This window comes from Mustela nivalis (assembly GCF_964662115.1).
Source record: "Mustela nivalis genome assembly, chromosome: 8".
NCBI classification, from domain to species: Eukaryota; Metazoa; Chordata; class Mammalia; order Carnivora; family Mustelidae; genus Mustela; species Mustela nivalis.
The window spans coordinates 54828633-54900721 of NC_139027.1; the positions used below are offsets into that span (position 1 = coordinate 54828633).

Sequence of the window (72089 nt, forward strand, 5' to 3'; positions counted from 1 at the left end):
TGCTTTAAACATCTGAAAACAAATCATTATAATATAACCTATTAATGAAAACAGATAAAACCATATGATTGGCTCAAGAAACATAGAAAAAACATTTGAAAAAATCTAGCAATCATGAATGATAAAAACATTCAACAAATTGGGAATAGTAGGGAACTGTTCAATGTGATAAAAGGCATCTGCAAAAGTGTATAGCTAACATATTTAACCTTGAAAGACTTAATGCTTTCTTCCTAAGATCGGGAATAAGACAAAGATGTTCACTTTCACCTGTGGTATTCAACATTGTACTGGAGACTCTAGCCAGTACAATAAGAAAAGACAAAGAAATTAAAAGCATACAGATTAGAAAAGAAGTAAACTGCTTTTTTTTTTTCAGACAACATGACCCTGAATGTAGAAAACTCCCAATGAATATAAAAAACATACTGGAGCTAAAAAATGTGTTCAATTTTATAAAATACAAGATAAGTATGCAAAAATAAATTATTTTCTATATTATAGCAATGATCAATTGGAAAATAAAATGTCATTCCTATTAGCATCAAAAAGAATAAAATATTGACAATAAAGACAATAAACATAACCAAAGTAGTACAGTAAGTCTTGCTCATAGAAAACTATGAAACACTGAAAGAAACTAAGATTAAGGGGTGCCTGGCTGGTTCAGTTGGTGGAGCATGTAACTCTTGATTGCAGGGTTATGAGTTAAAGCCCTGGGTTAGATGTAGAGCTTACTTACAATAATTAAGATTGAGATAAATGGAGAGACATTTTATGTTCTAGACTGAAAAACTCTATGTTGTTAAAATGGCAGTTTTTTTATAAATTTAATATAATCTCTATCAAAATCCCAGGAGACCTTTTTTTTTTGGGGGGGGGGGAGAAATTGACAAGCTACTCCTATAATTATATGGAAACACAAAGAACCTGGACTAGCCAATGAAACTTTGAAAAAGAATAAATTTGGAGGATGTGGATTTCCCAATTATAAAACTTCTTACAAATCTATGATAATCAAGACAGTGGAGTATTGGGGTAAGGAGATATATGTGGATCAATGAATTTACTACCTGTCCTTTCACCAAAAAAAGTTTGCAACTCTCTGATAGATCTGCTGAAGAACTTCTATCTAGAATATATTAAGCACTTTACAACTCATTAATAAGGAGACAATCCATTTAAAAAGAAGAGAAAGAGTTCAGGTAGCATTTAGATGCAAAGATTAGCCCTTGGATGATAGCACCAGAGATTACAACCTCAAGGAACTGAGTTTGGCCAATGGCCTGACAGGGCTTGAAAGAGCCTTTCCCAGAGCCTCTGGTAAAGAATATATCCTGCTGATATAATTTCAGTCTTGTGAGACCTTAACAAGAAAACTCAGCTGAGCCCAAATGGACTTCTCAACTACAAAAACAGATAATGAATGCATATTATTTTAAGCAGCCATATTTGTGGCAATTTGATGTAGCAGCAGTAAAAATCTAATGCAGAGAGCAACAGATGTACATAGACATTTCATCAAAATAGATCATGGGCTAATAAACCCACGAAAAGATACTTGAGTTAGTCATCAGAGAACTACAAATTAAAATGAGATACTTCTGTATACCTGCTGAAATGGCTTTAAAGAAAAGACTGACAATTTCAAGTGTGGATGTTGATAAGGAGTAATGGGAGCTCTCAGACATTGCTTGTGTGAATGTAAAATGAAACAGCTACTTTGGAAAACAGGTTACCAGTTTCATGAAAAAGTTAAAAGGAAACTTATTATACATCTCAGCAATCTTATGCCTATTTATTTATCCAAGGGAAATGAAAATATAAGTCTACACAAAGACTTGCACACTTATGTTCACAGCAGCCTTATTTATAGCAGAAACAAAAAAAGTGGAAACAATCCAAATATTCATCAAGCGATGAGTAGATTAGCAGAGTACTCTACATCCATAAAATAGAATACTGTTGATCAATCGAAAAACTACAAATACATGCTTCAACATAATGAATCTCAAAGTATTATGCTAAGTCAAAGAAGCTAAGCAGAAAGCACTATCTATGGCATGATTCCACTTAAATGAAGTTTCCAGAAAAGGCAAATTTACAGAGACAGAAAACAGATACGTGGTTGCCTGAGGCTGGGAGCAGAAGCAGGCACTGACTGCAAACAGACGCAAAAGAGTTTTTGGGGTGATGGAAATGTTCCAAAGTGATAGTTGCACAACTCTATAAATTTACTAAAATTCATGGAATTGCACATTGAGTTGTAATGATGGGTGTGTAAAATTTAAATTTAAAATTCACGGTGTATAAATTGTACCTCAACTTTAAAAAATGGTAAAATTAACTTTGGCAAAAATATAAGAAAGGAAATGTAATCATAGTAGAGTGCTCAGCTGTGAGTAATATTTACATAGACATAACTGGATATTGATTTAATTTACAAAAATGAATATAACTGCACTGGAATCACAGAGCAGGGAAAGCAGACGATACAGGAGTATAAGGGAGTAAAGTATTCAACTACCATAACAGGAAGTAAGTAGATTATGTACAAAATTTATGTGTCTAAACATAGCAAAATACACATATTATTTAAACATCTAAAGCTAGGCAAGTGCCAATAAAAACAGCTGAAAAAGAGTCAGGTGATTGCTACTGAAGTCATCAAGTAAGGAGTAGGAAAAAGTGGGTAAAGGAACTAATCTCTTTTTACTATAAGCCTTTCAGTACAATTTTCTTTCTTTCTTTTTTTTTTTTTTTTAAGATTTTATTTGTTCATTTGAGAGAGAAACAGAAAGAGCACAAGCAGGGGGAGAGGCAGAAGGGGAAGCAGATTTCCGCTGAGCTGGGAGCTGGATGTGGGGCTTGATTGCAGGACTCAAGAGATCATGACCCGAGCCCAAGGCAGATGCTTAACCATCTGAGCCACCCAGGTACCCTCACAGTTTTTGATAACATGAAAATTTACTTTTAAATAACAATTACAAAGAATTAAAATCAAACACCAAGCTTCCTTGTTTTTTCCTCTTCTTAGTCTTCTTTTTTTTTTTTAAAGATTTTATTTATTTATTTGACAGACAGATATCACAAGTAGGCAGAGAAGCAGGCAGAGAGAGAGAGAGGAGGAAGCAGGTTCCCTGCTGAGCAGAGAGCCCGAGGCGGGATTCAATCCCCGGATCTTGGGATCATGACCTGAGCCTAAGGCAGAGGCTTTAACCCACTGAGCCACCCAGGCGCCCCTCCTCTTCTATTTCTATTTCTTTCATTTTCCCCCTTTGGGAAAGTTCCTAAATTTTTCCTATATTTTTTCTAACAATTCTATTGAGTTTTTTTTTAAATGTGCTCTCACATTTAAAATATCTGATCTTTTTTGTTCCTTGAATCTTCTTTTTTATACTGTTTTATTAACAAATGCTAATCTCTATGATTATTGAGTTTTTCTCAAGCTTTCTTTTCCTGCTGAATTTTTGCTTCCTCTAAGTGCTTTTTTTTTTTTTTCTTTCTTAATCTCAGTTATTCCTATTATAAAGTTTCTTTGGCTGTCTGGGAATCTCGATAGCCCTCTTATGTTTAATAGTGTCAGATGAAACTGAATTGCCAGAGAATTCACTGCTGGTCTTCTGTTTGGTGATTTGGGAGAATTTGCTCAGCTTCCGCAGAGTAGAAGGGGGAATGCAGACTCCAGCTGCTTCTTAAACTGCTCTTCACCAAGTTTCTTTACGTTAGCAGTCCATTTCTAAGTACTCACAATACCTGAGCCTTTGGAGGATTCTATGCATATATCTAGGCTTTCCTCATTTCCCAGATCAGGATTCATCTTTTTCCAGTCCTCTGAGTTACTTATTGTTCCTCTATCTGCCTTCCCTCTCCCAAAATGTCAAAACTGTATCCTCTGGTTCTATCCCTACTTGAGGATTTATGTCCATAAAAGCAAAAACCTATTTATTGTCATATTAATGGAAAGAATGGGAGAAATGTACTGGATCTGCCCCTCCATAAGTCACAAGGGTATTGTGATTACAGAGTCATTTTTAATGTTGCAGAAATTTTAAGAAAAATTTCTAAGCGACGTTTGGAATGGGTATCCCTACCCTAGACCAGAGTGCCTCGACTCTAGCAGAAGTCAGGAGGTAGAGGGAGGTTAAGTCTGAAGATTAGGGGGGTTTGGGATGGGGTGGCGTTGGTGTAGATGGTGAAGATGAGGTGGGTGTAACATCTAGAAGAATGCTGCATAGAACCTAGAATTATAGGTCTCCATCACAGGCTCTATCACACAATGAGCAAAATGTGTGCTCATTCTCTGACAACTCACTTGTAGCCCACATGCTGTGCATATCAAATCATTTCATTTCTCTCTTAAAATAACATAGTTGTGCTCATTTAATTTTAGATGATATATGCATTTGTCAGCTTAATGATGATACATATTTTATCATTGAAAAATTTAAACAAATCCTCCACTTTTGATAGGATTCTTGATTATGGTTCCCAAAACAGAGTTTGAGCAATTCAGGAATGCATTTCTTTACTTATCCTTATTGATGATATAAATAAGGAAATGTCTCCCAAATGGAAATCATCTTCTTTTTGTCTTCAGTCAGGAGTGTTGCCAATTTGTTACATACAGTTTTAATTTTGGTTTGGTATTTATTGTCAAATGGATATAAGAAAAAGGATGTTTATATTATGTTATGTGGTCTTATTCTCAGCTCTAGATAACATGGGTTACTCTCGGTATTTCTTTCCATCAGTTCTTTTAGTATTCAATATTATACATACATTTAATTAGATACTTTAGGCTATTGTCTAATAATGATTTAGGGGCTACTGAGATATACTCAGAGGCTAACTCAGTTATAACACTAAAATTATTATTATTAGTTCTAAAATGAATATATCCTTGGAAGAAATTCATGTCGTATCAAAAATGAAAAAGTAGAAGGTGAAGGTCTCCCTTGATTGGAATGGTTGAGTTATGTCTACTAAGCATCTTACTTGCTAAAATAAGAATAAGCTAGTAACAAGCAATGATTTTACATTCTGGCAGACTAATTTAGATATTAAAACAACCAGGACATAGTCACATTGGCCATTATAATGGGAACAACAAGTTTGCCTCAAATTGCTCTGTCTTATTGATTCCTGTACTACTGCATCCTGAGAAGAACCATATCTGAATACAAATGGAAAAAGAGAAGCTTTGGACATGGTGAAGGAGGAGAGAGATGCTGCTGGATTAGAAGATAGTTTCTTTGGGGATGAGAGATGGGTTTCTGATAAATGCAACATTTTGTTTTTGTTTTCTCTGCTCCCCTCCTTGGTCTTCTGCAGCTTTCTCTCGGTACGAAACCAGAGAGATCCTGAATGGCGTATGACGCGTCATTTTAAGCATCTGCTAATGGCTTCCCATATTACTCAGAGTAGAACCTACAGTCCTTACTTTTACAATGCCTCTTGTGATTTAAGTTCTCCGTACTTTTCTGGCCTCATTTTTTGGTTTTCTTGTCAGTTTCTCTCTCCTCTAGCCGAAGAGGGCAACTGCTGTTTTTCAACGCAGCAAGCATGCTTCTGCCTCAGGTTCTTTGTACTCTCTGTTCCCTCTCTGGAATGTTCTTCTGCCAATATGCTTTGTTCAAAGGATCTTCTCTCCATGATTACTTCCCTGGAAACGCTCTCTAAAATTCACCCCCCCTCCCACCCCGGAACATTTCTCATCTCATCGTTCTCATCATTCCTTCTTTATTATTATTATTATTATTATTATTATTATTATTATTATTTTATCTTAGCAAGCATCAGTAACACTATATATTTTTAAGTCTCATTATTTTCGTTAGGCTCACTACAGTGCACGAAGAAGACAGAAGTCCTATTCTCTATGTTACATCCCCAGCGTCCGCAATACAGTCTGACGTGTGGTGGGCGGCCTCGGAATATCTGGTAAACGAATATTGAGTGTATGATTGAGAGCCTACGGTTTTTAACATTTTACAGAAATAAAATTATTTCTAGATCATAAAGGAATTAATTTTTGTGTTTTGACAAGTAAATGTATTTTTTTCTGCCTGATATTAAATTCTACCAGAAGATGAGAACAACTAAATATAGCTTTGCCTTCTATGACAAATCTATTATCACTTAGGTTACTCTTAATCTTCTGTTTGTGTACATTGATGACAGTTATACCTGAGTCCACTTACAAATCTGGCACCATAATTTTAATTAATTCTATTATTCCTTTGCTGTCTTCAATGCCTCAGTTCACCAGACAGTGTAGACTCTAGATCACAGTGTGTCATATTATGTACTGAGCGTGTCCTTAACAATATAAAATGGTGATTGGTTTTCAGTGGACTGAAAAAAATGGCTGTATTTTGGTAGGGTGCGAAATATTCCATAACCACTTGGTGATAAACAAATCTCCATTACCTACTCTTGCCCCAACACTGCCATCTTCAATAATTACTTCTGTAGCTCTCATTTGCTTTTTGACTAAGAAGAGGTATTCAAAATCTAAGTATTTATTCCTTGAGATTTTATACATTATACGTTAACATTTTACCTTGAAATAATTTCAGATTACAGAAAAATAAAATTAGAAAAAGAATTCTTATGTATCTACCACCCATGTTCTCTAAATGTTAACATATTATCATGTCTGCCTTATCGTTCCTCCCATCTATATATGTATTATACATACAAAGCCATTTGAGAGGAAGTTGCAGACATATGCCCCTTTAGCCCTAAATATTTCAGTGCATATTGTTAAAAACAAGGATATATTCTTAGATAATCTCAGTATAATAATCAAAGCCAGGGATTTTTTTAATGCATTTTCTTTTAGACACAGCATTTCTAAAACTATATGTGTTGGTAACTGATACCATCCTGACTATTATGATGTCTATAATTTAATCTGTTTTCAAAGGAAGCAATATGTCACTGTTGCCTTTTGTTCTTATTTTATAAATTTTGCTTCAAATGATGTCAAAATGAAGCTTACTGCATCCTGACAATGGTTATATCACAGTGTTTCTTCCTTGTGAATTTAAAGTAGCAGATCAAAAGTTATTCAGAGACCTCCCAGAAATAACACATCTGTCTCAGTTTTTAGAATTACTATTTTTGGTCTGGTAATATTAGGGAAGACCCTTGGGATTCAAAGTTTTGTGATGAGTGATTTTGAATGTTCGCAGAGCTCTTTCTCCCCACATATTATGATGTGCTTTTGTTACTGTGAGGTCACGGTTCCCCCCCTCCCCCCAGCCAAGCACTGTATCACATCAGTGTTTATAGTGTCATGAACCCATGATGGTTTCTTTTCCTATTCTGCTCTTTTGGCTTTTTCTTCCCATCCCAATGGCTGCTGAAAAATTTCCTATGGCTTCTTTGTGAGCAGGTCTCAGCACATTTGCTAGCAAGATCCCCCCAAATATTTTATTTAAGAAAATGCAATATTTTGCTGGTTAGTCATCTTTTATTTTTTCTTTACCTTCCTTTTCTTCTTCTGGTAGGACTTACGGGTGGTAACAAATTTCTTGCCTCTAGTCTCATATTCCTGCATTATCTCCTATGGTTCCTTTATATCCCATTCACACCTATGTGATCAATTCCTTTCTAAATAAATCCTCATCAAATTAAAATTATTTCAATTTAAGTGTGCCATTTGTTTCTTAATAGGATCTTGGCTTATCCAATGCCTTAACTGTTTAAAAGCAAGTTTTCATTCGGTTTTCTAGTCCTTTCAGCCAAAATGATCCTAAGGGTATGATCTGTGTGTGTGTGTGTGTGTGTGTGCATAATCCTCTTAGAGACAAACCATATTTGTGAATATATATTTGTAACTATCCTGTATATTCAAATTTCATAACATTTTATGCATCACATAATCTTTTTATATGATATTAGTCTTTGGAGCTCTACTTCTTAATAATTGAAATCTTTTGCATGGTGGCTAATTATAACATAATTAAGTTTTCCTATTTGGAAACATTTAGGTCTTCCTAAACCTTCAAATTTCCACTATCATAAAGAATGTTTGTAAAATTATCTTATGTATAAGACTTTGGTGATAAATTCCCTAAAGTATGATTATTGAGTTAAAGTTTATAAGTATTTCATATTTATATTTGCTATGTTACAAAATTTCTTTCTAAAAGAATTAGAAAAATCTAGCCTTGCATAAAAATACCTATTTTGCTACATCTTAGCAAGCATTGTGTATTTTTGTTTTTTTTTCACTTTTTGCTACTTTATCAGAAGAAAAATATCTTAATTATTATGAATGTAGTTTAATTTATTTTCATACAAACATTTTCATTTTTTCTCCATCAATTTTCTTCTTTGTATAGCTTAGGAATTCCTTTATTTTTTCAAAAAGATTTTGTTTATTTGACAGAGAGAGACACAGCAAGGGAGGAAACACAAGCAGGGGGAGTGGGAGAGGGAGAAGCAGGCTTCTCTGAATAGGCAGCCCAGTGTGGGGCTCGATTCCAGAACCCTGGGATCATGACCTGAGCCAAAGGCAGATGCTTAATGACTGAGCCACCCAGGCTCCCCAGGAATTTCTTTAATTCTCTATTTCATGCAGTGAAGGAAAATTAAACCAGACCTTCTAAAAACCCTAGACTTTGGTTTTAATTTAGTTGAGTTTTAATCAACTAGGAAGATTTTGTTGACCCATAGATGCTATTTATAAAGAATTATTATTTGGAAGCTACTTAATTTTATATTGCTATAATCAAATGCTAGAATTTCTATTGACTAATTAAGCAGCTAGAGATCAAGCACGAGTCTAGTTTCCTATAATACAAAAATAATTTCTTTCTTCCGAGAAGTGTGAGTGATTCTGGTGAGGAGTGGTATGAAGGGGTGTCTGATTGAGTTGTTGGTTTATGGGGTTGAGTGCATTGGAGTTATTCAAGTGGTGTCATTCATCAAGGTGCTGAAGGAAATGTCTAGTTGTGTTTCACCAGCCAATGCAATTGGGAGGGAGATGTTTTGTTCAAAAGAAATCATAGTTAAAAACTAGTTCTTAGGGGCCCCTGAATTACTCAGTTGGTTGAGCTTCTGGCTCTGGGTTTCAGTTCCAGTCGTGATCTCAGGGTCATGAGATCCAGCCCTGTGTGGGGCTCTGTGCTGGGCATGGAGTCTGCTTGACATTGCTCTCTTTCCTTCTGTCCCTTCCTCCAATTGTGTGCAATCTGTCTCTCTTTAAAAAACAAAACCAAAAACTAGTTCCTAAAGAAAAAAAAAAAAAAAAAGGAATAATCCACAGAACAATATCCTTAATTCTCCATAGATTTTTTTTTTTTAAGATTTTATTTATTTATTTGACGGACAAAGATCACAAGTAGGCAGAGAGACAGGCAGAAAGAGGAGGAAGCAGGCTCCCTGCAGAGCAGAAAGCCCAATGCGGGGCTCGATCCCAGGACCCCAGGACCTCTGCTGAAGGCAGAGGCTTTAACCCACTGAGCCACCCAGGCGCCCCAATTCTCCATAGATTTTTAAAATAGAGAAATAAAGTAGTTTTTGATACCAATCTTCAGTTTTATCTTCAACAGGAATCAGTGTTCCTTTTCTTGAAGTTCCTGTAACTATTTTTAGTGTATCACAATTTTAAAATTTTCCACCTCTCCTATTTAATGCTTTGACCAAACTTACGAATGCATCATTTTTTGCACTTTTGTTTCTCACTTTTATTCCTATTCTTCTACCTTGCTCCATAACCCTGACATTCCTTTCCTTTTTCAAAGTAAATTTTTCTTTTTTGTGCAATTCTCTCCTTACATGCTCTTTTTCTCTGAAGCTTTTCCAAAGCTTGCAGAAGATTCTTTTGCAGACATGAACTCTATATATTCTTGAATTAGAATGAAAGGGCAAAGAAAAATGAAGTACCAGAGCCTTCCTAGCTGAGGGGTTTTCTTTGCTTTACCCAGTTGTTTGAGCGAGGGCCAGGCGGAAGCCTCTACAGGATAGGTAGAAGAATATCATGTGACATATGATACTTTTGGAATCTAGGCCTGTGTGGGGCTTAGCAGTTTCTTGTTCCCCCAGGCTTATAAGACCAACTGCAATTTCAGCCTGTGCAGGACTAGGAACCACTTTGTTCTAGGCTTCACTGGGACCGGTGGGATCAGCTAATTGCCCCAAATCTCTCTTTTCACTTGAGCTTAGCTCTCTTCTAAATGGCAGCTTCTCTGGTTATCTGTTTGTTCCGGTCCTTTCTCCCTATGCTCTGCATGCTGCCTGACCTGTTACTGCCCTTCTTGTCTGCCCTTTGCTTTCTGCCTAGGAAGCCCCTGCTGCATAGTGAATAAGCTCTCCCCTTAGTCTGTAACTCTCCATGGATCTTGCCCATCTCCGTGACTGAAATAAAAGCAGGTCTCCCTCAAGTGTGCTGCTCCCTTCACAAGCACTCCTCACGATGGGAGAAACAACAGGGAGGAAAGTAGAAACAATCTCTAATTTATTAAGCCTACTCACTTAAACTTTATTGTAAAAAAAAAAAAAAAATCACTCTCCTTTGAGGCTTACTCTCTTCAGATGCTAGCCATCCCCCTTACCAGTCATTGTCATTAACTGGTCCATATATCCACCTTCATCAACAACACTGGCCCCTGGCTCAGTCATTTCCTTCCCCCTAAAACTCATATCCACTCTTGGTCTTTCATATGTACTTTGTAAGCCCTTTCAACCATGAGGATGTATACTGATGTATACTGATATGAGGCCAAAATTCACTGACTGATTTTTTTTAAAGCTGCAAGACAGAAGTTTTGAAATACTAAAAATGGTAGTCTGTATGACTGTTTAGAAATATTCAGGGTCTGTAGGAGAATAAAACACTCCACCTCTTTGAACTGAGGAGTAGCCCAGTAACTTGCTGTGGCCAGTGAAACACAAATGGACCGATTGTGTTAATTTCATTCAAAAGCTTTAAGGGCCAATGAATGGGTCCTTACATTTTTTCTGCCTCTGAGGTTACGGAGATACAATGTAAATGTGCAATAGACTTGTTTTAAACTGCTGATATTTTCAACACAATTTAGCATGTACTGATGTGTGTATTGCAAAATAGAGATTATCCTCTCCTCAACAAAAAAACACGTTTCATCTAAAAGGTCTTTTCTTTTCTATCTAAGATAATCTATGCTAAAGACTGTGTTGTGTGTATGTATGTTGTGTGTGTTTCCTAGTTTTTGAGCATCAAAGTACATCGAATTTCTCCAAGATAAGGGAGCATATAAACAGTTTTCCTTTTGTGGGTAAGTTTTCCTATTACCTGCTTCAAATGGGAACCTTATTGGAACAGAGATAATTGATGATTATGTCATCCAATTATATCTTTCTTTTGTTATTTCAGGGACTGAAAAGATTTCCTCTAAAAAAAATATTAAAGACATTTCTTCTCTTTTCTTCCGTTGCTCCAAAATGTGTACATCCCTTCTTGGGGTGGAATGGTCAGAGCCATAGTAGAATACTTGATTTAGTAATTAAAGCACCAGCTCCAAGGCTCAGAAACAACCCTGATAATACTGATCAATTCCACATCTTCCTAAGAAAATAAAGAACTACCGTGTATCCAGTATCCAAAAAAAAAAAAAAAAAAAAAAAAAAAAAAAATCTCCTTGGCTTATAAATAAGATCACTTAAAGTCTTTCTGAATAAGGGCTAATATTTGGAATATAACATGAATGCTGACCTCTTCTTTAGTCCCCAGTTCTTATTTTCCTTATTCCAGAACTAGAACGATATTCTTATCCTTTTTTCCCCTCTTTGGTTGAAGCTCTTAAACATCACATCCTTTTTTCTTGAGGTTTCATTCACTGCTGCCTCAGTGGCAGGCTGGAGCTGGCTCCCACAGCCTCCTGAGACGGAGTGTATATTTCTTCCCCAATTCAGGCTTCACAATGAGCACAGTGACTTCAGCCATGGTGGTTGATTTACAGAGAAAATAAAACACACTGGCTTATACTATATTTATAGTATAAACATTTCATCCCCATATATATAACCATATGGATAATTTTCATTCAGGGCTTGAACCTAAACCACCTTCTGCTCTTCCGCTCCAGGAATCTCCCAGCATTCCATTTCTGCTGCTCATTCCCAAGGCCATATCCCCCTTGACGTAGTTTGGAACTGATTCATCCCTGAAATATTGGACCAAATACCCTACTCTGAGTTCATACTCCGAGATTCTCAGCTCACTGCTCTCTTACTTTCATTGCACCAATTTTTCAGAGCTCCAACCCATTTATTCTTCCACAAATGTGTCAGCCCTTTTCTGTCTATGCTTCTTTTTCTGACCAGCCTAGTCCTCACAGTCTTACACATCAGTTATTATATTTGTCTCCCTCAATCCCTTTAGGTCCTGTTAGATGTGGATCAATCAATCCCTAGAACCTGTGCACTGCAGGGTGGATGTGGATCAATCAGTCCCTGTAACCTGTGCACTGCAGGGTGTTGAATGTAGACGTTCAAGATGACACGGAGAAGCAAATCTGCGTATGTGTGTTTTGCAACCCAGGGGTTGGCAAATGTTTTCTGTAAAGATATATGTAGTAGATATTTGAGGCTTTGTGGGCCACATACCATCTCATGTTGTTTTCTTTTTTATGTGATACTTTACAAATGTAAAACTCTTAGCTGGGGAATTTATAAAAATAGTCCAGTGCCTGGGATTAAGAGCCACCGCCTGCTCTTACCTCAGACTGACCCACAGCAATGCTGGGTAATTCTTGTTGAAAGCCTCCATCTGCTCCCATTCTCCACAGCAGCTTCTCTTAATTTTGACCATCAGAAGGTTCCTATGCAACTCACCCTCTGCTTCAGCGTCATAGCAGACTGTACCTTACTATTCCTAAGTAGGTGTCTGCCTATCTGTTTTTCTCATCATGTTCTCACACACTTCTGTGGCTGCTGCCATTTCCAGTGGGTCAAGACCTTTTCATTTTGAAAGACCACCATGGACCCCAAAGTTTCAAAATACCACATAGCACATAATGTTCCCCCCATAAAAATACACTGAAGTGTACCCCAAAATATAAATAACTCTGCAAATCCCTGATGAGTTAGACAATGATTGGCAAAGTCACTGGCAAGGCAGTGTTCTCAAGCGCCCCAGCCATTCAGATATGGTCAGACCTCAGCAACATTACAGACTGTCTCCTGTCACCTTCCTGGTTGTTTGGAAGAGCCAAAATTGTGAAGACTAAACTCCTGAGCGCCAGACAGTTTCTATTTTAACAGTTCTGGAAAAGATAGTTAGACTTTCTGTCACTTCATACTTTTCACATGAGGTTCCTCCTGTCTAGAAGATTCTTCAACTACCCTCACCCCCTCATTACCTGGGTGAACCCTTCTTCTGGGATAACTGGATCAAAGTATAGAAACATTAAGTAAGGCATCAAGATGCATATCCTTGAATTATTTGTCAGAAATCTATATCATTTTAAACTCCCACTCAGAGTATGTGAATGAAAGTGCTCTTTCCACCAAATAGGGGACATATTTTTAGTATTGTGTTTCAAAATGTGTTACTTGAGTTGTTTCAGAAGAATGCTTAAATTCTGTAACTGCATACATGTCCGACCCCAATGCTTTATTCTGCGAATGTTTGATATGATATAATACTAGTGCTATACTAATACTAGTACTATACTAATAGTACTAATAGCTCCCATAATGCTTTACCTTGGTTTATTCTATGGAATTATTTCAGCACTTGGGGAAAAATCATTCTGGGCTTGTTATAAAATTTGCTTTGCTAGCCATGCATGGCACCTGAAACTGTGGGTATTTAAGTGATTACTTCTTGGGATGTGCTCATCGGAGTGCAAATGAGTTTGGCTCTGAACAGATTTTAGCAGGCGTTTGACAGCTTGGATGACTGGCACATTGTCATCTTCATAACACACCTAAAATGTAGAGTGCCAAAAATCACAAACAGGTTGGGTGTAGTTAAAGATCTGAGACCTTGTCCAACTTAGTTAATCATTTAAATCATAGCAGCAGAAATATGCCAGCTGTAATTAAAATTAGAGTCTGTGATGTAAAATATGATTATCTTACCTAGAGATATACATTTTTATTTTAATATTCCATGTTCATGTTAAAATGTGTGTTTGTAAGACTGGTGTGTGGTGTTGGATTGAAAATTGGTTGGTGGGACTGGAAACCTTCCTCTGACTGTTTTGAGTTTTGGTGGTTGTTGTTCTAGGGCTATAAACCTTGGAGAATTTTTATTGATGAGGAAAAAAATCCATTTGTGTTATATCATATGTAGATAGTAGACATTAATAAAACACAGCAAAGGAACCCTGACTGAGTCAGTGATTCATCACTATATAAAACACTCTTTTTTGGAGGTGTTAGGGTTTAGTAAAGAGGACTTTGCATCATTCTATATGTGTGAGTGTATGTATGTGTGTGTGTGTATGTATTAGTTGATATCCACAAGCTGTTGAAATACAAAAAGAGAACAAGGGCTCAGAAAGGTATAAGAATCAATCTTTTTAAAAAAAAAATTTGGTTTTCAGAAATTTCTATCATGTACATTGACTAGATGTTTTCATTCCTAGCACCAAAAGTTATCAATGTATGTCAAATACCTATTTTAAATTTCTTCTTCATTTTTTTCCCCCAGAGAGGTAACGTAGGAATTCCGACCAGTTGAAAACTGATAACCACAGATGTGAAAAAAGAGAAATCCGTGGAGGAAGGAGAAGCAGAAGAATCTGCTATCCTGAGAATCAAGGCCAAAAGTGTCAGCACGAGGGAAGAACGGATGCAGTTAAGAGGAATGGAGTGAAGAGGGCGCTAGACTTTGTATTAGGTAAACAGAGCTTCCCCCTTATTAGTGGTTTTGCTTTCGCACTTTCTGTTACTCTAGTCAGCCGCCCAGGAGGCAGTTGATCCTCCTTCTGACGAATCATCAGAAGGCTAATAGTAGACTAACGCTACACCAGGCTACGTCGCAATGCCTACGTCATCCACGTCCGTCAGGCGTTTGCTCATTTCGCATGGTCAGAAGACGGTGAGTACAGTACAATAAGATATTTTGAGAGAGACCATATTCACGTAACTTTAATTGCAGCATATTGTTGGAATTGTTTTATGTTATTACTAGTTACTGTTGTTAATCTGTTACCCTGCCTAATTTATGAATTAAACTTCATGGAATATGTTGGTAGAGTAGGTCTGTACCATCCCTGGTTTCAGGCATCCCCTGACGGACTTGGAATGTATCTCCTGGAAATAAGGGGGTACTGGGGCACCTGGGTGGCTCAGTGGGTTAAGCCTCTGCATTCGGCTCAGGTCATGATCCCAGGGTCTTGGGATCGAGCCCCATGTGGGGCTCCTTGCTCAGCGGGGAGCCTGCATCTCTCTGTGCCTGCTTCTCCCCCTGCTTGTGCTCTCCATTTCTCTCTGTCAAATAATAAATAAAATCTTAAAAAAAAAAAAAAAACTGCTGTAGTGATAGTACCTCTTTATCTTGTGCTTGCTATACACGTTATCTTGTACCACAGTGAGTTTTTAATTCTCTAATTTCCTTTTTCCAGACAAGGAGATTGAGACGCAGAGACTTGTCCATGATCTCGCAATGAGAAGGTGTTAAAGCAGAGACCAAAAGGCAGATTTTTTTTTTTAAATTCCAGTTTAATTAAGTGTTATATTAGTTTCAGGTGTATAGCATAGTGATATACATTACTCAGTGATCATCAGAGAAGGTGTACTCTTAATCTTCTTGACCTATTTCACCTGTCCTCCCACTCATTTGCCCTCTGGTATCAACCAGTTTGACTCTATAGTTAAAAGTCCGTTTTTGGTTTGTCTTTTTTTTTCCTCATTTGTTTCTTAAATTCCACATATGGAATTATTATTTGTTATTTGACTTATTTAACTTAGCATTAAACTCTTTAGCTCCGTCTATGTTGTTGCAGATGCCAAGATCTCATTATTTTTCATGGGTGAGTAATATTCCAGAAGGCTGATCTTCTCCCCCTCCCCTCCCCTCCTTTTCCTTCCTTCCTTCCTTCCTTCCTTCCTTCTTTCCTTACTTCCTTTCTTTCTTTCTTTCTATCTTTTTTGTGTTTCACCTCTGTGATCTCTCTTCGATTATACAGAAAACATGTCCATCTGATAGCTTGAATTATTTGAAATCTGGAATGCCTGTGACCGAGGTTTCTTAAACATGCTATAATTTATACATTCAAATGAGTTTTATTTTTTCCTACTATCATGTTAAGCAATTATGCATTAATCCCAAAACTGATTTATGATCTGGGTAGCCTTGGGAAACTTTCTTAATCTTTCTAAACTTTCATTTTCTCATGTGTAAGATGAAGATAATATCAACTTGCATGGTTGCCTAAAGGTTTACAGAGGATGTATATAAACACTATAGATACTCAAGAAATAGTTGCTAGTGATAAAAAGAAAACACAGCTTATATTCATTCGTTGCTATATATTACTGTTCAGTGCTTTACATGAAACATTCTTTTGATCACTTAGAATATTTTTAAGAAGATTACCATTTAAAATATCTATTAGTATTGCTCAAAGCATGTTCTAATTCATCTTCTGGAATGTTTACATTCGAGCAATCAGAAGAGCCAGTTTTCTAAACATGAAGCTTCTACTTCCCTGCTACTTCCCTGCTATATAGAGCCTTCCTTGTATGACCATTTTGTAGGCCTCTCTGAACCACCATAGACCCTGCCCCTGATCATGACGCTGTATTGTTTTATGGAGAGGTGGTTAAATGCCTATTAGTCTGGTAACAAATCACAAACTCAGAGGTTTAAAATAACACAAATTTATTATCTTTCAGTACTGTATGTTAGAAGGCCTGCACGAGTCCCACTGGACTAGAATCAAAGGGTTGGCTGGGCTGTGTTCTCTCTGGAATCCCTAGGGAGAATATTTTTCTGTGCCTTTTTCAGCTTCTAGAGGTTGCCCTGGCTTGCTGGCTCAAGGCCCCATTCCCCCATGTTCAAAGTCTGTAACATTAGGCCATACTTGCCTTCTGCTTGTTATATTTCTGGTTCTCCCTCTTTTTCCTCCCTCTTCCATTTGTAAGAACTCTTGAGATTACGTCAGGCCCATTTATATAATATGGGAAAATATCCTTATTTTAAGATCACCTGAATACTGACCTTCATTAGATGTGCAGCCTTAATTTTCCCTTGCCATGCAACATAATGTAGTCACAGAGTCTGGGGATTAAGATGCAGACATCTTTGGGGGCCATTATTATGCTTAACACAGGAGAGTGCATAAGAGGCAGTAGAAAGTCCTAGTTAGGAGCTTAATAATCTTACTTTAGGTTCTCCATGGAACAATCAGATAGCATTAACATATCCTTCACTAGCCTTGTTTTGTCTTCAGGGCTGCTTTGCAAATGGAGAGTTCCTTTTGCCAACAAAATTGTTTTATATAGCATTTGTGTACAGCAACATCTTCAAGGTATGTCAGTATTATAATCCCTAGTATATCTCAGTAATTTACCCTCGAAGAGACAGTGTGGTAGGGCAAAGGCATTCTTGAGAAGGATGGGTACTAAGTATCAACCAAGTCATTGCTCCGTGCATCCTGATCCCCATTGTTGTGGCTAGGAGAACAGGGTAAGGGGCAGATGAATCTAGGTTTAAGTTTCAATGTCAGCTATATGACCTTGAGCAAATATTTAAAGCCTTATAAACTGTAGTTTGCTCATATACAAAATAAAAATGTTAGTGCTTACTTATAGGATTGTTAGGAAATAAAATAATGCATGCAATGTATTTAACATAGTACCTGACTCAGAGGACCCCATTAGTGCGGGTGACTCACTGTTTTCATCTTTGTGAAGTTTAGTTCTCTTATCTGCAAGAAAGTGTTGGCCCAGATTCACCTAGCTCTAATAGTCTGTGGTTCTAGATACGGTTCTCCCTGTACAAAAGGATTAAACAAGTTAACTTTTGTTTTGTTTTATTTTTGGAGAGTGAGGTATGTAGATTTTAATTATGTATTAAATATCTCTTCTGTAAAGGTTTTATATCCATATAGGTTTTTTATTTTTATTTTTGTTTGAGATGGATCAGATAAAGTATATGTTTTTAAGATATTATCCTTTTTGTTTTAGGTTGCATACTTAATTGCATATTTGGCCATAGTATTCTTTTTTTTGGTAGTATTCTTTTTGATTAAAAAAGATAATCATGGGATTATCTGGGATGCCTGGGTGCCTCAGTCAGTTGAACATCCAATTTTCACTCAGATCAGGTCTTGATCTCAGGGTCATGAGTTTAAGCCCCATGATGGGCTCCATGCTGGGCTTGGAGCCTACTTAAAAAATAAAAAAACGAAAACCAAATGAAAACAAAACCAAAAAACCCAATTCCATTATTTCTGTAGCTGTGTCCTTTCTCTTCACATTAAATGTTATATATTTGCCTTTTCTCTTTGTTTTCTTTACCATTTTGGCTAGTGGTTTGTCTAATTAGCCTTTTTGTTTGTTTTTAAACCAGGTTTTACTTTTATTGACTCTCTCTTTTTTTTTTTAATATATCACTGAATTCTGCTTTTATTTTTATTTTATTTCTTATACTTTGTACTTTTTCTTATTCTTCTAATTTTCTTTCTTTTTTATTATGTTCAGTTAGCCAACTTGTAGTATATCATCAGTTTTTGATGTTGTGTTCTTTAATTTCTTGAGATGAGTAGCTAGTTATTGATTTTTATTCTTTTTCTAAAAAAATATATGAAGTAAACAATATACATTTTCTTCTGACTATTGCTTTGGCTGCATCCCACCAGTCTGATATGTAGAATTTTTATTATTGTTTAATTATAAGTATTTTGAAACTACCATTTTAAGAATTATAATTTATGTAAAATTTAGATGTATTTTTAAAAATTTCTAAATATATGGAGTTATTTTTTCATCTTTGAGTGCTAATATTGTATTAATTCAGTGATTGTGATCTGAATGACAGATATTCTTTGATATTTGTTGAAATTTGTCTTATTTTCTAGTAGAGGATCAAATTTTGTAAATCTTCTATAGGGCCTTGAGAAGAATGTGCATTCTTAACTGGTGTATATGAAAAGTTTGATACACCGCATACTGATATTTTTGTCCTTGATTTATCAATTAGTAGGAGGAGGTCATTAAAATATATCATATGATCTCCCTGATATGAGGAAGTGGTGATGCAACAGGGAGGCTTAAGTGGGTAGGAGAAGAATCAATGAAACAAGATGGGATTGGGAGGGAGACAAACCATAAGTGACTCTTAATCTCACAAAACAAACTGAGGGTTGCTGGGGGGAGGGGGTTTGGGAGAAGGGGGTGGGATTATGGACATTGGGGAGGGTATGTGCTTTGGTGAGTGCTGTGAAGTGTGTAAACCTGGTGATTCACAGACCTGTACCCCTGGGGATAAAAATATATGTTTATAAAAAATAAAAAGTTAAAAAAAAATATATATCATTATGGTTATGATATTATCAATTTATTTTTACATCTCAATTGAGTTTTGCTTACTATATCTTGAAGTTATTTTGTTAGGTATATACAAATTTATAAATTTTTGTCTTCTTGTGAACTTGTTAAATTATTAGTGTTTTCAATATATGACCTTCTGTATTTCATAATACTTTTTGGCCCTAAATTGCATTTTTCTCTGCTATTAATACAGTGCCTAAAGTTTTTGTTTATTTGTTTGTTCTAGGGCCAGGTTTCTTATTTCCCCCTTTACTTTCAACCTGACTGTGCCTTTGTATTTTGGGTGTTCCTCCTTTAAATATGTATAAGTGAATTTCTTTGTGTATTCAAACTTTGAGTTTGTAACCAGTCTATTTTTATCTTTATTGAAAATCTTGTTTTGTAATTGAAATATAATTGACCTATAACATTATATTAGTTTTAGGTATACAAGGTGATTTGCTACTTATATATAAGTCTAGTCAAATCCATCACCACACATTGTTTGCACATTTTTTTCATGTAAAGAACTTTTAAGATCTATTTTCTTAATAACTATCAAATATGCACTACAGATTGTTAACTATAGTCACCATACTGTATATTACATCTCTAGGGCTTATTTATTTGATAATTGGAAGTTTGTACCTTTGACCATCTTCACCTATTTTGCTCATCCTCCTTTTTCCACCTCTGGCAATCAGCAATCTGTTCTTTGATTCTGTGAGTTTTGTTTTAGATTCCAGATATAAGTAAGATCACATTGTATCTGTCATTCTCTGACTTATTTTGCTTAGCATGATGCCCTCACAGTCCATCCATGTTGTCACAAATGGCAAGATTTTTTTCTTTTTTATGGCTGAATAATATTCCATGGCATATGAAAATCTTTTCTACTGGAGAATTTGGTTCTTTTATATAGGCTTTTATTAATGGTATTTGGGGATTTATTTCTTATTTATTATTTTTATACTTTTGCTTTCCTCTTTAACATTTGGCAATAATGAGGGAACAAGAGTTGAGAATCAAGGGCAGAGGTTAGAGGAAGGCTGAATAAGCCACAAAGAGAGACAAATTCTGACCAGAAAGATAGGAAGAGGATCTGGAAAGGCACTGTCTTAGGGGCAAGTTGCTGAAGAAGTCCAGGTAGGAATGCATTGTCCGTGATACCAGATTGTACAGATTCTATGAAAGGTGAAAGTTTGGTGGTTAGAGGATTGCTGAATTATTTCCATGGAGTAGTAGAATCAAAAGTTTTGTGGGCACAGAAAAGGCCCAATATAGAATATAATCTTAGAGTGGAATATTTAGGATAGGGACAACTTCAGGATGGGAGAAGATACCTATCAAGGTGTAGGAGCACTGATGCAACAGAACAGAGGTCACTGATGGATCAAAGTCTTCAAGGCAATAAAAATCTCTACACTTCCTTCTGATGCAGATTTCTTTTTAAGAGTCCACGTAGAGACTGCACAGATAACATGCCTAATTACGATTTGGAAGAAGTGCAATATAAATGACGAGGGTGTCTCAATAGGCAGTGCTGATGAATCCATTAATTTGAGAATCATTGATCAAGCACTGTGAAGTTAATCCTGCAATGTGGGTTAGATCAGAGCATACATTAATAAATGCACTTGCACTTGACCTATAAAATGAATTATCAGCATGTCCCATAGGGCTGAGAAACTGGTGAGCTCTCTGAAGAATCATCACTATCACTAAGCCATTTTAAAGGCCTGGGTTTAGATTTTCATTAGGAGAAATATCTCTAAATGTCTTTCCTAATGAAAACCAAGTGCCTAATTTTTGCTAAAACAGACTCAAGGCAATTATTAAAGTTTTTGCTCTTAGAGTGAAAATAAAGTAATTTTACTCTACCTGTACCTTTTGTCACCTTTCCTTTGGGAAGTGACTGTGATTACCAATTTATTTAGCAAATATTTATTGAACAGTGAGAACAGTGTGACACTCATCCTAAATGACACTAGCTTATCACACAGAGGAGGGGGACACTAGCTTATCACACAGAGGAGGAGGTATTTACACTTTATTTAGGAAAAGAATACTTAAGCTAACTTAAGGAAACTTAAGGAAAGTTAAGGAAACTTAACTTTTAACTTTGAACTGTTAACTTTTAACTAACTTAAGGAAAAGAATACTTAAGCTAACTTTATCTAGGCATCTTATTTAAAGCACTATTTTAGGATAAAGGGTAGTTATCCATATTGCTGAGAGATTTGACTACTTAGGAAAAACTCTTTTCATCTCCTAGAACTCCCAACAATACGGTATTGAGAAAAACAAGGTTAAAAGGTGGCTGGATGCCTTTTGATATGACTACTTTCAAAAAAGAGGATTTGCTTTCTCTAAGGAAAATCCTTTTCTAGGATCTTTGCTTATAAAAAGTGAGTGGTTCCCCCAACCCACCTAGATATGGGGGAATTGCTTTATTCACTTTACATAATAAAATAACAAGAATTTCACTGTTCTCTCCTGGCAACTCAAGAAGGAGTTGTATTAGAGCTTGAGCACTGTTCGGGAAGAAGAAATATGGTGTTAAAAAGTCTTATAGAAAGGGAACATGGCTGAGGGTCAGGGCTGAAGGGAGAGAGTTGGTCAGAGAGATTACCTATTGCAGAATGGTTGAATGTATTTATGATATAAAGCATTCTACTTGAAGTTGGTTTTTGATCTGTGATATAATATGATTTTTTTCCATAATCCTTAATAAAAGTCAGTTTTACACAGCAGCCCTTATTTAATGATGCTTTTGGTAATGAAGGACTAGGAGCTCTCTCCCATGCTTGTGACAAAGTAGGAATGAAGAAGATTTCACCTGGAGGTCAGAGGGCAAGGGGGGTAATTTTGATTTTGGGAGGACTAGGAATTGCAGAGAGGAAGCCCTTTGGGAACACATGAAGTATTGTGGAGGGGCTAGTCTTCTCACAGAAAATGGAATGATAGCAGAGTGATCTATTTTACAAAAACATGATTCCTGCTTCCTGAATGCCAGAGAATTTGGGGATAACTGGCTTACACTAGAAATGCTGGTAGCAATGTCAGCTGGTTATAAGAACTTATTCAATTCCAAGGAGCCCAGGAAAAAACCAGACCTTGAAACTTGTAGGAATTGAATCACAAATAGCAGATTTTTTCAAAAAGGTAAATGAGCACATTATATTTCAGTGTAAATCCATTCTAATATTAACATTTTCCTGTCTAGTTAGCACTTCTTTTTCAAACCATATTCAGCTGTAGGGAAACTTAATAGGTCAAATCATGTTCTATACAGTAAGAATAGTTTCATTCTTTTGAGAACTTTAATGGCTTATGGTTCAAATGAAGTCAGACTATATCTTAGCACTGTGTTGCATTCTCAGTAGCTTTTAGCAAAAGATGCCCATGCAGAATGTACACTCAATCATTGGGATTAACATTTGCCAAACACATTAATGATGTCTTCCAGTGTGAATTATTATTTTGATACTTTTCTTGGCTAGTGTTTCTCATGATATAATTATCCATGCAGCCATGTAAGAGAAAGTTAGGAAGTCATGATGTGTCTGATAAAACTTGGGAGGAGAACAGCAGAACAGTCACGAGGGAACAGGCTTTGGAGTCAAAGTGGGTGGGTTGAAATACTGGCTCTGTCTCTCACCTGCTGTGACTGTGGATGACTTACTCATTCTCGTTGCTCCTCAGTTTTGTTTTGTTTTATCTTTATAAAGAGAGGATTAAATAAATTAACTTGCACATAGTATGTGCATAATAAATGCTAGCTTCCATAGAAGGTGATTCTTGATGGTATCCAAAGAAGTCATCCAACCATTTAATGCCTGTTGTATATCTAGCATGTGCCAGGATCTGTTAGACTATGGAGGTATGAAGGGGAGACACTAACCCCACTCTTTTAAGGCTTCATAGGCTTTAGATTTTTGGGAGAGCCTAAGGCTAAGACATTCTCTCTTCTGTGGCTTCATAATCAGTAAGAAATGGGAGAGAATGAATTGGGATCCAAACTTTATCCTTGGAAGCTCAACATCTCCATAATAGAGGATCCCTGGTAGAGAGAAATGGGCAAATGGGGCATCCTAAGTTCACCTATCATTCCTTTTTAGACTGAACAGCAGAGGGAACCCTTCCTTCCCTGCTGAGAGGAGGACCCTGCCAAGGTGGGCTTCCTTCATGCAGGCAGGAAGTGAGGAAAACATCTGTCTTGGTGAACAGCATTGAAGAGGCTGATTCAAAAGAACCTCACCCAAATGTGGGTGGATCTTGGTCTAATCTCACCATCATAATAAAAAATTTCTTTTGTAACATCATAAATGTGCCTACGTGTGCAGTGGTAAATTCAAGAGAGTGGATTTTGTATTAAAGGAATCTCGATTCATGTTTATTAATGGAGAGGTTGTAGAGCAGGACTGGTGTTTGTTTCATTTATTTAGCACTTGTGACAAGATGGCTCTGGGCCTGGCTGGTGCGAGGGCATTGCTTTATTGATTAAATAATGTGATGAAAGGGAATGGTGCTTATGTGTTGAGAGATTATTGCCAGAGACACTTGGCCAACAAAGTGCTGAAAGGAGAGCAGTGTGACACTTTCACTGTAAGTAATTAGTAGCCAGTTGGAACTGAAACACAGTATCCTGGGGAAAGTTCCACTTAATGCTTCAGGTTTGCATTTTTGAAGGCATGCGGAATCATACATTTTGTTTCCCAACTGAGCTCATTTTTTGACTCTCAATAATAAAAAATAAACATCTGAAACTACAGTGATATAAAACATTATATTTGAAATTGCACAAAAGGAAACAGTCCACTTTTATGGAAAAGGGAAACAGTTCTATTCTCAGGAATCGTATATAAAGCAGTAAAAAAATTTCAACAATGCATTTATTACATTACTTTATTGAAGATCTAAAAAAAAGTCTACAATTCTCAGAAATGTTATAGGGTCTATGTGAAGTGGATGTGTTTGTTCATATATTTATGCGAGAAAACAGGACTGGACTGCTCAAGAGTATAACCTGACATTTGTCAATTGGCCTATGGAATGATTTGAAGGATAAATATTTTGCCAAGAAAGATGGTGATCTCTGAGACTCCAAGGCATTAGTGGATTTACTTCAAGTGATGAGACTGGGATTTACTCTCTCCTTATGTATGTAATCTAGCCCTACTGGAAAGGAATGCACGGAGCATTTGTTGCTCCTTTGATAAAACTGACCTCTGTCCCGCCATTTCTATTACATCAGCACTTCCGAGTATTGCTTCTAACTTTCTGTTCTTCATCCTTAATTTTTTTTTTTTTAATCTCTCTTCTTGAATTCTTTATTTCCCTTCCTTCTCCCTCTTTCTCTTCCTTAGTAAATAGTTAAAACAAGGACTCTGGAGGCTGTCTTCTTGTTTTCAAATCCTGGTCCTATGACATATTAGCTGTGTGACCTTGGGAAAACCACTTGATCTTTCTGTACCTCAGTTTCCTCATTTGTAAAATGGTGATAATAATAGTATTCAACACAAGCGATTATTCTAAGGATAAATGTTTGAAGTATTTAAAATGCTTCAATCGGTCAAGATGGCGGAGAAGTAGCAAGCTGAGACTGCTTCAGCTAGCCGGAGATCAGCTAGATAGCTTATCTAAAGATTGCAAACACCTGAAAACCCATCCGCAGATCGAAGAGAAGAAGAACAGCAATTCTGGAAACAGAAAAACAACCACTTTCTGAAAGGTAGGAGCGGCGGAGAAGTGAATCCAAAGCGACGGGAAGATAGACCCCGGGGGGAGGGGCCGGCTCCCGGCAAGCGGCGGAGCAACCGCGCACAAAATCAGGACTTTTAAAAGTCTGTTCCGCTGAGGGACATCGCTCCAGAGGCTAAACCGGGGCGAAGCCCACGCGGGGTCAGCGTGGCCTCAGGTCCCGCAGGGTCACAGAAGGATCGGGGGTGTCTGAGTGTCGCAGAGCTTGCGGGTATTGGAACGGGAAAGCCGGCTACAGAGACAGAGCCGACAGTAAGCTCGCAGCTCGGTGTTACCTTGAACCGGTCGCAGGCTCGGTGAGCTCGGAGCGCGGCCGGAGGTCAGGCAGACGGGAGTAACGGGCGCTGTTCTCTGAGGGCGCACTGAGGAGTGCGGCCCTGGGCTCTCGGCTCCTCCGGGCCGGAGACCAGGAGGCCGCCATTTGTGTTCCCGTCCTCCGGAACTCTACGGAAAGCGCTCAGGGAACAAAAGCTCCTGAAAGCAAACCCGAGCGGATTACTCACCCCGGCCCCGGGTAAGGGAGGTGTAATTCCGCCTGGGGCAAAGACACTTGAGAATCACTACAACAGGCCCCTCCCCCAGAAGATCAACAAGAAATCCAGCCGAGACCAAGTTCACCTACCAAGGAGTGCGGTTTCAATACCAAGGAGAGCAGCAGAATTCCAGAGGAGGAGAAAGCCAACCACGGAACTCACGGCTTTTTTCCTGTGATTTTTTTTTAGTCTTGCAGTTAATTTAATTTTTTCTTTTTCACTTTTTTTTTTTTTTTTCTTCTCGCCTTCGGGTAAAATTTTTTTTTTTTTTAACTGTTACCTTTTTCCTTTTTAACGATTTTTTACTAGTTTATCTAATATATATATTTTTTCTTTTTTACATTTTTCTCAGGTGTTTTCTTTTTTAAAAAAAAAAATTTTTTTTTTTTCTTTTCTTTTTTTTTCTTTTCTTTTTTCTTTTTTTTTTTTTCTTTCTTTCTTTTTGAACCTCTTTTTATCCCCTTTCTCCCCACTCACGATTTTGGATCTCTTCTAATTTGGTTAAAGCATATTTTCCTGGGGTCTTTGCCACCCTTTTAGTATTTTACTTGCCCCTTCATTTACTCTTATCTGGCCAAAATGACGAGATGTAAAAATTCAACGCAAAAAAAAGAACAAGAGGCAGTACCGAAGGCTAGGGACCTAATCAATACAGACATCGGTAATATGTCAGATCTAGAGTTCAGAATGACAATTCTCAAGGTTCTAGCCGGGCTCGAAAAAGGCATGGAAGATATTAGAGAAACCCTCTCGAGAGATATAAAAGCCCTTTCTGGAGAAATAAAAGAACTAAAATCTAACCAAGTTGAAATCAAAAAAGCTATTAATGAGGTGCAATCAAAAATGGAGGCTCTAACTGCTAGGATAAATGAGGCAGAAGAAAGAATTAGTGATATAGAAGACCAAATGACAGAGAATAAAGAAGCTGAGCACAAGAGGGACAAACAGCTACTGGACCACGAGGGGAGAATTCGAGAATTAAGTGACACCATAAGACGAAACAACATTAGAATAATTGGGATTCCAGAAGAAGAAGAAAGAGAGAGGGGAGCAGAAGGTATACTGGAGAAAATTATTGGGGAGAATTTCCCCAATATGGCAAAGGGAACGAGCATCAAAATTCAGGAGGTTCAGAGAACGCCCATCAACATCAATAAGAATAGGCCCACACCCCGTCACCTAATAGTAAAATTTACAAGTCTCAGTGACAAAGAGAAAATCCTGAAAGCAGCTCGGGAAAAGAAGTCTGTAACATACAATGGTAAAAATATTAGATTGGCAGCTGACTTATCCACAGAGACCTGGCAGGCCAGAAAGAGCTGGCATGATATTTTTAGAGCACTAAACGAGAAAAACATGCAGCCCAGAATACTATATCCAGCTAGGCTATCATTGAAAATAGAAGGAGAGATTAAAAGCTTCCAGGACAAACAACAACTGAAAGAATTTGCAAATACCAAACCAGCTCTACAGGAAATATTGAAAGGGGTCCTCTAAGCAAAGAGAGAGCCTACAAGTGGTAGATCAGAAAGGAACAGAGACCATATACAATAACAGTCACCTTACAGGCAATACAATGGCACTAAATTCATATCTCTCAATAGTTACCCTGAATGTGAATGGGCTAAATGCCCCTGTCAAAAGACACAGGGTATCAGAATGGATAAAAAAACAAAATCCATCTATATGTTGCCTCCAAGAAACTCATTTTAAGCCCGAAGACACCTCCAGATTTAAAGTGAGGGGGTGGAAAAGAATTTACCATGCTAATGGACATCAGAAGAAAGCAGGAGTGGCAATCCTTATATCAGATCAATTAGATTTTAAGCCAAAGACTATAATAAGAGATGAGGAAGGACACTATATCATACTCAAAGGGTCTGTCCAACAAGAAGATTTAACAATTTTAAATATCTATGCCCCCAACGTGGGAGCAGCCAACTATATAAACCAATTAATAACAAAATCAAAGAAACACATCAACAACAATACAATAATAGTAGGGGACTTTAACACTCCCCTCACTGAAATGGACAGGTCATCCAAGCAAAAGATCAGCAAGGAAATAAAGGCCTTAAACGACACACTGGACCAGATGGACATCACAGATATATTCAGAACATTTCATCCCAAAGCAACAGAATACACATTCTTCTCTAGTGCACATGGAACATTCTCCAGAATAGATCACATCCTCGGTCCTAAATCAGAACTCAACCGGTATCAAAAGATTGGGATCATTCCCTGCATATTTTCAGACCACAATGCTCTAAAGCTAGAACTCAACCACAAAAGGAAGTTTGGAAAGAACCCAAATACATGGAGACTAAACAGTATCCTTCTAAAGAATGAATGGGTCAACCGGGAAATTAAAGAAGAATTGAAAAAAATCATGGAAACAAATGATAATGAAAATACAACGGTTCAAAATCTGTGGGACACAATAAAGGCAGTCCTGAGAGGAAAATATATAGCGGTACAAGCCTTTCTCAAGAAACAAGAAAGGTCTCAGGTACACAACCTAACCCTACACCTAAAGGAGCTGGAGAAAGAACAAGAAAGAAACCCTAAGCCCAGCAGGAGAAGAGAAATCATAAAGATCAGAGCAGAAATCAATGAAATAGAAACCAAAAAAACAGTAGAACAAATCAACGAAACTAGGAGCTGGTTCTTTGAAAGAATTAATAAAATTGATAAACCCCTGGCCCGACTTATCAAAAAGAAAAGAGAAAGGACTCAAATAAATAAAATCATGAATGAAAGAGGAGAGATCACAACTAACACCAAAGAAATACAAACTATTATAAGAACATACTATGAGCAACTCTACGGCAATAAATTTGACAATCTGGAAGAAATGGATGCATTCCTAGAAACATATAAACTACCACAACTGAACCAGGAAGAAATAGAAAGCCTGAACAGACCCATAACCAGTAAGGAGATTGAAACAGTCATTAAAAATCTCCAAACAAACAAAAGCCCAGGGCCAGATGGCTTCCCGGGGGAATTCTACCAAACATTCAAAGAAGAACTAATTCCTATTCTCCTGAAACTGTTCCAAAAAATAGAAATGGAAGGAAAACTTCCAAACTCATTTTATGAGGCCAGCATCACCTTGATCCCAAAACCAGACAAGGATCCCACCAAAAAAGAGAGCTATAGACCTATATCCTTGATGAACACAGATGCGAAAATACTCAACAAAATACTAGCCAATAGGATTCAACAGTACATTAAAAAGATTATTCACCACGACCAAGTGGGATTTATTCCAGGGCTGCAAGGTTGGTTCAACATCCGCAAATCAGTCAATGTGATACAACACATCAATAAAAGAAAGAACAAGAACCATATGATACTCTCAATAGATGCTGAAAAAGCATTTGACAAAGTACAGCATCCCTTCCTGATCAAAACTCTTCAAAGTGTAGGGATAGAGGGCACATACCTCAATATCATCAAAGCCATCTATGAAAAACCCACCGCAAATATCATTCTCAATGGAGAAAAACTGAAAGCTTTTCCACTAAGGTCAGGAACACGGCAGGGATGTCCATTATCACCACTGCTATTCAACATAGTACTAGAGGTCCTAGCTTCAGCAATCAGACAACAAAAGGAAATTAAAGGCATCCAAATCGGCAAAGAAGAAGTCAAATTATCACTCTTCGCAGATGATATGATACTATATGTGGAAAACCCAAAAGACTCCACTCCAAAACTGCTAGAACTTATACAGGAATTCAGTAAAGTGTCAGGATATAAAATCAATGCACAGAAATCAGTTGCATTTCTCTACACCAACAGCAAGACAGAAGAAAGAGATATTAAGGAGTCAATCCCATTTACAATTGCATCCAAAACCATAAGATACCTAGGAATAAACCTAACCAAAGAGACACAGAATCTATACTCAGAAAACTATAAAGTACTCATGAAAGAAATTGAGGAAGACACAAAGAAATGGAAAAATGTTCCATGCTCCTGGATTGGAAGAATAAATATTGTGAAAATGTCTATGCTACCTAAAGCAATCTACACATTTAATGCAATTCCTATCAAAGTACCATCCATCTTTTTCAAAGAAATGGAACAAATAATGCTAAAATTTATATGGAACCAGAAAAGACCTCGAATAGCCAAAGGGATATTGAAAAAGAAAGCCAACGTTGGTGGCATCACAATTCCGGACTTCAAGCTCTATTACAAAGCTGTCATCATCAAGACAGCATGGTACTGGCACAAAAACAGACACATAGATCAATGGAACAGAATAGAGAGCCCAGAAATAGACCCTCAAATCTATGGTCAACTCATCTTCGACAAAGCAGGAAAGAATGTCCAATGGAAAAAAGACAGCCTCTTCAATAAATGGTGCTGGGAAAATTGGACAGCCACATGCAGAAAAATGAAATTGGACCATTTCCTTACACCACACACAAAAATAGACTCAAAATGGATGAAGGACCTCAATGTACGAAAGGAATCCATCAAAATCCTTGAGTACACAGGCAGCAACCTCTTCGACCTCTGCCGCAGCAACATCTTCCTAGGAACAACGCAAAAGGCAAGGGAAGCAAGGGAAAAAATGAACTATTGGGATTTCATCAAGATCAAAAGCTTTTGCACAGCAAAGGAAACAGTTAACAAAATCAAAAGACAACTGACAGAATGGGAGAAGATATTTGCAAACGACATATCAGATAAAGGACTAGTGTCCAGAATCTATAAAGAACTTAGCAAACTCAACACCCAAAGAACAAATAATCCAATCAAGAAATGGGCAGAGGACATGAACAGACATTTCTGCAAAGAAGACATCCAGATGGCCAACAGACACATGAAAAAGTGCTCCATATCACTCGGCATCAGGGAAATACAAATCAAAACCACAATGAGATATCACCTCACACCAGTCAGAATGGCTAAAATCAACAAGTCAGGAAATGACAGATGCTGGCGAGGATGCGGAGAAAGGGGAACCCTCCTACACTGTTGGTGGGAATGCAAGCTGGTGCAGCCACTCTGGAAAACAGCATGGAGGTTCCTCAGAATGTTGAAAATAGAACTGCCCTATGACCCAGCAATTGCACTATTGGGTATTTACCCTAAAGATACAAATGTAGTGATCCAAAGGGGCACATGCACCCGAATGTTTATAGCAGCAATGTCCACAATAGCCAAACTATGGAAAGAACCTAGATGTCCATCCACAGATGAATGGATCAAGAAGATGTGGTATATATACACAATGGAATACTATGCAGCCATCAAAAGAAATGAAATCTTGCCATTTGCGACAACATGGATGGAACTAGAGCGTATCATGCTTAGCGAAATAAGTCAAGCAGAGAAAGACAACTATCATATGATCTCCCTGATATGAGGAAGTGGTGATGCAACATGGAGGCTTAAGTGGGTAGGAGAAGAATAAATGAAACAAGATGGGATTGGGAGGGAGACAAACCATAAGTGACTCTTAATCTCACAAAACAAACTGAGGGTTGCTGGGGGGAGGGGGTTTGGGAGAAGGGGGTGGGATTATGGACATTGGGGAGGTATGTGCTTTGGTGAGTGCTGTGAAGTGTGTAAACCTGGTGATAAAAATATATGTTTATAAAAAATAAAAAGTTAAAATTAAAAAAAAAAAAAAAAGAAACAAGATAGTACATGAATGGTGTAACAGCCTCCAAAGCAAAAAAAAAAAAAAAAAAAAAAAAAAAAAAAAAAATAAAATGCTTCAATCATTCTTGACACATAATAAGTGCTGTTATACGTCATATGCTTTTATACACTAATGAATACACTGGTTTGATTCCCACTCACTCAAAAAATATGTACTGGCTGCCTAAGACCTGCAAAATGATACAAGGGGTTCAAGGTGTTCTATTATTTGGCTACAAACTGTCTTTTAAAAGTATTTTTTTCATGTATGCTCCACATACTCCATATTTTGGTCATTTGCCACAGCCTGAATTTATCATATATTTTCCTACTTCTCCAAACTACTCACTCAGCCAGAAATGGCTCCATTTCTTCTTCTTTTCTGCTATTCAGAAGATGAACACCTATGTTTTTATTACTTATCTAAAGAGGTTGAATACTACAGGTACATTAAAAGTTTCCTGTGTTGTCTGTTCTTATTTAATATGATTGTGGGAAGCCAGATAATAGTTCCTCTCTCCCAAATGTCCACATCCTAATCCCTGGAGCTAGTGAATGTTACCTTACATTGCAAAGACTTCGCAGATGAGATTAGAGTCTTCAGATGGGGAGATGATTTGGATTATTCACAGGGCCCTGAGTGCAGTCCCAAGTGTTATTATAACGCAAGTGTCATTATAAAGGGAGATTTCACACAGAAGAGGAGAAGCCACTGTGACTGTGGAGGTAGAGATAGAAGTGATTTAGTCACTGATCAAGGACTACTAGCAACCTCCAGAAGTTGGAAGAGGCAAGGGGCAGATTCTCCCTTAGAGTCTCAAAAAGGAGTGTGGCCCTGTCTACACCTTGGTTTTAGCTCTGAAAGACTTGTTTTGGACTCTGGCCTTCAGAAGCATAAAAGCTTGAATTTATGTTGTTGTTAGCCACTAGTTTGTGGTAATTTGTTACAGCAGCCATAGGAAACTAAGACAGTGGTATTGTGGTCTACTGTTTTATTTCAAACATTTTTCTTCATTTATTTTTAAAGTCATATAGAGTAAAATTCACTGTTTTTGCTGTACAGGTCTTTGAGTTCTGACAAATTATTAGATTCATGTAATAACTACCACAGATATATACTACACAATATATAGAATAGTTGAGGAAGTAGAACAAAGCTGGAGACATCAAAGTTTCTGATTTCAAACTATATTGCAAAGCTATAATAATCAAAATAGTATGATATTATCATTAAAGCAGATACATAGAATAGAGAGCCCAGAAATAAACCCATGCATATATGACCAATTAATTTATTATAAAGAAGCCAAAATATGTAGTAGAATGTAAGATAATGAAACAAGAGCCTTATCTTACATCATACACAAAAACAACTCAAAATAGATTAAAGATTGGAGTGTAAAACCTGATATAAAACCCCTAGAAGAAAATGTAGGTGATAGGCTTTTTGACATCAGTCTTGGTAATGATTTTTTTAAAATCTGACATCAAAAACAAAGACAATAAAAGCAAAAATGAGTAAGTGAGGCTACAACAAACTAAATAGCTTTTATACAACAAAGGAAACCATCAACAAAATGGAAGGCAACCTATAGTATGAGAGGAAATATTTTCAAATTATATATCTGATAAGGGATTAATATAAAAGTATATAAAGAACTCACACAACTCAATTTCAAAAAAACAAACAATAAAACCCCCCAAAAATCGGATTAAAAAATGTGCAGGGAAACTGAATAGACATTTTCCAAAGGAGACACAAATGACTAAGAGGTCCATGAAAAGATGCTCATCACTGTGCATCAGGGAAATGCACATCAAAACCACAATAGGATACTACCTTACATCTGTTAGAATAGCAGTCATCAAAAAGATAAGAGGTAGGTGTTGGTGAGGTTGTGGAGAAGAGGGAACCCTTGAGTACTTTGGGGAAATGAAAATTGGTGGAGCTGTTATGGAAAATAGTATGGCAGTTCTTCAAAAAATTAAAAATAGAAATGCCATATGCCATAGTCTGTCCTCTGATTATATATTCAAAGGAAATAAAAACAGGATCTCAAAGAGAAATCTGCACTCCCATATTCATTGCAACAACATATTCACAATTGCCAAAATTTGGAAACAGCCTAAGTGTCTATCAGTGGATGAATGGATAAAGAAGATGTGGTACATATATATGACGGAATATTACTCAGCCATGAAAAAGACAGAAAGCCTGTCATTTGTAAAAAGTGTGGACAAACTTTGAGGGTATTATGCTAACTAAAATAAGGCAGACAGAGAAAGGTAAATACTGTATGACATCATTTATAAATGAAATCTGAATAAAAAACAAATTCATAAAAAATGAGTACAAAGTGGTTGCCAGAGGCTGAGAGATTGGGAAAACAGAATAGTTACTAAAAGATTATAAACCTTAAGATGAATAAGTTCTGAAGATCTAATGTAAAACATGGTGGGGGAAATTTATTCACAATTTTTATGTGTATGAAATGACTATGATATAGACTTGAATTATCTTACAGGTCTTTTTTTTTTTTGGTCATTTATACTTCAATAAAGTAGAAATAAAAAAAAAGGAGAAAACGTGTCTATCACCCGTTGCCATACCCACCAATTATCCTTGTGCTACTCCTGTATAGTCAAACTCTCCCCACCTACTTAAACTCTGGCAGCCATGGAACAGTTTATAATTTTGCATTTTCTTTTTTTTTTTTTTTTTTTTTTTTTTTTTTTTTTTTTTTTTTTTTTTTTTTTTTAAATTTATTTTTTATTTTCAGCATAACAGTATTCATTATTTTTCACCACACCCAGTGCTCCATGCAATTCGTGCCCTTTATAATACCCACCACCTAGTACCCCAACCTCCCACCCCCCACCCCTTCAAAACCCTCAGATTGTTTTTCAGAGTCCACAGTCTCTCATGGTTCACCTCCCCTTCCAATTTCCCCCAACTCCCTTCTCCTCTCTAACGAATGCCATATAAATGGAGTCAATCAGCATATAGTTTTTTGAGTCTAATTCTTTCACTTCATGTAAACATTTGAAATATATCTCATGTTGTTGCATGTGTTAATAATTCATTCCTTTTTATCACTGAATAGTATTTTATTTTATGGATATGCCACAGTTAGTTTATCCATTCCTTGATTGGGGAACATTTAAGTTGTTTCCAGTTGTTAGTAATTATGGGTAAAGTTTCTGTAAAGATTCATAAACAGGTTTTTGTCAGCACACAGGTTTTTATTTTACTTTAGTAAATATCTATGAGTGGAATCAATGGGTTGTATGGTGGACATATGTTTAACTTTATTTATTTTATTTTATTTTTTTAAAGATTTTATTTATTTATTTGACAGACAGAGATCACACATAGGCAGAGAGGCAGGCAGAGAGAGAGAGGAGGAAGCAGGCTCCCCGCTGAGCAGAGAGCCCGATGTGGGGCTCGATCCCAGGACCATGGGATCATGACCTGAGCTGAAGGCAGAGGCTTTAACCCACTGAGCCACCCAGGCGCCCCATATGTTTAACTTTATAAGAAACTGCCAAACTAATTTCCAAGTGACTGTACTATTTTATATTCACACCAGCAATGTATTAGAATTCTACTTGCTTTACATCTTTTTCTAGTACTTGGCATTGTCATTTAAAAATCTTTTGAGGAATACTTGGGTGGCTCCTTCAGTTAAGCTTCTAACTCTTGGTTTTAAATCAAGTTGTAATCTCAGGGTCATGAGATTGAGCCCTGCATCAGGCTTAGCCCTGGGTGTGGGGTCTGCTTCAGATTCTCTTATTCCCTCTTCCCCTCCTCCCTGCTCATGTGCTCTCTTTCTAAAAAAATAAGTAAAATAAAAATCTTTTTATATTTTACTTTATCCATTCTAATGCTTCTATAGTGGTATCTCATGTTTTTTGTTTGAATTTCCCTAATGACTAAGTATGCTAAGTATATTTTGTTTGTATATAACACCCAGTACTCCATGAAATATGTGCCCTCCTTAATATCCTTCACTGGGCTAACCCATCTCCCCACCCCCTTCCCCTCTGAAACCTTCAATTTGTTTCTTGGAGTCCATAGTCTCTTATAGTTTGTCTCCTTGTCTGATTTTCCCCCCTTCGTTTTTCCCTTTCTTTTCCTAATGTCCTCCATGCTATTCCTTATGTTCCATAAGTAAGTGAAACCATATGATAATTGTCTTTCTCCACTTACTTCACTTAGCATAATCTCTTCCAGTTCCATCCATGTCAATGCAAATGGTGGGTGTTCACCTTTTCTGATGGCTGAGTAATATTCCATTGTATACATCTTTTTTATCCATTCATCTGTTGAAGGGCATTTCGGCTTCTTCCATAGTTTGGCTATTGTGGGCATTGTTGTTATGACCATTGGGGTGCATGTGCCTCTTCTTTTCACTGCATCTGTATCTTTGGGGTAAATATCCAGTAGTGCAATAGCTGGGTCATAAGGTACCTCTATTTTTAACTCTGAGTAACCTCCATAGTGTTTTCCAAAGTGGCTGTACCAACTTGCATTCCCACCAACAGTGTAAGAGGGCTTCCCTTTCTCCACATCCTCTCCAACATTTGTTGCTTCCTGCTTTGTCAATTTCTTTTTTAAAGATTTTATTCATTCATTTGAGAGAGAGACAGAGACAGAGACAGAGACAGAGTATAAGCAAGGGAAGAAGCAGAGCAGAAGGAAAGGGAGAAACAGATTCCCTGGTGAGCTGGGAAGCTCAACATGGGACTTGATCCCAGGACCTGGAGATCATGACCTGAGCTGAAGGCAGACGCCCAACCATCTGAGCCACCCAAGTGCCCTCTGCCTTGTCAATTTTTGCCATTCTAACTGATATAAGGTGATATCTCAATGTGGTTTTGATTTGAATTTCTCTGATCACCAAGACAGCATGGTACTGGCATAAAAACAGACACATAGATCAGTGGAACAGAATAGAGAGCCCAGATATGGAGCCTCAGTTCTATGGTCAACTAATCTTTGACAAAGTAGGAAAAAATATCCAATGGAAAAAAGTCTCTTCAGTAAATGGTGCTGGGAAAATTGGACAGCTACCTACAGAAGAATGAAATTTGACCATTCTCTTACACCATATGCAAAGATAAACTCAAAATGGATGAAAGACCTCAGTGTGAAACAGGAATACATCAAAATCTTAGAGGAGAACATAGGTAGTAACCTCTTTGACATTGACCACAGCAACTTCTTTCAAGACACAGCTCCAAAAGGCAAGGGAAACAAAAGTGAAAATGAACTTTTGGGACTTGAAGATAAAAAGCTTCTGGACAGCAAAGGAAACCATCAACAAAACAAAGAGGCAACCCACAGAATGGGAAAAGATAACTGCAAATGACGCTACAGATAAAGGGCTGGTATCCAGGATCTATAAAGAACTTCTCAAACTCAATACCCAAAAAACAAGTCAAAAAATGAGCAGAAGGCATAAACAGACACTTTTCTTTTCTTTTCTTTTCTTTTTTTTTTAAAGATTTTATTTATTTATTTGACAGACAGAGATCACAAGTAGGCAGAGAGGCAGGCAGAGAGAGGAGGAAGCAGGCTCCCTGCTGAGCAGAGAGCCCAATGCGGGGCTCGATCCCAGGACCCTGAGATCATGACCTGAGCCGAAGGCAGAGGCTTTAACCCACTGAGCCACCCAGGCACCCCGAACAGCACTTTTCTAAAGAAGACGTGTGAATGGCTAACAGACCCATGAAAAAATATTCCATATATATTTTTAGTATTAGCTTGTTGGTGTCTACAAAAAAGCATGGTATTTTGAATTGGATTTCATTGACTCTATAGGTCAACTTGGGAAGAGTTGACATTTTAACAGAATTAAGTCTTCCCCAACTTGTATTTTTAACCTCCACAAATAAGTCAGCATATAAACTTAATTTTGTAGTCATTGGTTGTTTAGAAATTTCCATGGTTTTCTAATTTCTTTGTTCATCATTACCTCTGTGCTGTGCTTCTCCATTCAGTTTCCTTGCTTCTGAAGTACCTTCTTCATTGTGACTATTTGTAAATAAAACGGGTAATATTTGGAGTGGCAAATTCTTTTAGCATTTATGTTTTTCTATCTTTTTCTCTTTATTTTGGTGTTCTGCATTGTCATCTTGATGTGCTTATACATAATTAAATTTTTCTCCTGCTTAGGATTCATGATTCTGGAATTTGTGGATTCATGACTTTAATCAGTTCTGGGAACTCTTGTTCATTATATCTTCAGGAATGCCTCACTTTCTTTCTCCAAATTACTCTGGAAGAGTGTGTGTGTGTGTGTGTGCGCACACACACGTGTGCATATGCGCACGTGTGCATATATGCACTTGTAGTTGTCTTCTCATATTTTCCATCTCTGTACAGGATTTTCTGGGCAATTTCTTTAGATCTGTTCTTCAGTTTACTAATTCCTCTGTTATTTTCTCAGTTTTTAATAATATCTATTGCTTTTAATTTTATTATAGTTTTCATTTCTAGAAGTATTATTTGGTTATTTTTAAAATCTAGTTGCTCATTTTTCTTGGTGTTTTGTTCTTATGAATTTTTATTCCTTCAGTTTGCCTTTATTTTGCATTAATTTTTTTTACATAGATATTTTTACATAGCTGTGTTGTATACATTTTCTGTAGGTTCTTTTCCTGTTCATATTCTGTCTGCTGACTCTCAGTCACGTGACTTTTTTGCAGGTGAGTTGTGTAATTGTTCTTTGGGAGTTAAAAATTGGGAGAGCTTTACATTTGTTGGGGTATTATCTCTATAGGATCAGATTTTATATAATTTTCTGGTATGGACATGAAACCCATACAATGTAAAGGCCTGTGGTTTTGATTTCTCAGGGGATCCCCCTCTCCAACATATTCTATGCTAAAGGATAGATTTTTTTTAAAGGATTTTATTTATTTATTTGACAGAGATCACAAGTAGGCTCCCTGCTGAGCAGAGGGTCTGGGGGCTCAATCCCAGGACCCTGAGATCATGACCTGAGCTGAAGGCAGAGGCTTAACCCACTGAGCCACCCAGACACCCTGATTCTTGTTTCTTTTCCAGTATCTCTTACCTTCTTCTACCTGTCATTCCTCCCTGTAGCCCCATAGCACTGAGTCAGCTCCCCATGGTGAATGCTTTTCATTTATGGAACTAGGCATTTTTCTTCATGTTCTTGTAAACTCAAGTATTTATTTCAAGGATTCTGTTGTTGTTAAATGCTTATATCTTGTTAATTCTTGAGAAGGGTAAACATCACTGTTAGCTGGACTTGCCACCTTGCTGGAAGAAATCCTGCAGATTATCCATTTCTTGTCTACCCTACTCCACCAGTTATTGAAACTAAGTACCATTTCTTACAGATTTTCTTTCTTTCATAATACCTAGTATAGTATTTATGTGTAGTATATGCCAAAAATTGCTTGTGGAAGGAATGCATGGAAGTGAAGTGTGTGTTTTAGGATTCTCTGGTAGAATGGAGAATAAGTTATTTCTGGAAATGTGGTAAAAATAGAAGAATAATTGTATCACTTTGGTGAGATTAAATTCTTTTGATCTATCCAGATTCATTCTCTCTGCACTTTTCTGCCCTATTCTGTGTCCTAGGGAGACTAACCATTATGAATGAATTATCTAAGCTCCCCCGGTCTCTGAGTTCCACTGGAGTTGGGCTAATGAGAAATACCAGTAGGACAAGGAAAAACAAGAAAAGAATAGGTTAAAGTAGGGCTTCTCAAACTTTAATATGCCTACAAATTACTTGGGAATCTTTCTGAAATGAAAATTCTGAATAATTAGGTCTGAGGTGTAGTCCACAGTTCTACATTTCTGCCAAACTCCTGGGTGATTGCTGTGGTGTTCTGAGGACCACTCTGTAAGTGTCAGGGGTTAGATATTTTTCCCTTCCTTGGATGTCTACATTCCAGCACTGACTGTCCATCCCTCTTTGACAATGGTTCTCTACTTTAGCTATATACATTAGAATTATCTATGAGGTTTTTAAAAACCTGATGCCCTGGCTACATCCCATATACATTACATCAGAATCTTAAGGGGTGAGACCCAGGTGTCAATAATTCTTAAAGCTCCTGTGTACAGCCAGGGTTGAGAACAATGGATAGATCTTTGACTAGAGGATCTGTTGGTTGCCCTCTTTTCCATGGCTGCAACTCTCCAAAAGCAATGATGACCTTGTTTCTCCGACTCCTGGCTCCTTCAGATCTATGAGTAGTAGTGGTTTCTGGTTGTTGCTAGTTACAGAGTGTCTCAGCCTCCTATTTAGATTCCCTTAACCCACCCACATCTCATTAAATAGTCCCTTTAATGAATTACAATACCTACCCTTTATCTGTTGTTTTGCTTTCTGCAGTTTCAGCTATCCATGGATACTGTGGTCCAGAAGCAAATGATGATCCTTCTTCTGACATGTTGTCAGAAGGTCAGTAGTAGCCTAATATTAGATCACATTGCCCATGTCATTCACTTCACTTCATGCCATCAGGTAGGCATTTTATTTTCTCATATCATCACAAGAAGAAAAAGGATGAGTATAGAAAAGTAAGATTTTGAGAGACAAAGACAAAATTCACATACTTTATTATAGTATATTGTTATAATTGTTCTTTTCTTTTTTTACCATTTATTGTTATTGGAACTCCTTTTTTTTTTTTTTTTTGTAAAAGATTTTATTTATTTATTTGTCAGAAAAAGAAAGAGACAGAGAGAGCACAGGCAGGGGGAGTGGCAGGTTGAGGGAGAAGCAGGCTCCTGGCTGAGCAAGGAACCCAATGTAGGACTTGATTCCAGAACTGTGGGATCATGACCTGAGCCAAAGGCAGACATTTAACCAACTGAGCCACCTGTGTGCCCTTGTGGTTAAACTCTTTGTGTACCTAAAATATAAATTAAATTTTATCAGAGGTATGTATAGGGTAAAACAACAGTATATAATGGATTTGGTACTATCCTTGGTTTCAGGCATCCACTGGAGGTCTTGGGACATATCCCTTAAGCATAAGGGGGCAGAGGACTATTCTACATTAAACTCTCAGCTCTTTCTTGCCAAAACTCTTGTTGATATTTTCAGACAACAGATTTGATTTTTATTTTGTAGGTAATTTGGAAACCAGTGTAGTCTTAGGAATAGTGTCAAGTTCAAAATTGTGCATTAGTTATTGTTTTCAAATGAAATTTTTCATTTCACATACTTCACTGACTTTTTGAAATTAGAGAAAAGAAGTAATATAATTTAGTTTCCTTTTTTAAAAAAATATTTTATTTATTTGAGAGAGAGATGTAGGGGAGGGACACAAGGAGAGAAAGAGAGAGAGAGAAACAGACTCCCCATTGAGCATGGAGCCCTGATGTGGGGCTCAATCTCACTATCCTGAGATCATAACCTGAGCTGAAATTAAGAGTTGGATGCTTAACTGACTGAGCCACCCAGATGCCCTACATTAATTCAGTTTCTAAATATTGTTCTTTAGCCATGATATAGCCATATCTGTAGATCAGATTATTGATTTCTTCCTCATTAGGATTTTCTTGAACTTGCACTGTTACCGAAAAGCTGAGTCAAATCACTATGCTATTGATCTCTTGGTTTTCCTTGGAAAGTAAAGGCAATTCCATTGCTTTGTGACTCGTGATGTTATCACTTGAAGTAGGGAGGTGTTTTTTTTTTTTTTTTTTTCCCTAGAATAGAAGGTTTTTTTTTTTCTTGAGTACTACCCACTTCCTTAGAGTTCACATTTCAAGAACTTCCTGGATATTCTGACTAAATTGCCATTGTAAGAGGCTCTCCATTTCAATTTCTCAATTCTCTACCAATAATCCTGCATTTAATCCTAGCAAAGGACTTTCCCTACAAAGACCCCTAAACCATCATCATTCTCCAGGAGAAAATTACTCTCTAATCTTCCCCTCGATTTCTTGTAAACATTGAGCCTCTGGCACTCTAACCAGAGCATTGTTAGCCTTTTGTTTCTTCCATATAAATGGGCTTTTGCAATCAGACTTGAGTATAATCTTGAACTGAACTCAAGTGAAGAAATGATTTCCTCCCTGATGTATTAAAACTCTGTAGTGGGGAGAAGAAAAGGTTTATCATTTGTTTTCACTGCTGAAAACAGTGTAAGGGTTTCCTGCTACTAATCCTAATTTAGGGCCATGCCCCTATTTTTAAAATAGGTGTAAAAAAACATCAACTTGAGAAAGTGGTTTTTGAATGAATCAGTGTATCATAACTCCAGCTACAGATCTGGATGCTTTAGCTCAGCCCATTTGGGAATATTCTCTTCTTCCCTGTAGTTTCTTTCTTCTCTTTCGTAAGACTGGAGAGAAGAGGGAAGGTCAGGAGTTGGCTAAAACATGATGACAAATAATCATGTTGCCAGGTGACTTCTCATTTGTATGATAGAATATACTGGTTTGAAAAAAAATTAGGACATGTTTGATTGGGGCCTTCAGAAAGAGAGTTATATGTAAGACACACTTGCCCAAGCCTTTTTGGAACTATTATTCCTAAAGGATCTGCTTGCTGCTATGTAGATGCAATCTAAAAGATTGAAAAATTAAAACCATCAGTGTGCACTGTGAAAGAAAATGAGCTTCTTAGGCTTTAGTGGACTTTTAAATATGTGAATTTTTGGTAAGCTAATTCAAATGTTAATAAAAAAGATAAGAGAATTGATCTGAATGTCTTTATTCTTATACTCATAAGCCAAATCCTGCACATTAGTTCAGAAATATTGAACCTTTAAACAATTATAAACACCCCTTTTCTAATTATTTAGATTGAAGTACTTCTAAGGATTGCATCTAGGCATGTAGTTATGGAAATGAATGTTTTTGTAAGGTTTTTTTTTTTTTCCTTTTATAATGTCTTCAGTTTCTTTCTTTTATAAAACCTAGAAATGTTTCAGGTGTTTTGGAATGTTGTTGTAGTTATTTATGGGCAATAGATAAATTGATTAGTAACAGGCTAATGGATCTCCTTGTTCCATAGTATGTCTTTCATATTCCGTGGCTCAGATACACATTTGTAAAAGAACAGTGGACATACAGTTATAGAAACCATATTTGCTAAAGGAAAGCCTCATATACAGCACAAATCACAAATAAGCATTCATACAAATCCATTGGTTTTGGAATTATGTTTGCTTTCTTAATTACTTTTTCTAAAGATCAATATTAAAAGCAGTTTGCTAAGAAAAAGATTAAGGAACTATTTTAGTTTATTAATAAAGATGAAAAAGAGAAATGACAACCAAATGCAGTGCATGATCCATGATATTTTGAACCATTAAAACATTGTTGTGATACTCAATAAACTCTGAATGAAATCTATAAACTAGATAGTAATACTGTATTCATGTTAATTATCTGATTCTGGTATTTGTGTGTAGTTTTGTAAGAGGATGTCCTTCCTTATTAGGAAACACGTAGTATTTAAGGCTAAAGGAGGATCACATCTGTAGCTTATTCTCAAAATGATTGAGAAAACATGTTTGTATGCATATACACAAAACATAGATGTGCAGGTAAGGCATATACATATGAGTGTATGCCTGTCCTTGTGTTTACACGCACACAAAACAGAGATAGATAAAGCACATATGGTTAAATACTGACATTTGGGGAATGTGGATGAAGTCTATACAGGAATTTTTTTTTGATTAATAAATTAAAAATTAAAAAGATTTAAAAATCAGTTCTTTTTTTAAAGACAGGAGTTCTTGCAACTCTTTTCTGTGAGTCTGAAATTAGGTCAAAATTTAAAATTAAAAGAAAAAAAAAAACACTGTGTGTTTTTGACGAGGGAACCAGCTTTCTCAGAAGCAATAAGATAGGAAGGAAAAAAAAAAACCCAATCATTTATAGGAGATTGTAGGTTCTATTAAAACTTAGTAAACAATATTAGTCTATGTATTTTCATATGGATATTCTTCAAAACCACAACTAAGTTTTCATTCAGGAGATTATGTTCAATGATTTAGAATAAATCCACCCGGAAAGCTGGAAGTAGTCATTTCTGTAATGTTTCACCTTGTAGTTGTTGTCAAATGCCAAGATGCCTTTGTGTATTAAATACGATGTTATATGTTTATTTTCATGAGCAGTGATACTTTTCAGATGTTTGTTTCATTAGCCTACCTACTTTTCTTCTTTCTGGTAGTGAAAACACTGGGTCCTTTTAATTTCAGAGTAAACAGGAAATACACAGAGGATTCTTTCCTTCTTGTTAGATTTGCTATTTCTTGTGAAACGTTAAATGTATTAAATGATGGGGAGTAGTTCTACTTCTATTTCCACAAATCTTTTCTTCAAAACATTTTTCCCCTTTGCCTCAGACACTTCTTAGTCCGTATATATTTTTTCACGAGACTCCACCTTCCTTATGCGCAGACCCATGTGCTCCAGGGCAGGCGGCCTCATTCCCATTTCTGGGGGAGTACCCTTCCTAGTCCAGATCACCTAGTGGCGATCCCATTTCCCTCGCCAGTGACTGGGCTTCGGAATCATTATGCTCATGTTTAGCTAAACAAAAATGCTGATCATGATTTAAGGAGCATTTAATTTACTCCTGAGAAAAAGAGGTTTTGCTGCTTTACTGTGGAGTCGGGGTATGAATCCTGGAAGTGAGCAGCTATCGTAGGACAAAGATGGTAAAGGACAGGGCAGTGGAAAGACTGAAAGACTCTAGGTACTTGATGACATCTATGAGCTGCTGAATCAGTCAGCCTTGGAACTAAAATTTCCCAATGACTCTGAATCTGTGTTACCTGAAGGCAAATATATGTGAACCTATTATTATATATCCTGGAAGATTTTTATAATTTTTTTAATTACATGATTTATTATTCAAAAACCAGTTCATTCATCAAACCAACCAGATGATGTATAGGCTTTTTAAATTTCACTTAAACTATAGAAATGCCATTTCCTTGAGTCATAGTCACCATCTCATTCACCTTCTGAGGTGCATAATAACATTTCAGAAAGGGAGATTTGCGATAAAGAAGACGAAGGAATTGTGGCTCAAAATGGAGGTAATGTTATTTGCCTACTTCATAAATGAATGTGAGAATTAAATATGTGACCGTATTTAAAGCTCATAGAACAGTGGCTGACAGGTAGTGAGTTCACAGTGATTGTTAACAATAGCAATGATAGTAATAATTATTCCTTTTTATGTCTTTTATTGCTAATAAACGTACCATCTCAGATTCTTTGAGAAGCAAATGAACACTACCAATGAATTTAATTTCATAAGAGTTTCAGGGAGTAAATAACTCTCAATTCCTAGATGAAAAACTTGAAAACTTGAATCGTATAGACAGAACTTTCCACCATCTACAAGTATGCTTTTGGGTATTATACTGATACCACGTCCACCGTAATAAAATTTTGAAGGGCAATATGATACAGTGTGGCATTTATGAAATTCTAGTTAGGCCACAATAGTGGCCTAATAAGATCGGTTAGTGGAACTGCAACCAGAATTTTAAAGAATTGAACTATAATCAACAGGATGACTAAAATCAGAGTAAGCTGCATGTATAAAGTTCAGTATTATTTCATGAAGCTGGTTCAGTAGCATATGTGTATGTTGGGTTATATTATAGAATGTATTTCTCACTGTGAGTTTCGGTCATTGGTATGGCAGAAAAACATGGGCTGTGTGGCAAGACAGACTTGGCCTCAAATACCTATCTTACTGGTTTCTTATATGGAAAAAAGCGTGGTACTGTGCCTATAGCATAATATGCACTCAGAGCAGGGTCCCTTCTTTCTTGCCTCTGTCTACAGGCTTCCTCCTCCTCTTCCCCAGGTGGACTTGTGCTTATGAAACCATAAAGTAAAACAGCACTGACATTAGCAAAGTGTCTTCAAACAAACAGATATCACTGTTTTCTGTATTATATATTCATCCAAGTGATGTGAGTCCTGAAGCAGGGAAGATCAATTATATTTAACAAATAGTTTCTCATGTCTTCCTCACAGCTAAGAAATTATTCTGATCTCTTCTTAAAATAGCAGATACTTGTTTAGAACTATTGATTATTCTCAGTTTGGTTACCATGGCAGAATGACACACTATGCATTAAAAAAGGAAGTGTGAGGACAGTGGGCCACTCTGGTACGCTGAGCACTTGGGCTGAGTGCCCAGATGCCACCTGACCAGGTGTGCCAAGGCCACAGGGTCCTGTCACAGGTGAAGGAGGGGGAATGGGGAGATACATGCATTAATTCATGCTGATACCACTATTCCACGGAGCCCCCATTACCGCAGGAGCAGATCCTTTGTTTTATTTTCTCCACGTTCCATGCTTTTATTTGGTTTTGCTCACCTTAACTCCGTATTTACTGTGAGTCCTAGGGAGAAGGGAAAAAAAAACCAAAATGTTTGGTTTTGCTGATGGTACTGAACAAAACAAGAGACTGATTATCCTCTTGCCCTCCCTCCCCTCTTCTTTTCTTTCTTTTCCTCTACCTCCTCCTCCCTTTCCTCTTTCCTTTTCTTCTTCTTTAATAAAATATCTATCTTGGCGCTTGAACTTAGTGAAACTGCTGAGTTAGTCAAGGCAGTAAATCGAACGGGTCCCTTTTACCTCTAGAAAATAGGAAAGCATCCTTCTGCCATTGAGATGGCACCCTTGGCAGGATCAAGTGCTACTGTTCACAGGAAGGCAGGAAAGTACATTATCACTTCAGGGCTGTCATTACCAGAGGGTTTCACTGTGAACTATAGCATTCAGGGAAAGCGGGCAGGAGGGAAAAGGGGAGGACAGATGAGCAGAAAGGGAAGGAAATAAAAAGCAAGATTTTGTTTGTTTGTTTGTGAGGCTGACCAAAATGGTGATTGATATTGATACTAGAGGATTTCAACTCGAAAGCAAAACATCAAACAGCTTTCATTTAAAAGATGATTAAGACAATCACCTTCCTCTTTTATCCTGTAGGTACATATATGGACAAACACAGGCTCAGCCACACCCATGGCTTCAACTGATCAAACCTGCCAAGACAAGATCTTCTGTTTAATTATAAACCTCAAGATGTATATTTTAGTGCCAGGGAAATCTCAAAGAGATCAATTCATTTTATTTTTTCTTGCTGTTTATAGAAAAAAAAAAACCCCACAGTTTAAGATTTTTTTCCCCTCTTTGGTATAAAATTTTAAATTTATCTTAATAAATCACTTATGTAATATCTCAACTTACAGCAATCAAATGGCTAAAGATATGAGAGTGCTTTAAATTTTTAAATTTAGTTTGTAATACAGTTGCCCTAAGTAATGTTATCACCATTTTAGAGAAATTTTGCTGAAGGCAAAGGAGGAAAGTTCATCATCTTGGGTTTTGCTTCCTTCATTCCTTTATACCCAGGTTGCTTAGCACAGACACTGAGCTCTTACCCGAGAGCAATTATAATAATTTTTGTCTGTTTCTTCGAAGTCTGTTTTCTGTCTGGATTCTGTTGTGTAGCATATCAGATAAGCAGATCCCTAATGAGTTCACAGTCAGCTGGTTAGTTCCTGGATGTGTAGCAGGCCCTGTAAATCGAGTTATGGGTAGCAGGTTACTCCCTCCATCCTGCCTACACTAAGGTTTCTAATTTTATTGCAGAACAATTCACCTTTAGCAACAGAGAAATCATCATCATTATTTTTTTAAAACAACAGTGGTAAGCAAGGTGCTGTAGAAAAAGCAAACAGTATGGGATAGCTATTATTATATGGAAGAGCTACTCTTCCCTACAGGACCATCTGTTTTCCCAATAAAAAAATACAGTGCTTCCCTGAGTTATTTTTTAAAGGGCTTAAGCAGTCATTCAGATAATCAGACTTCATTGCTGTGAAATTTCATCAAAGTATACTCAATCCTTGAACTCATATCTGGGTCCATTTTGCCAATCAGATAAAACTTCGTAGGCTTTTTCCTAGAGGCATGAGGGTTAACTTGATCTTATTGCATTGCAAAAGATTTTGTGCTACAAACCATTTTTCATAAAAGCTATTTGTTGTGTTAGGAGAACTCCAGACAGGCTCTTTTTTAGAATAGATTTGGGGGTGGGGGATGACTTGCTTTCCCTTGTCACTTAGGGTGCAATGAAAATTCTTAGAAATTTTTACAAGTTACCAGCAGACTGCATGAAGAGACAAAAATGATATGGGGGAAATTAGCATCTTAGTAAGTAAAAATGTTATTTTTCTTGAACAGACCAACAATTATTTAAAAGAAAAAAAAAGGAAAAAGGAAAAAGGAAACAACCCTAAGGAAATCCGTACTTTGGAAGCACTGAATTCATTTGTCTGAAGAGTGTCACTTTTTCTTTTCTCTCCCCTTCCCTTCTCTTCCTTTCCCCTTTCCCTTCCCTTTTCTTTTCTTTTCTTTTCTTTTCTTTTCTTTTCTTTTCTTTTCTTTTCTTTTCTTTTCCCCTTTCCTTTCCTATTCTCTTCTCTTCCTTTCCTTTCCTTTCTTTTCTGGACTTAGAGGTTGAAGCCACCTAACTCCTTTTTTTTTTCCTTTGAAAGGTCAGCTACCCAAGTCCTGCCCACTCACATCCACTCCAGCACAAACAGCCTTTGCATCAAAAAAGCACTAGGTGGTGCCCATTTTCTTTGCCGGTGAAAGAGCTGAATTTCCCCAAGGGAGTCACTCAGGGGAAGTTGATCAGCCCCCAGCCCCACACAGTGCGGTCCCCTCCTCTGACAGATGACCAGGAGCATGGTGTCGTGTTCAGTCATTTCCCTAAAGTATCCTGGGGATTGCCAGTTTTAAGTCAGAGTTTTGGGTTTTGGAAGTCAGTAGTTTTAAATGCGAAGTTAAGAGTGGAGGGTTGGTAGTGGCAAAAAGCTTTGAATATTCTCTTTGAAAAGAAAAGATAAGAGGAATAAAGGCTGTAACCCTGCCATCTGTGTCTCTAAAAAGTCCTGGTTCTCTCTCTTTGCCAAAGCTTCCCTTCTGCCAGATCATTCAGACAATGCATTCACATGCTAGTTTAATTTTTCCCATTTTTACCCATAATTAAGCTATACAAATAATAAAAGAAAATAAAGATTAACCTTAAATTTCAAATTGCCTCCTCATGAAGATAATTCTTTGTTAGATCAGTGTGGTGAAACTGAAGATTTTGCATATCTATGTTCACCCCCTTACTATTTGAAGAGGTGGCTGTATGCCACTGAGTTTACTCCCTTAAAAAAAAATCTTATTAGGCACGCTTACCATATTGTTGGTTTGTGAGCAAGGAGAGCAAATAACTGGCTAAGAAGATGTTTTCTTCAGGACAATTTTATCCAGGCAATATGTCCATCAGATTTGTTTCAGAATTTAGGAGTATTTTGAAAGTTTTTGTTCTTGTAAAGATCTGGTATCAGCAGTTGGGTATGATCATTATGTTGCCACAAAATGAAAAGGAGAAAGGAATATATGGACTTTTTTTTTTCTTTTAGTTGAAATAAGCAATATGATTGTCAATCTATTACCTATTCTCTGAAATTTGGCTGAATAGCGTTAATTTGCCCAAATGTACTCATTATGCTCTGAAGAGGGCAAGAAAATAGTTTTTTGAGTGTTAAAAAGTGGACTCTTACAGTAAAACCTGAACCCTGTTTCCTAGTTGGTTAACCATATTCCAAAATAAAGGGAAAATAAAGATTGTTTGTAGTTTTAGAAAGTCAAACTAAGAAAAAAGCTTTATTATGAAACTACAAGAATTATTTCTGTGCTCTAGCTGCCCTGTCATATGTCATGACATGTGGCAGGTTGACTGCTCATTAATTCTATTTATATCAGTATGATAATCCACCCCACTGAGTACACATGTGTTAAAATATTCATAAATTATGTTTATTGCGAACAAATATACATTAAATGCCAAAAGAAGACCATTATTTAAAGACAAAACTAGTCAACAATCAAATAAGCATAGCGTTTTTACTGTCAGTCCACCACATTATGTTTTATCAAATTCACATTAATTGCTTCTCCTTCCAGTGCCTCATAGGGAGTGTTTATCTTTTGTTTTTAAACTGTAGAAAAGAAATAGATTTTATAGAAAAGGAATAAACTTGGAAAACAAAAGATGTTATATTACCTGACCAATCATAATATCAACTGGAAGAAACCATCTAAAGAGAAATGTACTTCTGGCCTCCAAAATGTTAAAAAACATGTCATCTGAATCCTAATATAGACTTGAATTGAATTTGAGGGTGTTTCATGAAATTGCAGACCAAATTAAATAAATCAGATAACTTTTTGATAAATGGCTGTAAATAAAAACGAGGGATTTATATATATCTTGGAAATAAATATATAAGGGATGGTTAAGAAAATCTAGAGCACTGGGAATTGAAACCAACAATTAATATAAACTGTAGCACACAGTGTTTTAAAACTTACTACTTCCAAATGAAACCATCTTGAACTATTCTATTTTGAGTGATTTCGGTGAAAAAGTTGAGGTGATTATTCTTTTTACAAGCTGCCTGGGCAGTTACAGACCATAGGGGAAAAGTTTGAATTCCTCATCAAACTCCAAAGTGGTTTTTGTTAAAATATATTGCCTCACTTACCCAGTTCATCATATTCTAAACTAATGTCATGAAAACATCTAGGATTATTAATTATTAGGACCACACTTCAGGTAAAGCTCAAACAATGGTCATTTGAAAAAGTGAACTGTGTCCTGCTCTAATAGTCTATTTGCAGTACTCCCTAGGAAACTTACACATTTTCAAAACTTTAATTTTACTTAAAGGCACACTTTTATTTCTAGAGAGAAATGACAGATGATAAGTAAGACAAAATAGGAAATTCTGATTTTGTTTCATTGTTATTGTACCCTTCTTTTACAGAGCAGGAAAGGACACAACATGGGTATGAAATACCTTTTCAATTGCCAGTCCTTTGCTACAGGAGCGAAGCCATCATCCTCAGACTGCCTGCTAAGTTCCGGTAAGATTTTCATGTCTTCTTTTTAAAAATATTTTAGCTTTATTGAAGTATAATAATATATAATTGTAAGATATTGGAAGTGTGTATCATGAGGATTTGATATACATATGTGTTGTAGAGGACTTCTACCATCTGCTTAATTAACACATTCGTCCCTTCACTTACTCCTTCCTTCATTCATTTATTCATTTTGTAAGAACGTTTAAGCTCTACCTTCTTAGCAGATTTCAATTATACAATACAGTGTCAACAACTATGTCCCTGTGTTTTAAATTAGATTGTCTGACCTTATTCTTAAAGTTGGAAGTTTGTACATTTTTACAGACCTCTCCGTATTCTCCCCTTCCTGCAGCCCGTGGCAAACACTTTTCATTCTTTGTTTTTTTGAGTTTGAATTTTTTTTTTTTTTTTTTTTTGTGGATTCTACATAGAGGGAAGGTATTCTATATAGTGATACCTCACAGAATGTTTTACTTTCCACTTTCCTTTGGAAGAAAAATTTCTTACACACTGTTTAAAGAAATGTATAGGTACAGAATCTCCCTGTAAGTAGATAGGGAAACTACATAAGGAAATAATTCAAAATGTAAAAAAAAAAAAAAAAAGCCATATGTATAAAATTGTCTTTCTAATGTTATTTATAATAACAAAGATCAGAAGGTGTTTTAATATCTAACAATAGAAGCATGGTTAGAGAAACCATAACATTAATTTGGTGAAATATTATGCAGCCAATAAAAATTATGGGTATATAGCAGTAGGGGAAATATGTAGTAAAATATTAAGTGAAATAATTCAGTCTGTAAGATCAAAGTATAAAATGATTACAATGATTTTAAGACATGCAAATAATGAAGCAATAAAAAAGGATGGACAAAAATGTGAATCCTCATTGTTAAGGAGTAAAACTGATTTTTTTCCCCTTTTCAAACTTTTATAATGCTGTCTTACTAAGATAATTTAAAATGCATTTTAAAATTTCAAAGAAATTATTTGGAGGAAATCAGTAGTCAGTTTACGTTTTTTTTCTTTAGATGTCATAAATAATCACCACAGATTTTTGAGGAGAAAAATTAGACAACTTCTACATCCAAAAATGCTGACTTTGAAACTGGTATCCCAATGTGTGGTTTTCAGCAGTCAAACCTAATTTACTTTTTATTGAATCACAGTGCACATATATTTTATTAGATAAGAATTCCCTTTTTTATTTTATTTTTTTATTTCCCTGCTTATTGTATTCGACTCCCAACCACAGCATTTCCATCTATCAGTTCTCAAAACCCTGGGCAGCCATTTCAGAAAAAAATAAAACAAAATAAAAAAACACAAAACAGCACAAAACCCTCTCATTAAGCTCTCTGCAAAGTTTGGGATATGCACTTTCATGTGAATCTTGGCCTCTGTACAGCACTGCTGCACAATCATTTTCATCTGAGATTTGAACATATTGGAAGAACTATAGCCTTCCTTTCTTTTATCCTGTCATTTCCCCCCCTGGAAGTGACGGGCATATGGCAGGCACCCTCCCTGGATTCTCAAACAACAGGAGGGACCTGATTTCAATTCCTACATCCTGTCATCAGTGACTCTCGGGATATTTTGTTCTTGCAAGGCTAAAGATGTGATTCGAATTTGCCATACGGACAGAGCTTAATGCGATGCCATTTTTACCACTGGAGCCCTCAATCAGTTAATTAAACATGATATAAATCACTGCATGTATTTGTAAAGTAAGATTAATATGGCAAAGTCAAAGTAAATGAGGAATCCTCTCCATTCTAGGAGTGTGAATCACAGATAGGAAGATTACACTTTCAGAAACTCAATACTTTTGAGCAGGCTTTGTTGGTTTAATCCCTCAGACTGCTTTGTGCAACCTGAAACCTGGAGCTGTCATCTTTAGCCAAAATTTCAGCCATAACTTCCTCCGCTTTCACCCCATTATTGAAATCAGCATTCACAATACTTAACAAAGATCAAGCCTTTCAGCAGACCACAGGGCAGACTCTTACCACCTGGGACACCAGAAACATGTTTAATAAATATTTCATTTTGTTTTAACATGAAGACTTCCCCAGTTTCTCATTTTTTGTCTTTCCTGGGGAGCTAAGGGCTACCCCCAAGCTGCACATTCCATCACTGTGGTCAGTTAGGTTTATAGCCTTAATAAAAGGATTTTCCCCTTTCACGTGCTAAGGAGCCCTGTTAAACCAGAGCAATTACAGAAACACAAGATAGGTGCTCTGCAAAGATCAAAGCTTACCTAGAGACAGCTCTGTAGGAATTTGGAGCTTTCTTTGAAAAGCACTCAGTTTACAAAGTATAGAGGAATTAAACTCCAGGAATTAAAAAAAAAAAAGCCTAGTTTCAAATAATGCTAAAAGTCTGACAGTAGTTAATATGGGACCTCCTTCAGCCACTCTGTGTATTATTCCTAATATCTATTCACAGCATATCTATAATAGCTCCAAAGGAACCATTATGCTCAGAAGACATACGCATATGATGGATCCTTAATACCAAATACATTACCTACTCAGTAGGTACATTTTAACCTCAATATCCTAGCTCAGGGGGAAGGGTAAGAAAATGGCCTGTAAATTTCTTTAGGAGGAATAAAAATGCAGTGTGCCAGGGCCTTACGCCTTGTGACTCACTCGGTGGGATCACTAGAGGCTGTACCAGGTGACAGTAGCACTTGCCTTTGGGGCCACCAGACAACTCATCCAACCACAATGGGGTGTTGAGGCACCCAGTCTTAGGCATTATGTTTACCTCTCAAGATTGTTGTCATTCTTCCTGAAAACACACACACACGCACACGCACACACACACACACACACACACACCCATGTTTGAAGCTTCCATTTTAGAATAAATCCTGAATGGCTTAAACTCAGCCATGTGGCTGTGAGAGCTTTTAGGTGACAAAGGATCTGAGGATTTCTTTCTGGATTCAACTATCTGCAAGCCAAATGATTTCTTTTGTTTGCAGCATCTTAATACAAAGGAGCAGTATAAGTGGGCTCAGCCTGGGATTTTTGAATTCTGTGCTTCCGTTTAAGAAAAAGAGTTATTTAAGAAGTTATTGCCAGGAACACTTTGGTATCAATTTAGAGAACACTGGCGTTTTTGATGTCCAGTAGTCTTGACTTTGAAAAATGCAGAGAAATGCAGAACCCTCATTTTACATCAGCATATCCATTTTTAAGAAAATATCTTAATGGCGATAAAATTAGGAGCAGGTGTTTACTGACTGCTTGTTCCATGACAAATAGGTCACATGGAATATCTTATTTAATCTTTGTGACAATCCTATGAAGTAGGTTCTTTTACTATATTTACTTTATAGGCGAGGAAACTGTGGCACAGAATGGCTGAATAATTTGCCAAAGATCACACAGTTGATAAAAAGTGAGGTTGTGATTCTAATACATGGTATACATATCTGGAAGGGTATACATATCTGGAAGCCAAGCTTTCGCAGCCTGCGACTATCTGATTTGAAGTTTGTTTTGTGCTGTGACCTAAATTTTGTATTTTATAGTTTCTTTTTATTTAGTAGTAACTCTCAGGAGTTGAAATGAAAGTTAACAACTTTGTTTTGTTTGTTTGTTTGTTTTCCCAGAGATTGACATTCTTGCATTTAATTTTGGTGTTAAACAGTAATGAAACTTTAAGTTTTATGTTTCTTATAATTTATTTTGGGAAATGTCATACACCAAAAATAAACAGAGAGTTTCATGATAGTAAGCAATTATTTTTTTTGTCTTGGAATTACCATTTCCTAATTCACCTAAGAAAATATTATTATTATTTTTTTAAGATTTTATTAATTTATTTGACAGAGAGAGAGAGAGATCACAAGTAGGCAGATGTGGGCTTGATCCCAGGACCCTGAGATCATGACCTGAGCCAAAGGGAGAGGCTTAACCCACTGAGCCACCCAGTGCCCCAGAAAATATCATTATTGAAAGGAGAAATATTCAGTTATCTTGTTTGTCTTTCTTTATTTATTTATTTATCCTTTTCTTTGACTAGCTCAAGATACTGATATTTTATCAAATGGTGAAGAATATTGTTCCAGATTTTTGGAAGTATTACATGTCAATGTTAGTCAGATAGGCCTGACATAGGATCTTAGAATCACTAATATTTGGGTTTATAATCTTGGGTACCTAGTTAAATTTTATTAGGGTCAGATTACCATCGGTAAATGAGAAAAATAAGGCCAGTCATACACTGTTATTATGAGAACTATAAAAATAAATATAAAACACATAGCACAGGTGTGACTTATGATGGTTTAAGAAATGTTACCTCTCTCCTCTTGAGTGTATTGATAATAGATCTGGTTGGAAATATTCCCTGTTCTCCCTTAGATAGGCTTTGGAAATCCTGCTTTCGCAGTCTGGCCCTTTACTGGAAAAGAATTCTGAGGCCCCGATCAAGCTTGAGTGTCTGTATCCTCAGGGAGCCCTTTTACTACCCCTGCCAGGCCTGAAACTGAATACAGGGGAACTTACTCTTCTTGTCAGGGCTTAGCTTGATGTTTGGATATCAAAGGGATCCTTGAAATAGGAGGAAAAGGCATGATTTCAGTTTTTAGATTATTAATATTGTGGATTTTAAGAATTTTCTAGCTATCTTTTATGGACTGTCAGATCTCATTTGAACAAATATATCCACCCACTCCTAGGCAACAACATATGTCATCTTGCCCTTTAAGACCTTGTCACCCACTGCTCCAAGATAGACCACGTCCTCTTGAAGCTATAGAGACCTGGCCTGTGTGTTTGAACAGCCTCTAGCTTCTTGCTGATATGTAATAAATATTAATAATTATTCAATCAATCAATCTGCCACCTTTCATAAGCTTGAGATTTCTTTCATAGTATAAAAACACAGTTGACATTCTATCAAAATTCAAGAATTTTTGAATGAGTCATTTTTATATTTGATCTGAATGTGTATGTCTATAGAAACCTATATGCATACCAATATCCTCTTAAAATGGACTGTTAATGTAAAAAATGTTTATTCTGCCTCTTGATATCTCCCTGATCTTTGCTTTCATCACTTTCTATAATCTTTCTTTGTCTACATGTAATACTCTCATTGTCCTTGTAAACATTCAGTGTGCAGCATGACTGTAAGATCAAGCCTCTTTAAAAAATATCATTTTAGGGAAGTGTGAATAGTTGGCCATTACTGAATACTGCATTACAATAATTCTGCTATTGTTTCCCACTTGAAGGCTCGCTTACTCTACTAGAGTCTGCATACATAGAAACACTCGGTCTTTAGTCAAAACATTTGCTATCCTTCTTGGGTTGCCAGGTTTATCAAATACATAGAGTTTCAGGTAAACCATGAATGATTTTTAGTGTAAGTACGTCTCATACAATATTTGGGGCATGCTTATGCTAAACTATTACTCATGGTTTATCAAAATCCAATTTAATTGGACTTCCTAGAATTTATCTAGCAACTCTATTTCTTCTACCTCTTCATTGAATAAAATAACAAACTCAGTGCTGCTTTTGTCAACTCTTGCAGGATTCATTGACATGCCATGTGGTGGTGGTGGAAGGGGACTCTGCCTTTGCACAAGGAGGACTCCGAACCAAAGGTTAAGGACCAAGTCAGAAGAGATGGTTTTGGTATTTTAGAATGGCTAAAAATAACAAACAGATATCAAGCCACAGTTTGTAACTCAATTTTCTGACTTGCTTTACTCATTTTTCTTAAAGGCAAAAATGAAAATGATTTAATCGAAATAGTACCAAAAAACAGATTGCCTCATGTTATTTACTCATTATTCATTTTTTCATCCACTGAACAAATACTTATGGAAGTACTCCTATGTGTCAGGAACTCTGTGGCAGTTACAACCATATTTGTATATTTATGTTATACTTTTATTCTGGTTCAAGGGTATTGTGTGTACCAGATTTTAATGGTTGTAATTTTGTATAGCAATGACTGTAGATGCCTAAGTCATGCTTCTTGCTATCTAATCGAACATCAGTGATAAACATTAAGAGTACTTACGATAATTAAGACATATTTTAATGGAAGTCTTTGGGTTATACCTTTAAAAAACAGCTGTATACTTAAAAGACTATATTATATAAGTACCTCTATTTTTATACCTATAGCTGTATCTTTGAAAAGAACCTGTAACCCCATAGCACTAAGTTAAATTATAATTCATGCTGTAGTTTTAGAAACCAGAGGTCAAAATATTGTTCATGCACATTTGCTTCATCTGTCAGACATGAAAATGACTCCTATCAATTGTCCTTCTTAATTTTTAAGTCATTTTTACTCATTTTGAGGTTATGGGGAATCTTACGTGTGTTTGATTGGATTCAGTCAAAATGGCTATGCAGTTTTTACTATGCCTTGTAATTTTTTTCATTACAATAAAAAGCCCTTTAAATCACTGCTACTTAGACTTATATTGAAAATACTTGTGATACTTTTATATACAGTGAGTTTAATGCCAGGATATGAAAGCAAATTGATTGTAGGCAATTCTGTGCTTGAGCACCCCAGAGTAAAAAGAATTACACTAGTAACCCTGGGGACCTCCTGCTCTCAGAAAGGCTGTCTGTGCACTCAGACATCCACTGGCAGGTGAAAAAAGAAGGGATTGCTTAATTCTGATCTGAAATCGTATAAACACATTTTAATTCAGAGGAATAATTTTTGAAGGGAAAAAAAGCACCTCAAGAGACATTTATGTTTAATGTTTTTAATTTAGTAAAATGAGCTGCAAGGAAAGTATGTCATCTTTGCAATAAGCATTTGAACATCTTCTTACAGTGACTTAAATGCAGACAACTTGCCATCTGGAGGGTGTGTCGGGTGTGGAGAGGCTTGGCTGGATCAACTATAAAACCATCATGGACTTTTTACCTCTGACACCCTGGTCAGAGTGAGAAGTACTTGGGGCTTTTAACTGAGTCTCTAATGACACATACCTCAGTCAGCTTGAGGAACAGCTGACATGTCTTAGGAATCAACTTAGAGTGTCGTGCAAGCGTTAGAGAGAAGGAATTAATATTTGGGGGAGGAGTCCTTGGTTGTATTATGGTCCTTGACTAGTCAGTCTTGATTCTTCTTTCCTTGATCTTCAAGGTAAAATGTGCTAGTAACCAAGGAGTTCCTGGCTTTTCAGTGAAAGCAAAACCCAGGTGTGTTAGTTTTGATTTTAGCAGGCAGACTAGCTGCATATACTTATGCATTTCCCTTCCCAGGCTTTGCTGGGTCAGATATCAAGCGAGGGGATGAAAGTGGGAAATGAAGAGAGAGAGTGTGTTTGTTGATGTTGGCCATTAATACTTTGAGGGGCCAAAGACTAACGGGCCTGGAGTCAATATGGTTCTAAATGAAAGTCAGGCCCCTCATATGCAAGCATATTTCTATCAAGTTATGGTCTTCAACAACTTCTAGAGAGAACTTCATAACAATGGCTACACTACTCATTGGGACCACAGCCTCTTACCACCAGTTTCCTTGACTAGAGAGCTTCATCCAAGACCTTATCTCTGGGTCGTTATACTTGCCTGAGCACAGCTCCCCCATGTGTGTCATTCATATCAGATTATGATGACCAATTTCTGTTTAGAGAGGTAGTTCCTACAGAAGGGTGTAAGAATGCAGAACCCAGAACCTGCTGTCCACCTTCTAAATTCAGCTCTGTCATTAATTAGCTGTACAATCTTAGGCGAATTATATAACCTTTCTGTGCCTCAGCTTCTTCATTTTTAGGATGGGAAGGATTGAGTCAATACTTAGAAAGTCCTTGGTTTCTACCACCATACGCAACTTCCCAAGAAAGCTGTGAGACTTGCATACTGAGGCTGTGTGTTATTTGGCAGTTACATGTACTTAGAAAATAAAAGTGTATAAACGTGTATAGGCAACAAGAGCATTTTTCGTGTGTGTTTGTTAGACTGATTGACTCTGACCGACAGCAAAGACCCAGGATCACTTAAAATCCTTTAGATAAATATGATGTGTAAAGGTTGTTTTAAGGTGAGTTCACAGGGATCATCTGGGGCAATGTTCTCATTTTACAGATAACTATAGCCCAGAAAAGAGGGTTTTACATATAGTGTCTTATTAGCCCCAGACTGTACAGGTCTGTGAATCACCAGGTTTACACACTTCACCACACTCACCATAGTACATACCTTCCCTAGTGTCCATAACCCAAGAGAAGTGAGTTTTATAGCCAAGTATTGGCAGCACCAGGACTAACTTCCATGGTTCTTGTCATCAAGTATGTGCCCATTTCATGACAACATGCTAACTTCCATTCTTTTTTACAAAGCAGATTTGATCTCGTCATTATTAGGAGGCCATTTTATTTTCTATCTAAAAAATTTCCTCTTGTAAGTTTCCTGAAACATTCTCCAGATTATCCATCTGTGTATCCTGAAAACTGTTTGCCAAAACGGTAGGGCTCAATGCCAACACACAGTCCCTTCCAAAAGATAATGCCAACCATCACACCACTGGTTAGTTACAACAAGTTTTGCCAACGTTTCTAGAAGAGAATTGTCAAAATGTTTTACTTATGTGCTAAACTTTACATTTTTAATATTCACCATTCACAACATCTATTCTAGTCTTCCACTGGCCAAGGATGGTCACTTTGTCTCAAAAACACCTTGTGAGTTCCTATCATTATAGCTAACATTATGTGTTCATGTTGTGTCTTTCACCCACAGTAGTGTTTCTGCTCCTAACCCATCTTACAAGGTGCTGCTCTGTTCCACTTCTCCTATGGAGCCTTTATTAAATATCCCAGCTTATAGCTAGTTACCCGGTACAGGTAAGGGCTAATGCGACTCTGTTTTGATAAATGGGAGCCAGTATATATCCGTGGTATTTCACTTCCTTTTATGACTCTTGCTCAATTTAGACCTCTCCTCTTATAGGCCAGAACTGCATATACTTCTACATGCAGTCTGGCCATCTGCACTATGAACTAATGCAACTTCTTGTTGTCTGGTCTTCGTGAGAGTGCATTATATAGATTACAGTTCATTTAGAATGCAGCTGCCGGGGTCGTGACTCACACAGAGATTAATCATTACGCCTGGGTTAGCTTCATTACTTTGACTACCCATTACATCTTGCCGAGATTATAAAATGTTGCTTTTAACTTACAAGGCCTACTCTAGCATCCACTTACCTCCAAGACATGCACAAATTTATGCTGGTTTTTTTTTTTTTTGGTATTATCAGGTCACTGAAAATTGCTAGCATTTCCCATAAGCTTTGACTTCAGAAATTAAGTCCTGTTGAAGCTTTCTGACATTAGATTGAGTAGCATATCTAGAAAAGAAAGTATATATTTTATTATAAATAATATAAAAATGTACAGGGCACATATAAAGGACTGGGATGAAAATTTTAATAAAATCACCAAGAATTTTTTTACTTCCTTTTAAAATAATAATGTCATCTCAAAAAAGATATAAAGATTGTCCTGCAATTAGAGTTGCTAATGAAAATACTGCCACACTGGTGTGAGCCATCTGTATTTTCTGTGGCACTCTTCCCTTCCTTTCATCATGTGATTAAGCACAAGCCTGGAAAAAGAGAAGGATTCTAAAGAGAAATAGTACTTCTTCTCCCTAGTACACAGTGAGCGTTAAGTAGAAAAATTAAGGAAGGAGATAGTTACAAGAACTGCTATGTAAACTCAGCTGACAGAAATGGAAAACCACAGAGATGGACTCAATTTTCCAAAGTCGATATCCATGTAAGGTCTTCGAGAAATGAAAAGAAAAAAATGTTAATGTGATAAAATACTTGAAGGAGAATTATGAGTGTGCCCAACAGTCTTCCTCAGTTGTATCCCTGACAATTGTATTTTAAGGAAGTTAAAATTAAATCTTAAAATATATGTGACATCTGTGTGGACCTGAAGGGGAAACAGAAAATGGAAGGTGTTGTGAATGGTTATATTTAAGAACAAAAGTCGTATATTCGAGTTTCAATCATTTAATGAAAATTTAAATGCCCTTTTTTCTTAGTGGGAACTTAAATATGCCTATCATTCTTGATGTAGGTAATGGGGATGAACTTGTTTCTGATAGCTCTAAAAAATTTGACAAAGTCAGGCAGCTGGGTGTCTCAGTGGTTAAATGTCTGCTTTCGACTCAGGTCATGATCACAGGGTTCTGAGGTCGAGTCCCACATGAGGCTCCCTGTGCTTCTGCCTCTGCCTCTGCCTCTGCCTCTCTCTCTCTCTCTGTGTCTCTCATGAATAAATAAATAAAATCTTTAAAAAATTTGATGAAGTCTTCATAAAACATGGCTAGCAAGCAAATATGGAATTGCTAATAATAACAAGTATATAGAGAGGATTTATTCTGTGCCAGGCACTATTTTAAGCACTTTATATATAGTAACTTATTTAATCCTTACCTACCTCTGTGAGGTTGGCATTATTATTATTTTCATTTTAAAGATGAATTTGAGGCTCAGAGAGGTTAAGAAACTTGGCCAGTTAGATAGTAAGCGGGTACCAGAATTCAAACTCAGCTGATCTGGCTCCTGAATTCATGTTTAAAATGACTATGATATACTACTCGTTGGAGTCAGTGTAGGGAGACATTGTTCAAATTATCTAAGACCTGTATTATAGAAAGAGAAATTTGAAGGCAGAGAGAAACAAAGACAATAAATTTGATGATTTATTGCTTAGGATCTAGGTTCAAATTTATTCTGTAGAGAAACAAAGCCCATCTCATAGTCGAGAATGAATTTGTGATAGTAGGTAAATGCCAGGTGATTTAATTAGATGGAGAATGGAGGGCTTTTGGAGCAGGAAGCCAGGTACATCATTTAGGAGATAGTCTGAGAACATTTCTGTAACTTCTTCCATATACCTCCCATTCCTGAATCTAAACATTTGTGTCAAGGAATATTATAATTATTTGAACTAGAACACATAAAATTAGCATTTGTTTAAGTAGGTAAAGTAAGTCTTGACTATTTAAACAAGCAGAATTTGTAACAGTTGACCAAGGGCCAACCACACACATACACACACACACACACACAAGAAGCAAAGACAAAGAAAGCAAAAAATCATGCAATTTCTTATCCTAGCTCTGGAATTAATGGTTCCATGGATTCAGTAATATCAGACTTTTTTTCATAGTTTCTTGGAAACATTAAGAACTGTATGCATCAGTGCCTTAAAATCTACAAAATAATCATTCAGAATTTGTAATTATTCTTAGAAAAGCCAATGCATTTACTTACTAGTATGAAGTGTTTTCCTGTGTTGTTCTCTTCTGTACCCTTTGATTATAATTTCCTTTGGATAAAGGCATTTCCTTTTTATTCTTTCACCAGGTCTTGGAAAGAGCTTTTTACTTAGGAGAACTTCAGTATATGTTGACATACTAAATGTGAAAACTGGGGTTTGGTCTAGTTTACCAAACATGCATAGGGTGCTTATTGCCTTATGCTAGGTGCAGGGACATGAAATGACATAGATTTGCTTTTGAGGCCCGAGTCTTGTTGAGTTCCCTGTAAAGTATTTATTTGTTGGGATCATTGGTTTAGGGTGTGCCAGTCATCCTGAAGATTTCCTCTCCAGTGTTATATTCCTGCTGGAATCAGTTTGGATGTCTACCTTTAGCGACTAAATCCTCTGTGAGCTGGTGAAAACTTATCTGCCATCCATTGCTTGGGGACATGGAAAGTGCCATTTTGAAAAAGAAAATTTATGAACAAAAAACCAGCCTTTTAAAAAACACAGAACAAAATAAAATATCACAACATCTTAGAATAATTTTTTATTAATTTATAAAAATTCATGTTAAAATGAGTTCTTGGTATTAATCTTTCTTTCCAATGAAGGGAAATGATCTTAGTAAAGCATGCTACAGCATTGCTGGTATACTGGCTGAGTCATTTGTGTTGTTCTGCCAAATGGAAAACAGAGCTAAGAGCTCTTATTCTTACTTTTTGTGTTCCTGGTTCATATCCCAAATGGAACATATTTGGTCTAATAAGCAACTTAAGCATTTATATTTTCTGTTGTGTTTTGTAACATTCCTATCCCATTTCTAACAAAACAAAATAAAACAAAACAAAGCAAAACCTACTGGAAATTTGACTTGAACATATTTTCCATGACAGGGTTTATAACTCTCATTACTCTGTAGTGGGGAAATATTATATCAATAATGCAGTTAAATAAAAGCCCTAATACAAGTCAGTAATGTGCTGGGCAGAGTTCTTCATGGTTTAACCCAGAGGTTGACAAAGTACAGCCCCAGAGTGAAATATGGCCTGTCATATGTTTTGTAAATAAAGTTTTCTTGGGCCCAAGCTACAGACATTCAATTATATATTGTCTACTTGACATATTAGAGTACAGTTACAATGACAGAGTTGAGTGGATACAAAAGAGATAATATAGTCCACAAAGGCTAAAATATTTGCTACCTGGTCCTTTATAGAAAAAGAAAATCTGCCAAGCCCTGCTCTAAGCTATTTGCCAAATATGTATAATAGATGTGTTCTTGTGGGGCAGGGGAAGCAACTTTAAAATTGTAATTAACAGTCTTTTACCTATTTTTGAATAACCGTACATAAAGTAAAATAAAAGTTAAAACTTTAAAAAAGAACTGATTTACTGATCTATGATCTAGACATTAGAATATCATTCAGATTCATGCAATAGACACAAGTTGAACAATTTTAATTTGGAAGTAATAGGTTAACATATGGAACTAGAAAGATGGTTAGAAAAGATGAAGAGATGAGTCATTTTAAATAGGAAGAAGAGTAAGCAAAGACATGAAAATAGGAAAGCATATAAAGTAGGGTATGGAATGCCATATTTTAGAAAGAAGCTGTTTATTTTGATGGAATGTATTTATCCTGAATTAAAAAAAAATAAATGTAAGAACTAAAGATCGTGTAGTGGGTTTAGAAGGAATAGAAGATTATGGTTCTTGCCATGGAAAAGCTTAAACCTGAATTATAGATTCAAAAGTAAAGTCCATGATAATTTTTTTAAAAAAAGGAAAATAGGGGCACCTGGGTAGCTCAGTGCGTTAAAGCCTCTGCCTTCGGCTCAGGGTCCTGAGATCGAGCCCTGCATTGGGCTCTCTGCTCAGTGGGAACCTGCTTCCCCTCACCCTGCCTGTCTCTCTGCCTGCTTGTGATCTCTATCAAATAAATAAATTTTAAAAAAATCTTTAAAAAAAGTAACATAAGACATATATTAAAAACTATAAAAATTGCTGAAAGAAATTAAAAAGGACCTAAATAAATGCAAATACATCCCTGTTTCATGGGTTATAAGACTTAATAAGATGGCAGTAATCTTCAAAATGATCTACAGACACAATCCCTATCAACATCCCAATTGTCATTTTTGGAGAAACTGATGAACTGATCCCAAAATTTATATGGAAACATAAAAGATCCAGAATAGCCAAAAAAACTTTTTTGGAAGACTTATATTTGCAGTTTAGAACTAAATAGCCAAAGATGGGGTTAAAAGAGCCAAAGTTGGAGGACTAATATTCACAATTTAAAAACATACTACAAATCTTATAATAATCAAGACTGTGTGATAAGAATAAACAAGTAGATCAGTGAAACAGAACTAAGAGTGCATAAATAAACATTTATGGTCAATTGATTTTCTACAAGAATGACAAAACAGTTCAATGAGGGAAAAATAGGTTTTTGTTTGTTTTGTTACGTTTTGTTTTAACAAATTGTAATAGGACAACTGGGTTCACATACAAAGGAATGAAGTTGGACCGCAGTCTCACACCATGTATAAGAATTAGTTCAAAATAAACCAAAGCCCTAATTTAACAGCTAAAAATATGAAATTCTTAGAAAAATATAGGTGTAAATGTTTATTACCCTGGATTAGGCCACTGTTTCTTAGATGAAATACCAAAAGCATAAGCAACCAAAGAAAAAAAGTAGATAAATTGTACATCATCAGATTAAAAACTTTTCAAAAGACAGTATCAAGAAAGCGAGATACAACCCACAGAATGGGGGAAAATGTTTGTTAAACATATATCTGATAAGAGTTTAGTATACTGAAAACACAAGAACTCTTATAGCTGAACAATAAGAAGAAAGAAAACCCAATTTAAAAATGAACAAAATATTGAATGGACATTTTCCCAAAGATGTTATGTAAATGTTTAAATAAGTATATCCAAAGATACTCAGTGTGATTGGTCATTAGGGTAATGAAAAATCAAAACCACAATGAACTACTACTTCTACCCACTAGGATAGCTATAAGCAGAAAGATCAACATTAACGTATTTTGGCAAGTATGTAGAGAAATTGGAACCTTCATGCATTGCTGGTGGGAATATAAAGTAGTTCAGCCACTTTGGAAAGCAATTTCATATTTCCTTAGAAAGTAACTATGTTTAAGTTACCTGTAATTCATCAATTCTATTCCTATGTATATGCCAGAAAGAATTAAAACATAGGTTCATAAAGTATCTTCTTTGTGAATGTTGATAGCATTATTCATAATAATCAAAAAATGAGAACAACTCAAATTTCTATCATCTGATGAATGGATAAACAAAATGTGGTATTTCTGTACAGTGGAATATTATTCAGCCATAAAAGACTGAAGTACTGATTTATGCCATAACGTGGGTGAACCTTGAAAACATGCTAAGTAAAAGAAGCCAGATACAAAAGGTGACAGTATTATATGATTGCATCCATATTAAGTCTCCCAAATAGGCAAATTCCTAGAGGCAGAAAGTAATTTTTCAGAGACTAGGAAGAGGACAGATTGAGGAGTGACTGTTCTTAAATATGGAGATTCTTTATGGAATGATAAAAATGTCCTGGAATTGATAGTGATGATGGTTGTATAATTTTTGTGAATATAGTAAAAACCACCAAATTGTATGGTGTGTGAATTATATCTCTAAAAAGGCAAAACAAGGGGCTCCTGGGTGGTTCAGTCATTAGGCATCTTCCTTCAGCTCGGGTCATATTCCTAGGGTCCTGGGATCTAGCTCTGCATTGGGCTCCCTGCGTGGTGGAAGCCTGCTTCTCCCTCTCCTACTCCCCCTACTTTTGCTCCTGTTCTCGCTGTCTTTCTCTGTCAAATAAATAAATAAAATATTAAGAAAAACCCCACACAAACAAACAAACAAAAAAATGAAACAGAAAAATAAAAGCCTGTGAAACAATTAACTGGGTGAAAATGTGTCTATGGGAAATGGAAGTTTTGACAATAGAAAGTGCCTATGTCCTAAAGAGGCCAGAAGGGTGGAAGGTAAGAGAGCCTTGACTGTATCAGGTTGTAATTTGGGAAAAATGAAACAGCTGCTTAGAAGTAGAGTTGTAGTTAGGTTATGTAGGAGCCTTAAAAATGATTCAGAAAAATGTTATAAAGGGTTGCACACAGAGAAATAGGGAATCACTATAGGTTCAATAAGTTGAAAGTAGAAGAAAGAGAATCTACAAAATGTCAGAAATGAAAATAAAATTATAGTGCAAAAGTGACAGAACCTCTTTAAATGGAATAAGGCCAATCTAAGTAAGTTAAATACATTTTACAATTTTGTACATAGGTATGTATATGTGTGTGTATATACATATAAGATATATATATATATGACTTGTGATATATATATATATATATATATATATATATATATATATATATATGTGATCCCATATAATAATATGATAATGCACTAAATTCAGTCATGTTACCTCTTGTTTGAATTGGGAACATAAACTGTTTTTCTGCCTATTCAAAAGCTAGTCAAAAAATTTTTTTTAAATCACAGATGATGAAGTTCACTGCAAAAAAAATGATTAAAATCCTTTAGTTTGTTGATTTTATCATATTTAATGTTTGCTGTGACAATCTGGTATATCTGTATAATGAGTGAAGTGACTGCTTTATTAATATGCAACACCATGTTTCAACTATATTACCCATTGAATATTATAAAAGGAAGATTTTATCTTGTTTATTAGCTGCCCTCTTGAGAGTCATTACAAAATTATTGCAGGTGTAGGTAGGTCTGCTGATTGAAATCCCTGATAGGGCAAAGTGCTTCCAAATCCATTCCAGTTTTATGGGGTGACAGAAACCCATGGGCAGAACCAAACTTGTAACCTTGAATTTGTGACCAAGAATGCAAGACCTAATCCTCTAGTATTTTTCACTTGAATGCAACAGGAAACATCTTGGGTTTGAGTTTAGTGCCATATATAGCTATAGACCTATCAATGATCTTCCTTGTTTTGGTGGACTTGTCTAATTGGGTGATTTTTAATAGCCTCCAACAGTCAAACTCTACAGAGCCTCTAGAACTATCTACAGAGAGTGTATGTTTGTCAATACTTGGGTATCCTGTAAGTCACTTTGACCCTGGCTTAATTAGTTGGCATGAATAAAACGGTGTGGGTATCCTTACTCACCTATCTTTATGTATTTATTTGCCAAAGTTTTGGCATAATTTAGATATTAGGGAAGAAATTCTAAAGTGTTTGCAATAGGTATATATTTCTCAGAGTGATTCATCATAGAGTGGAGTTGTCATACTTTTAAGAAAGTTGTGGAGCATATAAAATTCCCATTAACTTTCCATTTATTCTTTGTTCATTAAAGCAACACTTAATAAACTTGTGTCAGTTGTAAGGTACCATTTGGGGTATGTTGTGAAAGGCACAGTCCTGGTCCAGCATTTTGGGGGAAAAATACAGTAGAAATCAAGAAGAATTTTGTAAATTATGGCAAGATCAGACTGAAAATGTAATTGGTGTTGGTGTATGTATGTTTTTTGCATTTTTAACATTTTCGGTACTTCAAAGATTTTCTATAGTGAGTACTTATTATTTTTATAATAAGAACAACAGAACAATAGCAGGAATAAAAAAAAAAACATAAAAAAGATCTATCCTTGAGGGCAGAGATAAAAGAGTAGAGCAAGGCCTCTGGAGGGGTTTGAAGGATGATTGAGGACAAGGTTGGTAGGAAAAGTTTTATATCTGGCAGGAGAAATGAGGAAAGACTGTATGGGAAGAAATTTAGGGGTGATCCTCACAACAAGCAAACACCATTTGCCAGCCCCTGGCCCTCCTGTTGCCTGACCCTGCTTCTCTGACATGTCTTCTAGTTGTCTGTAAGTCGCCCTCTCCTGTCTCCTGCTTGTTGAGTCCAGAAGCTTCTACCATGCCTACCCTCATATCTTCAAATGCTTTCCTTTTGTCTGATGAATGAACTTGAATCTCTTTACTCTGCCATCAGAAGACCTCTGGTCATCGGATTCCAATTGTACCACCCAGTATTAATGCTCATTAGATGTCTCCATTAACCTTCCTGCCATACAGGCCCACTCTGCATCTTCTGATGACCCTTTATCATATCCCCCCCCCCCCCCCGCTTTAGTGTTTGAAACTTTCTTCCTCACTTTCCAACTGAAACTGCTATATATTGCTCAAAGCTCATTTCACTAGTTCAATTCACAATGCTTCCACACAGGGATTCAGTTTATTATCTCTTCTTTAATTTTTGCACACATTGCACAGGTATTTTACTTGAAATATCACTTAACATTTGTGTTAGTATCTCTCTCCCCATGCCCTGCCTCCACTTGCATGCACGAACATGTTGTCTTTTCAGTGAGATATTAAATTTCTTGAGGTCGTGAGAGCCACATACCTGTTTTACTCCCAATAACGTTAATATGGCACTTTACATGTAGTTGGTACTCAATCATAGCAACTGTAAATACTTACGTAGCACTTGCTATCTGCCAGGTGCTGCCCTAAGTACTTCATATATTTATTTATTTCTCATAACATTCCTACATGGTAGAAACCATTATTTTCCCTATTTGGCAGACAAGAAAACAAAGGCACGAGATTTGTACTGTCTAATAGCTTTATTCCTCAATAATGGTAGTAACATTTAAAATGATCAGTGGTCACATACGGCTAGAGACTAATGTAAGGGACAGCACAAGTTATAGAACATTTCAGTCATCACAGTGACTTCTATTGGCTAGTGGTGACCTGTATGGTTAAATGACTTCTCCAAGGTCACAGAGCTAGTTAGTATCAGAATCAGGAATTTGAATCCACTCAGCCTGTTTCCATGTTAACTTGCTGCAAAGAATGGATGTGAGCACCTGTACGTGAGCAAATACACACATACATGCACAGATACAAATCACATGCTCACTGAAGACTGAAGAACAAAACCACTTGACTAAGATGAATGTGAAAGTAGATTTTTCCTTGTCAGATGAAGGTACAGTAAGTAAAGGGACAACTCTTTTACCCAGGGTCCTGCCACCTATTTTAGGCAAATCAAGAGGATCTAAAGAAAGGTCCTCAGCAACGTATACATAGATTCCAAGCTGGATGGGTGCTAGTACTCATTCATCACACCCACAGATGCATAACTTTTGATTTATCCAGAATAGAGGTCCTTAATCTGGGGTTGAACTTCTGGAGATTATGAAGCATCCACTAAAATGTAAAAGTTCAGTATATCTGTGTCTGCACACTCTTTTCTTTGGAGCAAATCCATAACTTTTATCAGATCTGGAAAGAGATGTGTGACTCCAAAAAATTTAAGAGTCACTGATCTGGAATAATTTTTCAGTTATGCCATTAGTCATGGATTTGATTATTATTTGTAATATATATAAACTTGATTATTACTTTTAAAACTTGAGTTATGAAAGAACTCTCACTCATTTTTGATAGTTATATAAATGGGTACCAACTTTTCAGAGACCCAAATAATAAAATCTCTCAAAATTTAAGAATATGTACTTTGAATCAGCAATTTCCCTTATGAGTATCTGTCCCACAGAGATATTTAAGCATGTATGTGCACAATAATAAATGTAGAGGGACGCCTGGGTGGCTCAGTGGGTTAAAGTCTCTGCCTTCAGCTCAGGTCATGGTCTCATGGTCCTGGGATCGAGCCCCGCATCGTGCTCTCTGCTCAGCAGGGAGCCTGCTTCCCTTCCTCTTTCTGCCTGCCTCTCTGCCTGCTTGTGATCTCTCTCTCTGTCAAATAAATAAATCTTAAAAAAAAATGTAGATAGCCCAATGTAACCTTGTTTATAAAAGGACAAAACAGGAAGTAACCTGAATGTTCATGAGCAGAATGATTAATGAAGAGAAGAAATAGGAATGTTTGGAATACTATGAAGCATCTGAAAGGGATAAGATAGATCTATTATACTACATGTAAAGATCTTTAAACATAGTATTTAATTAAGGAAAATTGAAAAATGTACAATTTTAAGAATTTTAAAGGTCATGTGTACTTGTAAGTGTATAGAAACAAAGTTGGAATCCCAGTCTAAGTCCTTAAAGTCAGAAGTCACTCTCAGGGGTGATCCTGGTAGTTGTGAGACTAGGGATTAGAAGGAAATTTCCCTGTTTATTTACTCCTATAGTGGTTGTATTTTTATAACCAAAATGCATTTATCTGCTGCTTATATAGTTAAAAAAAACAAACAAACAGTGTGAACAAAATTTGTATTGGACTGTGATACAGCTCCTCAACTTACCAGAAAAATTGATCTTTCTTTTTTGAAATCCAGATTTTCCATATTTCTGGTGATAATTAAGAGTTATATACAATTGTTACATGAAATCACTAAGTGTATGCAGTCTATCAGAGTCATTTTCTAAAGTAGTTCATCCAGGATGCATCTTTATATGATTATCTATAGATCTTCAATCTCCAAAATTGTATCTAAATATCCCGTTTTGGGGTGCCTGGGTGGCTCAGTGGGTTAAACTCTGTTTTTGGCTCAGGTCATGATCAGGGTCCTAGGATTGAGTCCCACATCGGGCTCTCTGCTCAGCAGAGAACCTGCTTTCTCCCCACCCGCCCACCGCCTGCCTCTCTGCCTCCTTGTGATCTCTGTCTGTCAAATAAATTAAAAAAAAAACCAAAAACTTTAAATATCCCATTTTAATGATGATGATGATGGTGGTGGTGATAACGACAGTGATAATGATCTAACAATGACCAAACTCTATTTCATACACTAGTCTAGATACTTAGTAGGCAGTAACTCATGTAACTGTCACAAGCACCCTATGAAGTAGGCATTATTATTGCTCACATGTTATCAATGAGGAAACTGAAGCGCAGAGAGGTTAAGCAATCTGCCAAAGCCATATGACTCTGAGAGGCAGAGCTGGGACGCTTAATAGTCTCTCATGCCAAGGTTCATATGTTTCACCATGCTGCTCTTCGGGCTCAAGCCCACTTTTACAGCCTCATTTTCACTCATCTCCAATCCCACCTCCCCCCCACACTGTGACTCAGTCCTTGTACTCTTCAGCATTTACCAAATCTGTGTTTCTGAGGACCATAGGCTTTTATATATGCTGGGAAACACAGCTTAGACACGCCTGGAACAGAGCAGACCTGCAGCTTGATTCCTTGACCACAATATTTCCTCTAATTTCCACATCCTTTCAAGGCTTAGACCAAATGCTCTTTCTTCCTCAACGATTTTCTTTCTTTCTTGGCCTGAATTCCTTCTTCCTGCTCTGTTCCCAAAGCCCCTGTTTGTCATATCTTTTATACCATATACATCTGTTACTCTTTATATTTTTTTTCCTCCACTAGGTGCTTAGGTTTCTGAGGGCAAGGTCCAGCTCCTGTTCATTTTCTGCATGTACTGCCTTAGTAACATCTTTTTGAATTTATTTGAATTTGTGAGATTGTCGAGAAGCATGTTTATTATTTGGATCATTAGGTCAGACGATTAACTTAGAAGCTTTTTTTTTTTTTTTTTAAAGATTTAATTTATTTATTTGTTTGTTTGTTTGTTTGTTTAGCAAGGGAGAGCACAAGGAAAGGGGGTGGTAGTGGGGTGGGGCGCAGGCAGAGGGAGAAATAGGCTCCAGGTTCTGGAGATCATGACCTGAACTAAAAGGAGTCAGTTAACCAACTGAGCCACCCAGATGCCCCATTTAGAAGCTTTCTGAGCAGAGTTTTATGTGTGTATATAAAAACTTAGAATTCCCATTTTAGTGAATGAATACAATCAAAAGTTATCAGAACTGAGGGTTTCATGTGTAACATGTTTGAATAATAATACTTAATTACACTAATAATATTAGTAACAATAGATGAGATTTATTTAGCACTTACAATGTACTAGTACTTTATTTCACCAAATGTTTGAGGTTGGCACTATTAAATTTCCTTTTTTTTAATGGAAAAATCTCAGGCTTGCATAGGTTAAAATATGCTGGGCCAGCTCAAAGATGTAGTCAGAATCTGAGTCAGGACTTGAAGTTCAGTTGGCCTGATTTCAGGGTCATGGCTCCTTGTTCCTAATGCTGACTTCCAATAGTGTGCACTGAGGCGTGTGCGTGTAGCATGTGTGTGTGTGTGTAGCGGGGGTAGATTTTGTCATGGGATCAACATTGGGCTGGATCTTGCATAGCAGTCTTCCAGTCCTGGTTCTTCAACTAATTACATAAACTTTGGATTGTCCATCAACATTTTTAGGTCTCATTTTCCTTTGTGCTGAGGTGGGTGGGGGTAGTGGATCAATAAATATCCAAGGTCCCCTCCAATTCTAGTCTCTGATTCTCAGAAGGAGCCAA

General features: G+C 36.6%; 1 long non-coding RNA gene across 2 annotated transcripts; it reads left to right on the plus strand.

Annotated features, from left to right (window-relative positions):
- The first annotated feature begins 5844 nt into the window (after positions 1–5844).
- LOC309871264 lies at positions 5845–56857 on the plus strand. Of its 2 annotated transcripts, XR_014315152.1 has the most exons (5): positions 5845–5943; positions 14654–14842; positions 38097–38153; positions 50318–50417; positions 55980–56857. It is a non-coding gene; the product is annotated as an uncharacterized lncRNA (long non-coding RNA). The 2 variants fall into 2 exon arrangements; XR_014315153.1 differs by lacking the exon at positions 38097–38153.
- Positions 56858–72089: the final 15232 nt, after the last annotated feature.